Genomic DNA, 72,089 nt, shown 5'->3' with positions numbered 1-72,089 from the left:
ACCATCTCCTCTATAAATGTCTTGCATGTCGTAACGCAAGTTGTTGTGGTAAATGGAACCCATACCATAGTCACGGAGGAAAGCAGAAACAGATTTGTTGACGTGCTTTCTTGCTTTGTCAATCTGCGGACAGAAATGATTGGACCAGTTCCATTTTTGCCTTTGGCATATGTTAGAAAACACAAAGGCAGTTTTAGGGAAAAGTGAAAACAGTTGTGCAAAGGTGTCCTTCATAAGCATTTCCAGACCTACCCCAGTCAAAGTGCCTAGGTCATTGCCACCACAGTGCACTATTATGAGGTCAGGGTGTTGGATTTGCATGAAGGATTTCACCAATGGCATCAATTGGTGCCACTTTAACCCTCTCTGACCAATCCATTTAATGTCTACATTTGGCAAAGCAAGGTCTCTCACCATACCTGTTTTCTCTGCAAACTTTTCACTCCAGAAGACATAGCTGTGTCCTACAATCCACACTGTGAACATCTTCAAAGGAGATCTGGATGCACTCAGGAGGTGTATTTCAGTAGAATGGTAAAAAGAAATGAAAGACAGTTTGGAAATGGAGGCATACATATTTTTTTATAAAAAAAAAAAGAACTGATTGGCTGTTTCATACCATTCTACACTAAAAACTAGGCTGTATGTGTAAATTTATAGAAGCATGTTTTGTATTGGTACAGAAAAATGTGTTACCAAAGAACAGTACTATGGATTTGCTGTTAGGTTAGAACAGTCAAGCACTCTTGCTCTGTGGAATTGAAACATTGTTTGGCGAACTTCTGACCTAACTCCACACAGCAGTGTTCCATGAGCTGTTGCTATGGTAGCAGGCAGAAGTCAAGTTGGGGGAAGGGTACTAGGCAGAAGTCAAGTTGGGGGAAGGGTACTTTTGGAAAAGGGTTGGGTATTCAACCAATAGAAATGTGTGATTACATTTGAAAAAAAGGGGCAAGCACTGAGATTTGAAACTAACATGTATATGTGTGGAAAAATAGAGGGAAACTTTGCCATTATCTGGTTCTGCTGAGAGGAGAGAGGTGTAGAGAACAGAGATCCTGGCTCTGATAATCTGCTGTTTGAGTGCCACATTTCTTTCACAACTAACTAATTTTAAAGGTGAGTTTAGAGTTTGAGAGGGGATGTATATGGTAAATTAAGAAATGAATAATAGAAATGCAATTCCTTTTGTTGAAGTTGTGTTTATTATTTTCTGTTTTGGGAGAAATTTAAATGTGAGGAACATGTAAAATAATATGGACTATGTTTTCACGATAAATTAAGGTGTATTGGTATAAAAAAAGAATAGTTTAAGGGTTTGAGGTTGGACTCAGTAATGCAAATACATTCAGCATCACTAAGGCTGGTTGCCCTTGCTGGAATGTAGGCAGTCACCCAGGTTACACATGTTGGGAAATATAGGCAGAGATTTATTGTGTACTACTCTGGTAATTTTATATTTGCATTAGTAGGAAAAAGGGAGAGCCATTTTTTGGTGCAGAAGCAGACTCTTAGCACACACCCAGCTGCTTTCCATGTAGAATCATGCACAGTATTTACAAGCGAGTGGGGTTTGAGGTTTCAGTCTGTAATGCAAATACATTCAGCATCACTAAGGCTGGTTGCCCTTGCTGGTATGTAGGCAGTCACCCAGGTTACACATGGTGGTGGACTGAAAAAGCAGTCTGGACATGTGCTTTTTTAAGAATCTGAAAAGTGGATTCATAATGTGTCAGTCTGTAAAAGTGATTATCACTTGTCAAAAAAAAGAGCAGTAAGTGTGCTTTCAAATTGGCAAAGAAATTTCGTTTTGTGACTAATGTGAAAACATGACTCTGTGTGCAAATAGGAATTACAGGTAGAGATTTATTGCGTTTTGCTCTGGTGATTTCACAGTTGCATTAGTAGGAAAAAGGGGGAGCCATTTTTTGGTGCAGAAGCAGACTCTTAGCTCACACCCAGCTGCTTTCCATGTAGAATCATGCACAGTATTTACAAGTGAGTGGGGTTTGAGGTTTCAGTCTGTAATGCAAATACATTCAGCATCACTAAGGCTGGTTGCCCTTGCTGGTATGTAGGCAGTCACCCAGGTTACACATGGTGGTGGTCTGAAAAAGCAGTCTGGACATGTGCTTTTTAAGAATCTGAAAAGTGGATTCATAATGTGTCAGTCTGTAAAAGTGATTGTCACTTGTCAAAAAAAAGAGCACTAAGTGTGCTTTCAAATTGGCAAAGAAATTTTGTTTTGTGACTAATGTGAAAACATGACTCTGTGTGCATATAGGAATTACAGGCAGAGATTTATTGCGTTTTGCTCTGGTGATTTCACAGTTGCATTAGTAGGAAAAAGGGGGAGCCATTTTTTGGTGCAGAAGCAGACTCTTAGCACACACCCAGCTGCTTTCCATGTAGAATCATGCACAGTATTTACAAGCGAGTGGGGTTTGAGGTTTCAGTCAGTAATGCAAATACATTCAGCATCACTAAGGCTGGTTGCCCTTGCTGGTGTGTAGGCAGTCACCCAGGTTACACATGGTGATGGTCTGAAAAAGCAGTCTGGACATGTGCTTTTTAAGAATCTGAAAAGTGGATTCATAATGTGTCAGTCTGTAAAAGTGATTGTCACTTGTCAAAAAAAAGAGCACTAAGTGTGCTTTCAAATTGGCAAAGAAATTTCGTTTTGTGACTAATGTGAAAACATGACTCTGTGTGCATATAGGAATTACAGGCAGAGATTTATTGTGTACTACTCTGGTGATTTCACAGTTGCATTAGTAGGAAAAAGGGGGAGCCATTTTTTGGTGCAGAAGCAGACTCTTAGCACACACCCAGCTGCTTTCCATTTAGAATCATGCACAGTATTTACAAGCGAGTGGGGTTTGAGGTTTCAGTATGTAATGCAAATACATTCACCATCACTAAGGCTGGTTGCCCTTGCTGGTATGTAGGCAGTCACCCAGGTTACACATGGTGGTGGTCTGAAAAAGCAGTCTGGACATGGGCTTTTTAAAAAATCTGAAAAGTGGATTCATAATGTGTCAGTCTGTAAAAGTGATTGTCACTTGTCAAAAAAAAGAGCACTAAGTGTGCTTTCAAATTGGCAAAGAAATTTCGTTTTGTGACTAATGTGAAAACATGACTCTGTGTGCATATAGGAATTACAGGCAGAGATTTATTGTGTACTACTCTGGTGATTTTATATTTGCATTAGTAGGAAAAAGGGGGAGCCATTTTTTGGTGCAGAAGCAGACTCTTAACACACACCCAGCTGCTTTCCATGTGGAATCATGCACAGTATTTACAAGCGAGTGGGGTTTGAGGTTTCAGTCTGTAATGCAAATACATTCAGCATCACTAAGGCTGGTTGCCCTTGCTGGTATGTAGGCAGTCACCCAGGTTACAAATGGTGCTGGTCTGAAAAAGCAGTCTGGACATGTGCTTTTTTAAGAATCTGAAAAGTGGATTCATAATGTGTCAGTCTGTAAAAGTGATTGTCACTTGCCAAAAAAAAGAGCAGTAAGTGTGCTTTCAAATTGGCAAAGAAATTTCGTTTTGTGACTAATGTGAAAACATGACTCTGTGTGCATATAGGAATTACTGGTAGAGATTTATTGCGTTTTGCTTTGGTGATTTCACAGTTGCATTAGTAGGAAAAAGGGGGAGCCATTTTTTGGTGCAGAAGCAGACTCTTAGCACACACCCAGCTGCTTTCCATGTGGAATCATGCACAGTATTTACAAGCGAGTGGGGTTTGAGGTTTCAGTCTGTAATGCAAATACATTCAGCATTACTAAGGCTGGTTGCCCTTGCTGGTATGTAGGCAGTCACCCAGGATAAACATGGTGGTGGTCTGAAAAAGCAGTTTGGACATGTGCTTTTTTAAGAATCTGAAAAGTGGATTCATAATGTGTCAGTCTGTAAAAGTGATTATCACTTGCCAAAAAAAAGAGCAGTAAGTGTGCTTTCAAATTGACAAAGAAATTTCGTTTTGTGACTAATGTGAAAACATGACTCTGTGTGCATATAGGAATTACAGGCAGAGATTTATTGTGTACTACTCTGGTGATTTTACATTTGCATTAGTAGGAAAAAGGGGGAGCCATCTTTTGGTGCAGAAGCAGACTCTTAGCACACACCCAGCTGCTTTCCATGTGGAATCATGCACAGTATTTACAAGCGAGTGGGGTTTGAGGTTTCAGTCAGTAATGCAAATACATTCAGCATCACTAAGGCTGGTTGCCCTTGCTGGTATGTAGGCAGTCACCCAGGATACACATGTTGGTGGTCTGTAAAAGCAGTTTGGACATGTGCTTTTTTAAGAATCTGAAAAGTGGATTCATAATGTGTCAGTCTGTAAAAGTGATTGTCACTTGACAAAAAAAAGAGCAGTAAGTGTGCTTTCAAATTGGCAAAGAAATTTTGTTTTGTGACTAATGTGAAAACATGACTCTGTGTGCATATAGGAATTACAGGCAGAGATTTATTGTGTACTACTCTGGTGATTTCATAGTTGCATTAGTAGGAAAAAGGGGGAGCCATTTTTTGGTGCAGAAGCAGACTCTTAGCACACACCCAGCTGCTTTCCATGTAGAATCATGCACAGTATTTACAAGCGAGTGGGGTTTGAGGTTTCAGTCTGTAATGCAAATACATTCAGCATCACTAAGGCTGGTTGCCCTTGCTGGTATGTAGGCAGTCACCCAGGTTACACATGGTGGTGGTCTGAAAAAGCAGTCTGGACATGGGCTTTTTAAAAAATCTGAAAAGTGGATTCATAATGTGTCAGTCTGTAACAGTGATTATCACTTGCCAAAAAAAAGAGCAGTAAGTGTGCTTTCAAATTGGCAAAGAAATTTCGTTTTGTGACTAATGTGAAAACATGACTCTGTGTGCATATAGAAATTACAGGTAGAGATTTATTGTGTACTACTCTGGTAATTTTATATTTGCATTAGTAGGAAAAAGGGGGAGCCATTTTTTGGTGCAGAAGCAGACTCTTAGCACACACCCAGCTGCTTACCATGTGGAATCGTGCACAGTATTTACAAGCGAGTGGGGTTTGAGGTTTCAGTCAGTAATGCAAATACATTCAGCATCACTAAGGCTGGTTGCCCTTGCTGGAGTGTAGGCAGTCACCCAGGTTACACATGGTGGTGGTCTGAAAAAGCAGTTTGGACATGTGCTTTTAAAAAAATCTGAAAAGTGGATTTATAATGTGTCAGTCTGTAAAAGTGATTATCACTTGCCAAAAAAAAGAGTAGTAAGTGTGTTTTCAAATTGGCAAAGAAATTACGTTTTGTGACTATTGTGAAAAGAAATGTAGTAATATATTTAAATAAAATAACGGATTTTTTTTTTAGTTTTTTTCAGGTATTGCTGAAGAGCAGTGAACAAAATTTAAGATGCCTACAAAATCCAGAGTTAAAAAACACCACAAAAAAAACCTATATTTGAAGACAACTGGAGGACCTAAGTTAGTAGAAGATGCTCATGTTGGGAAAAAGAAAAAATCTTCTGGTAAGCAGACAAAACAATTTCTAAAAAACATATTCAAAAAAAGGAAAAATGTACAAAATGTCTGTACTGGAAAGAATGTTTTGAAAAGAAAAGGACAGGAAAAAATTGAGAATTTAGTTAATGCAAATATACCTTCTGCAACTGAAAAGATTTACATAAACAGAAAAACAGCGTTTAAAGAGATACGTAGAAAAATGTTTCAGAGAAGAGTTATGTCCAATTTGATAAAGGATGTGAAGAAATATAAGCAAAAGGCTAAGTTTTATAAGAGAAAAAAAGAAATTGAAGCCATTGCAGCAAAGGCATTAGAATTAAACAGGAAACTATTCATTTTAATTTTGAATAGGATGCGTACATTAGACAAAATGGTTAATGTACTGAAATCACATAGCAAAAGGAAAAGAGTAGTGAACAGAACAAACTTTTGTAAAGTGTTTTTAGGAAAGTGGATGCATAGTTCAAGTAGTGAACCTTTTTTTAATGAAGAGAGCTATTTTCAAAGTAATAGTTTGCTGCATGCAGTTGACACCAGAGGTCGTGCTTACGAAGTGAAAAATGGTTGCATAATGGAGAAGGAGATAATGGTTCCAAGAGATGAGGTACAAGTGATGGCGGATGAGGCTATGGGGAGACGTCCTAAAGCCCCAGTGTACACTTGGAATTGTAGTAGTATTTGCACTGTGCGTCAGGGATCTATTGATAAATTTCGTGAGTTTCTAAGAGAATATAGTAAAAAAAGTATAAAACAGAAGATTAAGGTGCTTCAAAGTCTGGATCCATGCAGAGTGAGAGAGAATACTGGTTTGCAGCGTCATTCTCTGGCTTGTCTATCTAGAAAAGTGTGTAATAGTGTTTTCCATCATTTTAGGATGCTGGCTGTTCATCATACTGAAATGAGAAAGTTTGTGAGACGGTTGTATTTTGCTAAAAGTCCAGCAATAAAGTTAAATGAATTGAATAGGGCTCTGTTCCGAGGAACGGTATCAGATGTAGAGAAGGTTGTTGATGAAATTCAGTTTTGTTACTTTGGTCCTGAACAAAACAGTGCAGAGAAGGACACAGTAAATGAGGAAGAAGTGGAAGAGAATGTAGAACCCTCTGTAAGTAAGACATTTAATGATCACATAACAAAATTTGCAATAATCTCTAATGAAAGACCAAATTTTACTTGTATTTGTTGCCGCAGAACTCATTATAGAAAACAAACTAGGAATGTTGATCTCTACAGAAAGAGTGAAAATGAAGATAATTATAAGTGGAAGGATTTTGCCACATATATATTTCTTGAAAATTGTTTTGAATTGGGTGAAGATCAGCGTATTTGTAAATACTGTTACAACAAGTTAGAGGAAAATAGAATGCCGACCAGAGCTGTACATAATAATTTAGAATTGGATGCTATTCCTGCTGAACTTTCTGAATTAAATACATATGAGTCTATACTCATTCAATGTGTTCATCCGTTCCAGACCATAGTACGTATGGAGCCCAAAACTGGTAAATTACCTCCTTCAGATTTACTGAGAGGTTTAAAAGGTAGAGTGGTGTATTTGCCCTTGGATTTGAAAAAAAATATGGAAACTATTGATGCGGATACTTTGGAAACTGAACCATTAATTATTCTGGTTAATGGTGTACCTACAAAGAATAAGAAGATTTGGCAGGAGCTGGTAGATGTGCGGAAAGTACAAAGAGCAAATTTGTATTTGAAAAGGAATAACAAATGGTATGAATCAATTTATATAGAAGAAGAAGAAGAAGAAGATTTACAAGAAGACACAGAAACACCAACTGGACAAATTGAAAAAGTGGACAAGTCAAAGGAAGAAGAAATTTATGAACATTTTAGCATACATCCTCTTCATTCAAAAGAAATTATGGGAGACAATATTGATCTCTTTCAGATGAAGAAAGCAAAAGGAACTCCCGTGAGTGTATGGGAGGAGAGCTTGGAAGCTCGATGTTTTCCCCAGCTGTTTCCTAAAGGAAAAGGAGGACGATACGATGAACGTCCGGAACAGATTCCAGCTTCTGAGTATCGGACTACAAGACTATATGCTGAAGATCCCAGATTTCGACAAAGTATTCCTTATTTGTTCCATCTTTTATGTGAAAGCGATTTGTCTGCACTGTCTTATGCAGTAAATCACATTTTAAAAAGTGGAGTACATTTACAAAATGTGTCTGCTAAGGATTTTATGGAGAAAGTGCAGCACCGAGATGATCATTTGGAAACACAACTGATCAATCTGATGGCTTGTCAGCGTGGGACAAATGAATATTGGTACAGAGGCCATGGTGAATTAAAATGCATGTTACGGAATTTAGGAACACCAACATGGTTCGTTACCCTAAGCTGTGCCGAGTACGCTTGGGATGATTTACTGGATTTTCTACGAGAGGCAAATTCAAACATTAAAAACATCGAATACAAGACAGCAGGAGAACTGTGCTCATTGGATCCGGTTAATGTTTGCAGATATTTCAATCATAGATTTGAGGCTATGATGTCCTTCATCTGCAATAAAAAAATCCACCTCTAGGAGAAGTAGTGGATTTCTTTTGGAGAAAAGAGTACCAGGCAAGAGGTGCTCCTCATATTCATATGCTGTTGTGGATCAAGGATGCCCCAAAGTTTGGAACAGATACTGATGAAGCAGTGTTATCTTACATTGAAGAATATGCAACATGTGCTATACCAAAAAGCACAGAAGAGAAAAAGTTAAAGGAGCAAGTTTTACGTTTCCAAAGTCATCGGTGTGGAAAATACTGTCGACGGAAATACAAGAGCAAAGATAAATACTACACTAAATGTCGATTTGGATTTCCTAGACCTGTTCTTTCAAATGGAAGAGTAAACAGTTTTATGTCAGCTGTGAGACATACTATCACAAGAAAATCACCTAAGAATACCTACAACCTAAAAAGAAAAGAAGAATCAAAAAATATAAATGACTACAACCCAGTCATTTTATCCATGTGGAACGCTAACATGGATATACAGTATGTAGCTGACAATTCCATTGCTGTTGCTCGATATGTAACGTCTTACATTACGAAATCAGAAAAAACAGAATTGAAGGAAATGTGGGAAGAGATTTCTCACGAGAAGACTGTCAGTAAGAAGCTGTACAGTTTCAGTTTGAAGATGTTATCGCATCGAGAAATTGGATCCTACGAATGTTCAGATAGGTTATCATCTGCAAGTCTCTACTCGAAATCAAGAAGAATAATTTGGGCAAGTTTAGGCCTTGCAGCAATGAGAAATCGGGTACTGAAATCTGTTGGAGAAATTGAATATTTGGCCCAGAATGACCCAGAAAGTACAGATATTTTGAAATCAAACATGTTGGACACATATTATCCCAAGAGAAGTCATCATCTGGAGAACATGTCTCTCTATGAAGTGCTGCAGAACTACATTTATTCACGGAAAGCCACAGAAGACATCAACAATGGAAAATATAAAGTCATTGGTGAGAAAGGATGTTTGGTGAAGCAAACAAAAGGAAGTTTGATAAATCACAGGAAGCTGAGTTGCGACACTACTGACAAGAAGGAATTTTACTACTTGGCTCTTTTACAGTTGTTTAAACCATGGCGTACAGAGGATGAACTACTGGGAGAATTTCAAAGCTATGAAGATTCTTTTAATGCTTGCAAAGACAGCATACAATGCAGTACATTCTCAAGTTATCTGCAAATGTTAAATGAAGAAATTGAACAGGAAACTACAATTGCAGCAGAAATAGCTAGAGACAGTTCCCAGGACAGCCAAAGTTCAGGAACACTCAGTCAAGATCCCCTAGGACAACCAATCGTTGAAAATGAAGCATCAATAGCCATGAATGAAGTGGAAACGGCTATGAATCAAGCTCAAGAAGAATTTATAGACTTACAAAATTTGGAAAGACAACTGAATGAAGAGCAGCAACAAATTTATGAAGAGATCAGAAACAAAATTGATCACGGATTTCTACATGAAAAAAAAGAGTGCTCATGCACATCATTTCATCCAATCAGGATGTATGTAAGCGGACAAGCTGGAACTGGAAAAAGTTTCCTAATTAAAGTCATCAGAAGCTACCTACAGCAAAAAACGGATTCTACTTTGTCTTGTGTGGTTACTGCTCCAACTGGGTTAGCAGCATATAACATAAAAGGAATCACTTTACATCGTTTGCTAATGTTACCAGTGGAGCATGAGAACAAAATACAATACAACAAGCTAACTGGAGAAGCATCCTTGGAAGTTTCAAGAGTATTGAAGAAGATGCAAGTTCTCATTATTGATGAGGTGAGCATGGTTTCAAACTAAATGCTTGCCTTTGTGCATTTAAGAATGCAGCAAATTCTGAAGACAGACTATGACATGTTATTTGGTGGAAAACACGTCATAGTTTTTGGAGATCTTTTGCAACTTACTCCAGTTAAAGGACAACCAGTGTTTAATACTGTCACACATGAAGACACGAAGAAGTCATTGGGAAGCATCGGAAATACAAATATTTGGTCCTTCTTTGAGTACAAGGAACTTACTACTAATATGAGGCAAGCAACCGATGAAGAATATGGAAGTATTCTGAAAGATATCAGAATTGGACTACTCACTGAAGTTGGCAAAAAAGCATTACAGAGTCGGCTGCTACATAATTTATTTCCAAAGGAAGAAATAGTTGCAGAGAAGATATACAAGAACATTGCAGAAAACAAAAGTGTCATCTGCTTAATGCCAACTCTACGTGAATGCTCAATATTCAATGAGGAGCTTTTGAAATTGGAAAAGGAAGAGATCAGGAAATTGGAAGCAGTGGACAAAATTGAGGATGGAAGAATTACTATCACATTAACAGGCACACTGAAAAATAAATTGGATTCACTAGAGAAGAACATTTCCAAAACAGCTGGATTAGAAAAAAATCTATATGTTTGCATGAACTGTAGAGTATTTTTAAGGAGAAATTTGGATGTTGAAAAAGGTTTAGTTAATGGAGCTATGGGAAGAGTTGTGGGTTTTATTAATTATCAGAAAAAAGATGGAATTGAATGTTTAAAAATAAAATTTGATCAGATAGAAGAAGTTAAAGACATTTGTCGTTGTACAGTTCGTTTCATGCTTGTGAAAGACTTATATGTACGTAGGAAGCAGTTTCCGTTTTCGCTAGCATATGCTGTAACTATTCACAAGTCTCAAGGATTGACTGTAGATTGTGCATTTGTGAACATTGGTTCAACTCTGTTCAAAGAAGGTATGGCATATGTTGCTTTGTCACGAGTGAAAACATTATCAGGTTTATTCATGATAGACTTTGATGACTCAAAAGTTAGTGCTGATACAAATTGTGTAAAGGAGTATAATAGATTAAGAAGAAGCTATGCTCCTCATTTAGGTCAGTATCCTGTGTTGGAGAAACGTGTAGTTTCTCGTAAAAGGAGAAATGATAATATCTGTAATGAAGATGTAGAGAGGAGGAAAAAAAAGAGGAGTGATGTAATTGCAAGCAAAAAGAATAAGGAAAAAGAAGAACAGGTTGTAGGATGTCATTTTGAAAATAGCTCTGGTGTCAACTGCTACGCTAATGTAGTTCTGAATGTTGCATTTTATCTGGAAAGTTTGCAAGAGCAGATAATAGTAAATCAGGGAAAAAAATTCTGTTCTGTGCTGAGTCTCCTTTTTGAAAAGCTGAGTATTGATAAAACTAAAATAGAAAGTGCTACTGAAATTAGAAAACTTTTAGATGTATGTTCAGGATGAACACAGTTTTCTCAAAATGTACAGCAAGACGCACAGGAATTCTTGATGTATTTTTTTCAGGTACTGGAAGAAGAAGAAGTTGCCATTGATAATTTATTTGGTCTCTCTTATAAATGGGAACATAGTTGTGAAAACTGTTATAATATATGTGGCTCTAATGTTGATAATGAAAGGTTTATTTATTTGACATTGCCAGAGAGTAAAACAGTCACTTTTGCTAAATTAGTTAAAGATGCTAATCATAGCATGCAATGCGGTGAGTGTAAATCTGACATGTTTTCAACTTTAATTTTAAAGGAATACGGACAGTATGTAATTTTAATGATGCAACGATGTAGAGCTGATGGTTCAAAATTGGATACTTTAATAAAGAAGTTTACAGGACAGCAATTATCAATTTCAGGAAAAACTTTTGTAACTGTTGCAATAAATTTCCATGAAGGACCTACTGTTACTTCTGGACATTACACAGTTTATCTTAAATGTGAAAAAGGCTGGACACTGTGTAATGATTCCCAATTGGTTTTTAAGCAACGTTTGCCTTTTGATTTAGCAAATTCCTATCTAATCTTCCTGAAACCTAAATTTTAGAGAGACTTGGCAAGATCTGGACAAAACAATTTTACCATTTTATTGGATTACCATTGGAATTTTCAAAAAAAAAGATTTTTTAAATTATCATTTGGCCTAATGGAAAGATAACCAATTGTAATGTGGACTTTTTTAATTTTTAATGAAACTTTCGAAAACCAAAAATTTAGAGAAAATCGGTAACATCTGCACAATTTAAATTTTGGAATGTTATTGGAGTGCCATTGGAAATTTTTTCAAAAAAGATTTTTTAAATTACTATTTGGCCATGCGGAAAGGTAACCAATTCTATTGTGGACTTAATAAATTATTAATAAATCTTTCGGGAACCAATATGTTACAGAGAATCGGTGAGATCTGTACAAATTAAACTTTAGAATTTTATTGGATTACCATTGGAAATTTAAACAAAAAAGAATTTTAAAATTACTATTTGGCCTAAAGGAAATGGAACCAGATGTATTGTGGAGTTATTTGAGATATAATATTGTGATTATACTTCTGAAACAAAAATATCAGACGGTATTTTAAAGAAATAAGTATTGATATTAGATGATATTTTTTTAGAATATTATGCATTTCTATATTGTTAAGTTTAAGTAAAAAGAGATTCTGGGCTTTTTTAATACAATCTTTGAGATTGTTATTTTTTTTTTGCCCGCTGTTAAATGATGAATGCAATTGCTTTCACAATTTATAGTGAAATGCAATATATTCTGAAAACAGCAAAAATAAGGCAAAAATATTTTTGATAAATATGTAAATATGTGTACTGTATTATAAAATGTTTTAAAAAATATTAATACTTTTTTCTTTTTTTTCAGATTGATATAGAAAATTTTCAAAACCTAGAACCATTTTTAAAGCAATTTTTAAAAAAAACAAATGAATAAATATTTTTTTGAGCGGGTATGGTAAGTCAATAGTATCATGGTTCCTTTTTTTCTACTTCTCTACAATCACATTTTCAGTTTTTAATTGTAGTCTCTCAAGGACCTTGTAATGTGATAATTGATTTTTAGTGGTTTTTTTTAAAGTTTTTAAAAACATATATAAAAAAAAGATGAAAGATAAGGTTGGCTCTTAAAAGAGCCGTTGTGTTCATGCAGGGACAGAGGAAAGAAAGATTGGGAAAATTAGTCTCTGCGACAAGTGTGCTGATCTATTTTGTTGTTCACTAGGGAAACACTGGTCTCCCTATGACAAATTAGATCATGACAAGAGGCGCATCGAATATCAACCCTCAGAAACCGAGGGTTAATTTCCACAGGGCCAGCAAAAGGAGATGCTTCCCCCACAGATGAAGGGCTCACCTGACCTGCAGAAAAAGGACTCGGCCCTGCAGATGATGGTCCAGGCTGAGCTGCTGTGGATGTGCTTGGTTGACTTACTGAAGGGTTACCTCCAGTAAGTCGAGCATGTGTCCTTTTGTGTACATCCTTAAGGTGTCTCATCATGGTATGATTCCCAAAGGAATACTTCCTGTCAGGATTCCCTCTTGAAAGTACACGGCCACACAGCTTACAAGTCACTAAGGGTGCATTTACCTTTTGCTGGCCTTCTGGAAAAGTAAAATAATCCCATACATAAGAGGTCTTTTGTTTCCTCGCTCTCTGCCTCAAGGTAGTGCTGCTAGCCTCACTCTCAGAAGGGCTCTGCTGTTCTGCCATCGTATCACAAAGACAACCCAGCTCCTTCTCCTAAGGGATCACAAGCAGAAATGAGGGGAATGGGTGTGGTGTAGGAGAGTTCTAGAACTGAAAGTAGTTTCAACCAATCAAAAGTTGTGTTTCATGATCACATGACCTACCGTACGCTTACGGTACGCTTACGGTGCGCTTACGGCAAAAAGTACGCATGCGCGTAAAAAAGACACGCTCACGCGCACATGTGCAAAACTGGCACGCCCCTCCACTTCCGCGTAACGTGCGCGTGCAGCGTACGCGCTATGCGCGCGTGACGTATGACTACGTAAATTGCGTAAATGAACGCAAACAGCGTAGGAAACTAGCGTAAATACCTCGCGACGTGCGCTTACGGTACGCGCTCGGTAAAAAAAAAAATATATTGCTAATAAATTTAACCTGTTTATTTTTTAAAAAATATAAAATAAAAACATATTGTAGAATTTTTAAATTTTAACCATAGTCTTTAAAAAAGGATAGAAAATTAAAATAAAAATATGTAAAAAAAAAAAAAAAAAAATTAGCATTTAAAAAACCTTGCAAATTCACTGAAAAAACCATGAGTTTCACTCACGTTATAGTTGGGAATTAGCATTTAAAAAACCTTGCAAATTCACTGAAAAAAACATGGGTTTCACACACGTTATAGTTAGGAATTAGCATTTAAAAAACCTTAGAAATTCAATGAAAAAACCAAAGGTTTCACACATGTTATAGTTAGCTGGACATTTCACTCGTAAAAAACCAATGAAATTCCCCCGTTATAGTTAGTTCACCTAACTATAACTCGCGCGCCCGCAATGCACTACTGATGACGTCACATATTACATCACTCATGACATGGTCACTGACATCACTCATGACATCACTGATGACATCTCAAATGACATCACTGATGACATCACTGATGACATCATCCAGTGAATGTGTGTTTTTCTGAAAATTAAATATGTTTTATATATGTATATCTCAAGGTCAATGGAAGAATAAATGGGTATATAAGTGTCTAAATGAATGCTTTGTTTTTGAAAAATTGATTGTGTAAATGACTGATTAAGTGTATCATAGTAAATACATGGCTTACTGAGTAATGTTTAAATAAGAAAAAATCTGTATTAGTCTCTCACTTTGTGTATAAGTGGCTGCATGGGTTGGTGAGTAGCTTCATGGGTGTCTATATAGGCTATTAGTTGTTTTTTAAGTATCAGTCTGAGTGTCTGTATGGTTCGGTGGGGGGTATTATGTAGTGCATAGGTGCATGAATGAGTGATTCACTCTTTGTATGTATTGAAGACAGCATGTGTGCAGGACTGTATGGGTGGATGACTGTGTGTATGGGTGTATTAGTGAGTGAATGACTGTCTCAATAGTGTCTTCATGAGTAACTACATATCTATTTAACTAGTAAATGTGACTATTGGTGTATATAAGTGAGTATATGTAAGAGTGAGAGATTGGAAGAATTCCTGTATGAATAAGTATGTGTTTCTATAAGTGATTGTTTAAAAGAGTAAGCATATGTAAGTTTCTGTAGAAGTAAGTGTGGTGGTGTGTGTATAACTGTATATGCAAGTAAATGGATGTTTGATTCTTTATTAGCATGAGTGACTATGTGTGTGAGTAACTCTATGGATGAGTGGCGTTGTGTAACAGGATGTGTAGGTGTATGAATACATATGATGAGTGAGTGCATGTATGAGTGACTGTAGAGGACTGTTGGTGAATGAGTGGATGTGTATGTGTTTCTTAGAATTACTGAATAGGTTGTTGTAACTGGTATTGGTATGTCCATTGTTTTGAAAATTTTAGTCTCTATTTTTGAATGTGTGTTTCAATGGTTATATTAGGGGAAGAGGAGGTCTACCACTCTATCACAAGGATGATGTCATCAGTGATGTCATCAGTGATGTCATTTGAGATGTCATCAGTGATGTCATGAGTGATGTCAGTGACCATGTCATGAGTGATGTAATATGTGACGTCATCAGTAGTGCATTGCGGGCGCGCGAGTTATAGTTAGGTGAACTAACTATAACGGGGGAATTTCATTGGTTTTTTACGAGTGAAATGTCCAGCTAACTATAACATGTGTGAAACCTTTGGTTTTTTCATTGAATTTCTAAGGTTTTTTAAATGCTAATTCCTAACTATAACGTGTGTGAAACCCATGGTTTTTTCAGTGAATATATATATATGTGTGTATATATATATGTATATATATGCAAAAAAGAAGCAGAGAACTCTGGGTAGTTCTCAAGTTTAGGTGGAAAGCATCTCCTGTATGGAGCACTCTCAACATCAGCAACACTCTAGATCTGCTCACCTCAAATGTCTGTTTTTCTATCAAAATCTTTAAGCATAGGATTAGCACAGTGCCATCCACGCCGAGATAGAAAAGGACAAAGTCTTTTACCATTTGTACAGCAAAGTCTTTAAGCATAGGACTAGCACAGAGCCGTCCTTGCCGAGCTGTAAAATGACAAAAGCCAATTATCACTCCAGGCACAGTATTACAGCTTTGAATTGGTAAAATACCAATCAAGCCAACCTGAAATGAGTAAAAGCAACCCCTGACACAGTGTTTCGCCCTAATTAGAGCTCTTCGGAGAGGTATAGCTTTGTTCAGACACAAGGAAGCACCCAGTATAAGTCAAAGAAATACCCTTTCAGGCATAGAGTGACGAATAAATTATGCAAAAAAGAAGCAGAAAACTCTGGGTAGTTCTCAAGTTTAGGTGGAAAGCAGCTCCTGTATGGAGCACTCTCAACACCAGCGACACTCTAGATCTGCTCACCTCAAATGTCTGTTTTTCTATCAAAATCTTTAAGCATAGGATTAGCACAGTGCCATCCACGCCGAGATAGAAAAGGACAAAGTCTTTTACCATTTGTACAGCAAAGTCTTTAAGCATAGGACTAGCACAGTGCCGTCCTTGCTGAGCTGTAAAATGACAAAAGCCAATTACCACTCCAGGCACAGTATTACAGCTTTGAATTGGTAAAATACCAATCAAGCCAACCTGAAATGAGTAAAAGCAACCCCTGACACAGTGTTTTGCTCTAATTGGAGCTCTTCAGAGAGGTATAGCTTTGTCCAGACACAAGGGAGCACCCAGTAAAAGTCAAAGAAAACCCTTTCAGGCATAGAGTGACGAATAAATTATGCAAAAAAGAAGCAGAGAACTCTGGGTAGTTCTCAAGTTTAGGTGGAAAGCAGCTCCTGTATGGAGCACTCTCAACACCAGCGACACTCTAGATCTGCTCACCTCAAATGTCTGTTTTTCTATATATATATTCACTGAAAAAACCATAGGTTTCAGGGACATTATAGTTAGTTGGACATTTGACAGTTGGATATAAAACCAGAGAAATTTGCCTGTTATAGTTAGTTGAGATAACTACAACTCGCGCGCCCGGAATGCACTGGTGATGACGTCACATATTACATCACTCATGACATGGTCAGTGACATCACTGATGACATCACTCATGACATCTCTAATTACATCACTCATCACCAGTGCATTGCGGGCGCGTGAGTTATAGTTAGCTCAACTAACTATAATGGGCAAATTTCTCTAGTTTTATATGAGTCAAATGTCCAACTAACTATAACTCCCCTGAAACCTATGGTTTTTTCAGTTAATTTCCAAAGTTTTTTAAATGCTAATTCTTAATATAACGTCTGTAAAACCTATGGTTTTTTCAGTAAATTTCAAAGGTTTTTTAAATGTTAATTTCATATTTTAATATTTAAAAAACCTATATTTTTGCTATTTTTTGTAATATTTTGGAACTCTATCAACCTTTTTTGTTTTTAATTTGAAAAATATGTAATGTTTTATATTTTCCAAAAAAGTATGTATATCGTTCTTTTTAGAAAACTGAAGTCCCGTACCAGTAGTGTACCAAGCTCCATCAGCACGCCAATCCTATCCGCCATATTGCTAAACTCATAAAGGATGGGCATTTCGTATCCGACGGGTTGGTGGCACCGCGTCCTGTGTAACATCATATACGTATGTGGTCGCGCCAGCTGCTACTTTGGTAAGCGATGGGTACGCAGTACCAAGCCGCGCCTTAGGTCATGTACGTATGGGGTCAAGCCCGCTGCACGTTGCATATGCGACAAGTGCACGCTGCCAGGCCCTGTGTTACGTCATAGAACGTATGGTGTCGCACCAGGAACGCAATTCCCTCATTTTTTTTAATCTCAAAACTATATCTAAATAAGTTTAAAGTATATATGAGAACAAGCGATAATCTAAAATATTTTAAACATTTATATATTTCTAACTGTAATAAACTTATATTATGGTAATATTTTCTCAAAATCGCGTTGGGTGCGGCCTCCTTGCGCGCTCGCTGCGCGATTGCCGTGTGACCTTAAAGAAAAGCATTTGATTAGATCATAACATTTCCCATTGTAACAGTTGGAGGGCCCCACCTATATTCACCATTCTCTCTACAGAGCTTGATGAGAGACTCTTCTTCTGCTTACAGAGATTTTTTGAAAACTATGTACACATATCTGACAGTACACACAACATGCAACCATCATCTTCATCAATATTCATGCTCTGTAAAGTAGCCTTCCACCTGTGATAGCCATGCATCTAAAAGCTACATAACAGAACTTTTCCCCACTGCCAGAGGTAACATGGTTGCATACGCTGTCCACAGCACAATGTAATGTGGTACGGCCCAGGGGCAGTATCATGCATACATAATGAACACACGGACACAGATAGATAGTGGAAGTGGGTACAGGCACGTGCGCTCGACTCCTTTTTATTACCAGGGTTACATATCCAGTGACATCTGTGCTGGATGCGTGTGGGGTGAGTGTAAACAGCCCTCAGGGAATTGTTGCTGCTAGCATCAACTACAACAGTAATCATTGGATCACACACAGAGATTCAATATTAAAGGGTCAATAATTTGTGCTGCAGTAAGGTAGGGACACTAGATGTGAAATAATACAGAAAAGATTCTATCGTAAAACAACCATAACCTGTGGTATACTAAGATACAGGCAGTAGATCTGAAATAATACACAATAATATTGTATCATAAAGGGTCCATCAGGTCTAGTGCACTTAGATAGCCACATCAAAAGCATTCAGCATGTGGACAGCCACCGATGATGCGTGCTGCGGGAGGGCCGTACTAGGAGCAATGTCTTTTGCCTACAACACTACATCATCTGCAATAGTGACTCGATCTGAATTGTAAACACTGGTGTCTTCAGTGTAGGCCAGAGAGCGGTCAGCAAGGGCCCACATCCACATGGCGTTGACTTGAGCTGCCCAGTTTGCCATACACGAAGCAACAAAAACCATGTGCGGACCCTGTGATGATGCTTATGCGTGGTGCGGACAGAGCGCACTGGAGCAATGTCTTTTGCCTACAGGACTGCGTCATCTACAATAGCGACTCGATCTGAATTGTGAGCACTAGTGTCTGCAGTGTAAATTGAAGGCAGTAGTGAGCACAGTCTTCCATGAATACTTTTTCTCACGTCCTCTTCACAAAATACAACAACATAAATTACACAAAACTCTGCAATAAATAAATCAAAACAATTCGAATTGCGATCTCTGCTGTCCACTGTGTACACTGTAATTCAGTGTTCTATACCACTACCAAGAAGAATTTGGTCATTGTGCTAGACATATAAGTCATCTTAAAAAATGTATTCAAGCAAGTATACTAAAAGGCTATTGTGTATATTCCATTAGACGTTGTAGTTAGTTGCCTACTGGATTCTGTAATTAAACAATCACCACTCCATCTGAATTGTGAGCCCTGCTGACCGCACTGTAGGCCAGAGGCAGTTGTCATTAATACCTCACAGCCACGTGCCGTTGGATTCGGAAGCACGCAGTTGGTTCCACCTGATCGGAGTGGGTACACAGAAATCATCACAAACTTTAACTTCTGACATCCTCAATCACAGAATCAACACCCCGTTTCACTGTTCCCACCTGCTGTACCACGGTGTACTCCACCGACTGCAGTCAACCAACCCCAATAATCATGTGCAGCAATTAGCTACGGAAGCACAAAGTCTGATGCACCTCAACGGAGGGAGTTCTGTGAAAACCAAGCAGCACGTAGTATCGGACATCGTCCATTCTGGGATCAAGACAGCGTTCCATTGTTGAGACCTAGAGCTGGTTACACCTGGTCGAAGGGAGTACCTTCATCTGCACTCTCAGATGCAGTTCTAACATCGTCCATTTTCATATCAAGACCCCGTTGCACTGTTCGGACCTGCTGTACCGCGGTGTACTCCACCGACTGGTGTCAACCAAGCACAATAATCATGTGCAGCAGGGACTTCTGTGAAAATTCACAAGCAGCAGCTAATATCAGACATTGTCCATTGTGGGATCAAGTACCGTTCCACTGTTGGGACCTAGAGTTGCTTGCACCTGGTCGAAGCGAGTACCTTCATCTCCACTCTCAGATGTAGTTCTAACATCGTCCATTGTGGGATCAAGACACCGTTCCACTGTTGGAACCTAGAGTTGGTTACAGCTGGTCAAAAGGAGTACCTTCATCTGCACTCACAGATGCAGTTCTAACATCGTCCATTGTGGGATCAAGACACCGTTCCACTGTTGGTACCTCTTCAACTACTGTGTTAGTAGTATACAGAGCACTTCACGGTGCTGGGCCTCAGGCTGGGTGCTGTCTGCCTGTGTCACGGTAGCCAGCGTTGATCTCAGGAGCCTTCCAGCTCGCAGACCTCGGCCCAAAAGCTTCCGCTGGCACGTGGTGGGCCCTCTTTCACATACGACGGTGTTGAAAGGTGAACTGTGGGGCATATGTGCGTCACAGCGGCCATGACGGATTCTGGGTAGCAGCAGGCTGAGAGCATTATTCCCGCAGCCACCCTCACTCACGGCATCAGCCTCGTGGCGGTGTAAGCTGCACAGACCTGACAGACATGTTCGCCATTCTGGAAGAGAACCACACCCAGAGAAACGTGCGTTTAATTCATACCCCTACGCTAGCCTTGTGTATGCCGAGCCAGCTCAATACGCTAAAGATTTTGGGTGGGAGAGGGGGCACGTACGCACTATGTTTTCATAATCTTCCCTACTGACTGTACTATCATGGTTGCGTCCACTGTCTACTTTACTCAATAGACCATCAGTGTATGTTGACATGTAAATGTCTGTGCTCTGCATACTCAAGTCTCTCCGGCACATCCCGTCAACACTTTGCATTGTATACTTTTATAATCGAGAATCACTTGCCACCTTCGCACATACTTTGCTCCCATCTCTCCCCGCATTCTGCATTGTGCGGCATGCCATGTTTGGTTTGTGTACATGGCTAGCCTCGGTTCACACAGTACGTAGTGTCATTGTGTCTGCTCAGTGTACATGTTGTTTGTCATGTTGTATGTGATTATATGAGGTAGCACGTTTATTTACGAGCAGTGGTTTCTCCCATTTACATATCGCTGTCTTAAAGAGGATACAGAAGTTTTTCTCACAGGTGAAAAGTGCGACCATAATGGCAGTGGAGCAATGGCAGATGCAACGCAAAAAGGTATCCTGGTGGAATGGGATTTCTGTGCAGCCGCGAAAGATCTCCTGCAACGTGCGACCTTTGACAACATCGCAGATTGCCTGCCAATTCAAATTACCGCTCCAGCATTCGAGGAACATTACTGTCCCTTCGAGGAAATTAATTGGATCGCTTCTCTTTTCTCACACGATGGCAACAATCGCCTCTTGGAACATTAACCATCTCAAGCAGCTGAAGAACTTCCAGACTGCAGTCTCCAAGACTTGTAAGAAATTCACTTTATTCTTGGATTGATTTTTTACAACTTTTTGGACTTTTTCCTATTAAATTTTTTAATACACTTCAATTGAACTATTTTCATATAATAACTTTCTAAGTATGCTTAGGCATTTGAACTCTGTTTTCATTATTGGCCCTTACCTCTCCACACTAACCAGGAATGGATGATGTATGGCCTATGCAAATATGCTATTTACTTGCTAAATTAGCCTAAACCCGACATCCATTTTGAAACCATATCTATTCTTTGTACACACGTCTCTCTGCCTGCCTCTTATCCACGAAGCTCTTTCACACAAATTAGCTGATCCTCAGCCTCTGCTTACAAACTGGCGATCAAGATAAAAAACACGGCATTGTTCAGGAACTGGTTGGCACAGTGTGGTAATCGTATCCTACCTTTATTTTCATTCTACAATTTACAGTCATTTATGTCTGATAGGTATTGTTTATGTCACATGGAACTGTAACATATATTGTGGAATTGACTGATGCAGGAGCTTAGGTTTGAATACAGCAGAAGCGGTTGGAGTTTGCCTCAGCTGGATGACTTAGCTCTTGCACCAGTGGTTCCATTTATGGAACTTACATAAAGACAGGTTTTATATAACTTGAAGAGTCCATCGCTTTATCCCACACAGCCACTTTCTTAAACACACCTGATTTCACTATTTGTCTTCTGTGGCATTGCAACAGTCTGCATTATATTCTACACGATTATTTCTTTATTCCTGCTTGCTAAAACACTCCATTCGAGTCTTCAGAACGGTAGGGGTGAATAGTTTGCTTCCCACTCCCGCTATAGTCTAAACCCATACTAACACCACTTGCACAGCTATGCTACAGCAGCCAGTATGCTACAGTGCCCAGAGAACATCAGTTTACAGCAATCAGCTCATGGTTTCATCCCCGAGTGTACCGGCACCTCACCTCAGCACAATCTCACTCTGGGCAAAACAGCACTTTCACACCGGTAGGGGTGAATACATCGCTTCACACTCCCTGTATAGCACACCCTAACCACCCCACAGACCTCACAGCGCTCCTACCCTCCTCTTTCCTACTCTTTTTGCCCTTTTTTCCCCTTACTCGCTTCAACGGAATTACAAAATGGCGGCCAACACTTCCTAGTTGCAACAGCTCGCAGCGCTCACAACCAATAAGGAGCAAGCTCTTGCTCGTAACGCCTCAGCCAATCAGATGGCAGAATTCCCAAATATCGATATCTGTAAATTTCGATATTTCTCAAAAACTACTGAACGGATTTACATCAAAAAGCATGCTTTCTAGACCAAGACCCTTCTCCCTGCCAAATTTGGGGTAATTCCGTTCACCAGTTCGACCTGTAGCCTTGTCTAAAGTTTCCTATGGGAATTAACATAGAGAACACGTTTTGGGACCCCCCCTTTTTGTCTTGGCCCCCCCTTGATGAATCACCCCCAAACTTCCCTCATAGGAGCTGATATGAGCAAAGACTCAGTTTGGAAAGTTTCATGAAGATTCATCAAACAACGCCAAAGTTATAAGCAAAACAAAAAATGCTCTTCCTATGGAAACTTGCCCCTAACTATAACTACCTACTCCTCCTGTGGTAGTTGGAGCGTATGCCGGCGAAGCGCACCGGATGTAATTTTTCAACAGACAACGAAGGAAAACGCTCACTCCGGGAATCAGTTTATGAGCTTCGATTTAATAATACGAGTTAGGCGTTTCGGAGAACACAGTCTCCTTGTTCATTCACATAGACAAAGGACCATTTTTTGTTGGTACATCCTGGTTTCAACATAGTGACTGTAGCATCCATTTTGTAGTGGTAATTCTTACATATGAAATAGTGCATGATAAACCGTTTAGTAAATTACTACAGATAATTTAGCAGGTCGTAAGTATATATTACCAGCACGCATGACATATCTATGTCAGTCTGCCGATTTAATACACTGATCGGAATTACTGAACTTATGAACATGTTATGTGTCTCCATAGTGGCCATTTTGGAGAGGTAAAAATAACTTGGTATTTTTACTGCCTCTCCTCTGTTCGCGCAGAGTGGCTTGAGTTAATCCATATGTTTAATATACTCTTGGTTATCCCAGTATCTGAGCCGGCATGCTGATTTGGAATTGCTGAAGTTGTGTGGTGGCCGTTTTGGAGGTTAAAATGAGTCGGTAAATCCCTTCCCTCTATTATGCTTTCGCCAAGTGGCTGACTTAAATTATTCGTCTGCTACACAAGGGATATGGAGATGCTGCCCTAAAATGTCATAATCATGTACTTAATCCATTCGCCCAGTGGCTGTAAAGTCCCAAGGCCCACTGATGCCAACTGATAGAATTCTCATCTATACTGGCAGAGTACTGCCAGAATGCTATGTGAGATGTATACTACTTGCTGTGGTTTGTAGTCATACGCCCTTGAACCCAAAGTTCACTGTCACCCTCCCTGTGATGCATAAATTGACAAAATCGTATAAAATACTACTTTTGTCATACACAAATTAGTTTCAAAAACCCGTGAAAAAACATAATCTTATCTTTGAAGTACTCTGTACCACGAGGACGTGATAGCGAAGAAAAGGGTAGGTGACCTCTATCAGCATCTCCCTTCCAGAGTAGGCCCCTTCCTTTTCTCCTGTAAAGTGAAGAACATAAAATTAATCATACAGTTAAAAACAATTCAAAACAGAATGAACACAAGTGATGTCTACTACACGTCATTCAATACAATCAACATGTACGACTTTCTGAGAGAGAAACATCAATCCTATTGTAAACAGATAAGTCAGAGCTCTCCCAACAATCTATCTAATCCTAGATATAGTCCATTTTCATGTAGGTTTATGCCTAGCTCCTAATCCTGATTGTGAACCCATGACCTCTTGGTTTGGAGGTCAATAATATGCCATGATTCACTTTCCCTTAGTGGAAGGACTCTGTTTCCACCCCAGGGATTCTGCTTGACCTGCTCTATGATGAAGTATCTCAGCAGTGAGCTGTTAGACAAGTGGTACTGCTTGAAATGTCTTGCCTCAGGAAAGTGTGAGTCTTGTTTATGGTCCTTAAATGTTCTAGTATTCTCTTCTTTGCTGCAAATGTGGTGCTCCCCACGCACCTTAATTTACAAGGGCACTCAAGAACATAGACCACATGGGTAGTACTGCAGGTCAAGAATTGACTGACAGTTTTACTAGAACTAGGTGTATCATATGTTTTTATCATGTAGCTGTTCCTGCATGCCTTGTAGTGGCTGCATGGAAAGAACCCTAGAGGGCTCTGCCTTGGTCCCATCTGTCTGTTGGTAATGTCTCCTTTAATCAGGATATATTTGAGGCTTCCACCTTTCCTGTATGCAACCATGGGAAGCTTAGGCAGATCCTGTCCTATAATCGGTTACATTTCAGGATATTCCAGTTTTTGTTAAGAATTCTAAAGATCTTGTTGAGTTCCATGTTATAGGTAAGGATTACTCTAGTGGTGTTGGTTTCTGTCTCCTGCTCATTAGTCTCCTGTTTTTCTTACAGTGTTTGCTCTCTTATGACTGGTTTAACTATATCTACTGTCCTTTTTATAACCCAGTCAGGGTACCCACATTCCTTGAATCTGTCCCTCATGGTCTTACACTCAGCATGGACTGTTTCTTCTGTACTGCAGTTTCTTCTTGCCCTCAGCAGTTCTCCAAATGGGATGCTCCATTTCAGAGGATCTGGATGGCTGCTGAGAGCATGAAGTAAGCTGTTCCCTGCTGTAATCTTACGCTGTAATTTGGTGTTCAATTTCTTCCCCTTTTACCTACACCACAACATTCATAAACTCTATAAATTGTTTGCTCATGCTATGTGTCAATTTCAGATTATAATCATTCGCATTGAGCTTTTCAATGAAATTCACGGCACTAGTCTTGCTTTCTTTCCAGATCATAAATAGATCATGTATATAGCGGAGATACATGACTACTTGGCTCAACATGGGGAGTAGGGTCTGATCCTCACAAATGTCTTCTTCCCATGCCCACAGAACGAGGTTGGTAGAGCTGGGGCCAAAGCAAGTGCCCATGGCAGTCCGAAGTATCTGTTTGTATAATCCTCAGTTGAACATAAAAATATTTTTGGAGAGACATAATTTCATCATCTCTACTATAATATTCGTCCTAACCTGCAGTACTACCCATGTGTTCTATGTTCTTGAGTGCCTTTGTAAATTTCGGTATGTGGGGAAAACCACATTTGCGTTAAAGAAGAGAGGGGCATATCTACAAGGCGGCGATAAACAATTATCGCCGCTTTTGCGACCGTTTTGGCCAAAAAGCGGCAATAAGTTTATCACTACATCAGCAAGGTCACGCTATCGCGTGAATCCTTGCCTTAGCGCCTGTTTTCCGAACGCCCAGCTTTGCATCTCTAGTGAGATGCAAAGTGGGCGTTTCTTCCTGAAATAACTGGAGAAATGTCGCTAACCGACATTTCTGCAATTATCAAGCGAATCACTAACAATAGTAGCGATAAGAAAAGTAGCGCTAACCATGGTTATCGCTACTTTCCTTACGCCTGCTTTTCAACAGACTTAGCTATATCCTATGGAAGGAGGATATCAGGTCTGCCTTGCCGTATCAGCAAACTTTCACCAAACGTTGTGCGATTATCGCTGGATTTCCAGCGATAATCGCACAGTTGGCAGCTTGCGCGTTGAATTTTTTCGCTTTGAAGATAAGCGTTGCTGATAGCACGCTATCTCCGCAATAAAATTCAGCGTTGGCCGGCGATAATTATCCTCGCGCTAAGAGCGCTGAGCGATAATTATCGCCTGGCCTTGTAGATATGCCCAAACATACTTTAATATTTAAGGGCCATCAACAACAAAGACTCACACTATCCTGTGGCCAGACATTTTGAGGAGTACCACTTGTCCAACAGCTCACTGCTGAGATACTTCATCATAGAGCAGGTCCAGCAGAATCCCAGGGGTAGAAACAGAGTCCTTCACTTAAGGAAAAGGGAATCATGGCATATTATTGACTTCCAAACCAAGAGCCCATGGGGCCACAATCAGGATGAGAAGCTAGGCATACACCTGCATGAAATCTGACTATATCTAGGATTAGATAGAATGTTGGGACAGCTCTGACTTATCTGTTTGTGATAGGGTTGATGTTTCCCTCTCAGAAAGTCGTACATGTTGATTGTATTGTATGACGTGTAGTAAACATCACTTGTGTTCAATCTGTTTTGAATTGTTTTTAACTGTATAATACATTTTATGTTTTTCACTTTGCAGGAGAAAAGGAAGGGGCCTACTCCAGAAGGGAGATGCTGATAGAGGTCACCTACCCTTTTCTTCGCTATCACTTCCTCATGGTACAGAGCACTTCTAAGATAAGATTACGTTTTTACACAGTTTTTTAAAAATAATTTGGGAATGATGAACGTAGTATTTTATATGATTTTGTTAATTTATGCATCACAGAGTGAGAGTGAACTTTGGGTTCAAGGGCTTAGCAAGTAGTATACATCTCACATAGCATTCTGGCAGTACTTTCCCAGTATAGATAAGAATTCTATCAGTTGGCATCAGTGGGTCTTGGGACTTTACAGCCACTGGGCGAAATGATTAAGTACACAATTATGACATTTTAGGGCAGCACCTCCATATCCTGTGAGTAGTTGATGAATAATTTAAGTCAGCCACTTGGCGAAAGCATAATAGAGTGAAGGGATGTACTGAGTCATTTTACCCCTCCAAAACGGCCACCATGGGGATATGATAGATACACAACTTCAGTAATTTCAAATCAGCATACCGACTCAGACACTAGGTTTTGGACTTGGCCCTTTTTGCAGGGTCATCCTTGAACTTTTTGCCTTCCTCCTAGTATTTTTCCCGACCTGGTGTTGGTGGTTTTAGGACTCTGGGCACTTTATCACTGCTATCCAGTGTAAAATGCATGTGTTCTCTATGATAAGCGTGGTACGATTGGTCTACACCTTTTTGGTGTATTTAATTTACCTATCAGTCCCTTGTAAACTGGTATCGCAGACACCCAGGACCGGTAAATTAAATGCTACTGGTTGGCTTGCAGCACTTCTTGCGCCACCCACCAAAGTGGCCTTTCAAACCTGTGTCAGGCCACTGCCATTGCAGGCCTGCGTGCACAGTTTACTGCCGCTGTGACATGGACATAAAGTGGTTGCCACGTCTGTGGCTCCCCTTTTTCTACATATCAGTCACCCCTAAGGTAGGCCCTAACTAGCCCTATGGGCAGGGTGCAATTTAGGTAAAAGGTAAGACATGTGCCTTAACTGTGTGGCATGTCCTGGTAGTGACAAACAGCCATTTTGGTTTCTCACTACTGTGAGGCTACCCTCTAGGAATGCATTGGGGATTCCATGATAAGTGTTTCAGTGGTAATTCCTGATCTGAAAGGAGTAGCGTGATCAAGTTTGGTATGTTTGGAATAATGGTAATAAATGCTGCGTAATGGTGTGCGCAGATTTATTATCAGTATTTTTGAAATGATAATCTTAGAAGTTGCCATTTCTGTGTGCTATGTGTCTTTGTGTTGTGTATTGCATGTCTGGCTCTGGAGCGACAGAGACTGGGGAGGTGCAGTGGCTCCAGAGGGGCTGGGTGAGTCAGCACTAGGCTGAATGGGCCTAATCTGCATTTGGAGTAGTGGGAGGAGTAGCCCCTGACCCTGAATAGGTCTGTGCCTCCCTTGTACAATGCTGGCTCTGCCCCCCTGTGGTGTGTCTGGGGCCAGGACCCACACTGTCAATGGGGACTGTTGTGCACTTGTTAGGTGCCCCCCACCCCAGAACAAGTTTAAACTGGGTCCCAAGCCCTGTGCCAGGGCAGAACAAAGAAGACATGTAGTATAAGTATTGGGGCTGTGACCCCATGTGTGTGCTGCTTGGTGCATACTTGCAGCCGGTAGGCTGCTGAACTGCCAGGAGGAACCGCTATCTGGGGCTCCCTACTTGTGGGAGTGAAGCTGCTGCTTTGCTGAAGAGCCCCGGTGTGCTGACCTGCCTGGGCTGATTGAGCTGCATGGCAAGGGCTAAGCACCCTTACCCTGGGAAGAGTACTGCCAGGTCTTTTATGCTGTAGACCGGCTGGATTTTGCTGGGGTTGCCAGTAGCAGCGTGGAGAAGTGCAGCCTTTCTCCTCTTCAGACAGAGAGGTAGCGATGTGGAGAAGTGCAACCTCTCCCTCCCTTTGCAACCGGAGGGGTAACAGCGTGGAGAGCGCTGCCCAACATTGCTGTGACTGCGCGTTTAGAGTCCTGGCGGGGGCTCGTGTAATCCCATTACCCGGAAGGCGCAAGTCGAGAAGTCACGCCGTTCCCAAACAAGAGACTGAGACCTCGCTCCGTAATTCACCCCGGACCGGGCGTCAGGCGGAGGCTCAGCCTGACTATGGGTGGGGCCCGTGCAGAGGAAACAGACGCTGAGGGTCGTACGTACATGGGACCGGAAGTCAGGCCGTTGCCTGGCTGGGAGAGTGGCATCCGCGTGGCTGAAGAGACCCTGGTGTCTTTACTGTGGTGTCCTTACTGCGGGAGTCTGGAAACGGTGGTCTGGGAGAACCCAAGGGTCCCGAGCGCACCGTTGAATTGAATTGAATTGAATTGAAGAAATACTTGTAAAGCGCAACTGTCACTCCGTAAGGCGTATCCTGGCGCTGGATTGGCGGTGAGAATGAGCCCTACAAGAAATTAGATCAAAGCTAGACAGAATTCATCAGAGGCACTGAAAACCCAGGTTTTCAAAGCCTTCCTAAATACAGATTCAGTATTGCATAGCCTAGCCTAAGATGGGAAGGGAGCAGATTCCAGGCTTTGGCACCCAGATAAGCCGCAGTCTTACCTCCTTTCAATTTATATCTAAAATTGGGGAGTTTAAGCAAATTTTCTGAGGAGGACCTCAAAGGTCTTATTGTAGTATATGGGACAAAACGTGCCACCAGGTATTTGGGTCCCACCTTAAGCTTAGCTCTAAAAGTGATCAGGAGAATCTTAAAAAGGATTCTCTTATGCACCGGGCGCCAATGCAGACTATTCAAAGCAGAAGAGGCTGAAGATCTTCTTGGAAGTTTAAGCACTAGCCGTGCTGCTGCATGCTGCACAACCTGTAATTTCTTTAAAATGGCTTTATTAACTCCGACAAGGAGACCATTACAATAATCTAGGTGCGAGAGTATCAAAGCCACAGCCACTGATTTCCTTGCTGCCAAAGGGAGGAATTTGAAGAAAAAAAATTAAAGATTTAATCAGGCTGAAGCAGGTTCCTGCCACTGCCTTCGCATGGGGTAAGAAGGAGAGTGAGGTGACAAATTGTACCCCCACGTTCTTAGCAACTTCTACCACATCTGGCGGAGGGGTCGCCCCTTCAGGCCAACATTTGCAAGGCTGGAGGAGGACATCTTTCCCTATCGGGAGAATTTCAGTTTTCACATGTTTCATTTTAACTGATTATTCCTCATCCACCAAAGAACAGCAGTCAGACAACTTTTAAAATTATTCTCAGCATCAACGGTACCATTATCTATTGAGAGGATCATCTGGGTGTCATCTGCATATGAGGTGACCTCTATCCCAAATAATCCAATCAAAGAGATAAGTGGGGTCATATATATATTGACTAATAAAGGGCTTAAAGAAGACCCTTGAGGAACCCCTGCCGTTAGGTTGCGTTCTGTAGAATAGAACGTACCCAAAGGAACTGCTTGTCTCCGGTTAGAGAGGAACGACTTAATCCATTCCAATACCGTACCGGAGATGCCGCTGTATTCGAGACGCTTCAAAAGGATACCGTGGGAGATGGTGTCGAATGCAGCTGACAAGTCCAAAAGAATCAGGACCGCTTTCTTACCTTTATCGGCAATCATTTTAAGAATATCAGATATTTCCAAGAGAGCCGATTCTGTAGAGTGTTTTGGGCGAAATCCAGATTGTTGTGGATGGAGGATTTGTTGCTCTTCAATGAACTTAGTTAGTTCCTTATGAACAAATTTCTATGTTACTTTTCCTAACAGGGGAAGGAGAGAAATCGGACGAAGGTTTGACAGTATCAATGGGTCAATGTTTTGTTTCTTTTTTAATGGTTTTACCAGCGCGAGCTTCCACTCGTCTGGTACAATGCCTGTCCTTAGGGAGGAGTTAACTATGTGATTAATAATAGGATTCACTGTCTCTAGAATTTTATGAAGAATCATCGGGGGCAGGCATCCAATGGCGAGCCTGATTTACACCTTTCTATTGCCGCAAGAGTCAGCTCCAATGGGACTGATTCAAAGGTACACATAGAGACAGAGCTTTTCACCGAAAGAGGATCAGAAGCAGAATCCTGCTTATAGATAGGGGAGACAGGAAAATCTCTTTGAATTTTTTCCTCAAAGAATAGTGAAATACTATCACACAGTTTCTGCGAGGCCGGAAGGTCCTTCTGTTCCGCTTTGGGATTTGTATATGACTTCACTATTGAAAAGATGGTTTTCTGATCTTCCTTAGCTGCATTTATTTTATTAGTAAAATATTCTTTTTTTGCCAGTTTAATCTGGCGAAAGTAAGCTTTTCTGCTCTTTTTAAACACTGTTTTTTGTTCATCATTATAAAACTTTCTCCATTGTCGCTCATGTTGTTTACAAAGCAAATGCGCTAGGGCCAGTAAGGGAGTAAACCAAGGGGTTTTGAAATGTTTGTTTTTTTTTTGGCTTATTCCGCTTCTCCTGAGGGGAGAGTATATTACATACTTTGGATATCCAGGACTGAAATAGACGTGAATCGAATTCTGTATTACCTGTCAAAGCAGGCGTATGGGCCTGAGCCAAAGTAGCTAGGTTGGGATTTCCAGCAATATGTGCCCAATTAGGCCCCTGATGGGGACCGTTGGGTAGGAGCTTCTTGGTTGCTCTACACGGGGGAAAGCAGCGCTCCCCTATGACCCATCAAAAAGAGAAGAAGCCCCGGTGTGTGGGGTTCCCAAGGTACCCTTTTGGTGCCTGCTTGTGCCAGTTGCCCCAGAGATGCCCAGTGAGTGGGGCTGAAAGTGCATTTGGCTGGTACCTGCTAATTGCACCGGAGGAGCCTATTGAGGGGGGCTCCCATGGTGCCTGTTGCAATTTACACAGATGCACCGCAAGATCACGGCACCTGCAACATGGGGGGCATTTAGGTGTCATAAGGAGACACGGGTGAGCTGCACCCTCGCCCCCATTTTTGGTACCGGCCTGTTGGGGCCCGTACCCTGCTGCATTGGCTGCCTGGTGGCAGACAAAAACCACGTGCTCAGGGAGCCCTGACTTTTGGACAGAGGGCATTACGGGACAGCCCAAGACGGGCCCCCGAGGAAGGCCAGTTGGCCTGGAGGTCACCTTGTGTTTTGGTGGGGAGTAAGGTCCTAAGGTGATGTGTGCACCTCATGAGTGTACTGTGGTGCACTGATAATTTAGGATGTATGCCTAAGGTGATATATGCATACTGTGTTTATGCTACATGCAATGTTACCAGTAGTTACTGGTTGTGATTTGTACTAATGGTGTGTTGTAATGGTGATGACAGTGGCTCGATTGGCCCGGTTATGCATATAATCCCCTGTAAAGTAATACCTAGTGCCAGGTGGCACAGTGTACATGTGTGATTATGCTCTGATGTGTTTTATGGATAATACAAATGCTATTTTTATATAACCTTGTTTAGAGTTTCTTTTGTGGTGTGCCTGGTGTGTCGCTGCTGTGAGTGTGTGTTGTGCAAACGTGTTACACATTGCCTCTGGGATAGGCCTGACTGCTCGTGGCAAGCTACCAAGGGGGTGAGCAGGAGTTATCTTCAGTGTGTAACTCCCTTGCCCGATAGAGTGGCGGTTTCTACCTGGCTCAGGCGCATGCCCTAGCCAACCAGAAATCTCATTTCTAATACTGGTATAACCAATAGTATATTAAACATATGGATTAACTCAAGCCACTCGGCGTAAATAGAGTAGAGGTGATGAAGATACCGAGTTATTTCACCTCTCCAAAATAGCCACTATGGAGATACATAACATGTACACAACTTCAGTAATTCCAATCAGTGTATTAAATCGGCAGACTGACACAGATATGTCATGCGTGCTGGTAATATATACTTAAGCAAAAAATCAAAGGAGGGAGTGAAGAGGAAAAAGGTAGAATCGTCCTCCTCTTGATACTGTTATCCAATATAGGGATTCTACCATGTATTATGTGAATATATATGCACCCATGTGTGGGCTGCCATTTTTATTTTTATTTGAAGCGTTTAGTCATACGTGAAAAATGGTGCAAAAGGATCAGAGCTCCTTCTCTCAATTTGTGGGAAGGGCAATGTTTAAATAAATTGTAAAATACCCCTCACACACTGAAACCTGAATCAGTGTCATGCTTCATCATTGGGATCGGTTTTTTGGTCCCGAGGATGAAAGCTAAGGGGATGGCTTCTGAAACATGTCGACCTTGTAGGAGGTGACTCATTATAGTACACCATCTACACCTCCCCACTTTCTCAGCCAGGGAAGACAATAAAGTATTTTCATTCCACTAGCCAGAGAATTTTTACCCATCTCACATTTTCTTTTCACGATCCCACGCACTACACATACTCACCAACCACTGAATAAAGTGCTCCTGCGTCTACGTACGTCGTAGCGCGCCCCGTCCCGTAGAGGGGCCGGAAGACCCCAATGATGAAGCATGACACTGAATCAGGTTTCAGTGTGTGAGGGGTATTTTAAAAAACGTTGGAACACTGCCCTTCCCACAAATTGAGAGAAGGAGCTCTGATCCTTTTGCACCATTTTTCACGTATGACTAAACTCTTCAAATAAAAATAAAAATAGCAGCACACACATGGGTGCATATATATTCACATAATACATGGTAGAATCCCTATGTTGGATAAAAATATATACTTAGGACCTGCTAAAGTAACTGTAACAACGTATTAAATGGTTTATCATGCTCTATTTCATATATAAGAATTACCACTACAAAATGGATGCCACAGTCACTATGTTGAAACCAGGATGTAACAACAAAAAATTGTCCTTTGTCTTTGTGAATAATCGCTTTAAATTGAGTGGTTTGATAAACTCCAGTGTGTGAACACGGAGACTGTGTTCTCACTGAAACGAGTAACTGGTATTAAATCGAAGCTCATCAACTGATCCCCTGAGTGAGCGTTTTAATTCGTTGTCTGTTGAAATATATATGTTATAATATTAAAATTTACACAAAATGTGTAAAAGATTGTATAAATTAAAATGTTAATAATAGTTGTACATTATATATGTTCAAATAAACATACACACATACATATATATGTGTATTTATTTTGTCATTCACATTATAGGTATAGGAAAACGATATTTTTGTGCTCGATTTTCTTGACACAATATTTATATGCCACAATATTTCTGGTTTTGATATTTTGTCAGTGAACCACGTGCTGTGCATCTGTGGAAGATTAAAACCTCTGAGGCAGCTATGGCTACAAACAGAGGGCCCGATTCACAGAACTAACTTAAGACAAAATCGTAAACTTACTACCATTTTCGTATTCACAGAAGGCACTTACTCATTTTGGTATTCACAGAAGTTAGGAGTCCTAACTTTAGGACTCCTAAATGCCTTCTGTGAATACCGAAAGTCTGAAAATTAGGATTTTTCTCAGTTTAGGAGTCCTAAAGTTAGGACTCCTAACTTTACTACTACTAAACTGAGAAAAATCCTAATTTTAAGACTTTCGGTATTCACAGAAGGCATTTAGGAGTTCTAAAGTTAGGAGTCCTAACTTTACTACTACTAAATTGAGAAAAATCCAAATTTTAAGACTTTCGGTATTCACAGAAGGCATTTAGGAGTCCTAAAGTTAGGAGTCCTAACCATACTACTACTAAACTGAGAAAAATCCTAATTTTAAGGCTTTTGGTATTCACAGAAGGCATTTAGGAGTCCTAAAGTTAGGAGTCCTAACTTTACTACTACTAAATTGAGAAAAATCCAAATTTTAAGACTTTCAGTATTCACAGAAGGCATTTAGGAGTCCTAAAGTTAGGAGTCCTAACTATACTACTACTAAACTGAGAAAAATCCTAAGACTTTCGGTATTCACAGAAGGCATTTAGGAGTCCTAAAGTTTGGACTCCTAACTTCTGTGAATACCGAAATGAGTAAGTGCCTTCTGTGAATACCAAAATGAGTAAGTTCCTTCTGTGAATACCAAAATGGTAGTAAGTTTAGGATTTTGTCTTAAGTTAGTTCTGTGAATCGGGCCCAATGTTTTGAGTATTAAACGTGAGATACTGTAAGATCTCTGTCATCTTCTACCTGAAGGGAGAATCGTCGCCGTGATGGTTCTTGAAATTCATGAAAGTGGTAGCTGACGCACTACAAAAAAACATGAAAAGAGAGTAGCTTGGGGGGCCCTTAGCACTTCCCAAATCTTTGCGGCCTAATCATTGAATGAATTGGCATCTAAACTCTGAAGGGAAAAGACTATTAGGAGCAAAGGAGTATTCTGAAGACACCAGCTGAGGGGAACTCTTTGCAGTGTGGCATAGCCAAACACATATACAATTTGCATTGAGCACTTTGGAACCTTTTTGGGCAGGTTGAAGAAGAATCTGCCTTGTGTGTTCAAATCAACTTTGCACTGTGTTAAAGCCAAACGCACAGACTTCCCGCACTGAGCACTTCAGGTTTTGTTGCCAACAGTGGGAACTCCCCTTTTGTGTAAACCACCTTTTAACATAAGTATATTATTGTTGGAAATGGCCCTTTCTGCAGAGTTAACCCTAAAGATTTTGCCTTCCCACTCCCATTTTTTTACCTCATGTTTATTAGCTTTATGGCTCTGAACACTGTAACACTGCTAACCAGTGCTAAAGTGCATGTGCTCTCTCCCCTAAACATGGTTTGGTTGATGTATCAACCATTTGCACATTTAATAACTTAATGAGCCGCTAATAAAGTGCACTACATGTGCCCAGGGCCTGTAAATTAAATGCTACCAGTGGGACTGCAGCAATGATTGTGTAGCCCACTTGAGTAGCTATTTAAACAGGTCTTAGGCCTAGTATTGCAGTGTCTTTGTATGTGGTTTTTAAATTGCCATATCCACCTGGCAAATTAACCCTCATGCCAGGCCCAAACCTTCATTTTTAATACACACAACTCACCCCATAAGTAGGCCATAGACCGCCCAAGGGCAGCGTGCAGTGTATTTTAGTGGAAGGACGTACTTTTAAGTTTTACATGTCCTGGTAGTGAAAAACTCTTACATTCATTTTTCACTACTGCGAGGTCTATCTCTCCTACATGATAATATTGGGATTAAATCTTTACATTAGATAAGTGGAATTTCCAATTGGGAAGAGATTGCCCCCTCAAGTATGGTGTATCTGGAATCACAATTCAAAATCACAACTTATGGTGGAGTTGGTTTTTAAATTCTAATTCCGAAATTCCACTTTTAGAAAGTTGGCATTTTCTTACTTTAGCCATTTGGTGCCTGCTGCCTGTGTCTGAATACACCTCTTGGGTGAATGACAGCTGGGGTTTGTGCATTCCCTTTAGACAGCCACCCACAATGGGAGCTTATATGTGATTTGATGGGCCTTAACTGCCGTTAACTGGCTTGATGAGGGGCGGAGCTGAGCACTGCTTCACTTACACCAGAATAGGCTGTGTCCTGTCCACACACAAAGGGCTAAATAATCCCCTATAGTGAGTCAGGAGCCAGGGCAGGAAGGGAAGGGTCGATGTGCACTTCAAAGGCATCTCGTTAAAGTCTCCCCCACTTCAAAGGCACAACTGAGTATGAATATTGGACTTTTAAACCTACTAACTCAGTACACCTCTGGATCTGAAACCACTCTGCCAGGTAGAAGAACTACTGTGCTTAAGGACTGCCACTTTTCTGGACTGCTAATTTGGAAGGCTGCTGCCCTGCTGTGTTTCCCTGTTGCTCTCTCTACCTGGGTAAAGACTAGACCTCTGCCACTGAAACCCAGAGAGACACCAAGTGCTAGCTGACTAGCCTCCTGTTATAAGACTGCAAAATATTGCATAGTAGATAGCCAGAAATCCAACAATGTGTCATCATGACAGCAAAGTAAAACAGATTAATATGCAATGGTGATTAGTGAATAGCACTGTATCTTAATGGCAAACTGAGGCATCCAAATAGCAGCCCTCCTCAAACAAAAAATGTAACCAACCAACAATTAAAAGGTCATTGTGTCAATAAAGTAAATATATTAAGGAACAGGCCTTGGATTATAAGCTTCATGTCATGTGACATCTGTAGTCTAACAAAAGGGCTGATTGATGAACATCACAAAAACGTATTGGGACCACACATAAGACATCCTCAAAATGTGATGGTCTTGATATACAGTCCCTACAAGTAATAGCAAACCACGATAAACACTTACGGCCCGATTACGAGTCTGGAGATTCACGGCCCTCAAGACTCGTGGGAGCGCAGCAGTCTCCTGACCGCCCTATTACGATTCAGGCAGTGGGACCACCACAGCCCCGCCGCAGCTGCCAGGAAACCGCTGTTCCTGGTGGTGTAGCGGCGTTCAGGAGGCCGCAATATGCTTGCCAAGATCGCCGCGGTCCCACCAAGCATATTACGAGTTTACTTTCCGCTGGTGGTTTCATGGAGGTTCCGCCTCCATGAACACTGTGGCGGAGAGGAAGTAAAGGTGCCTCCTCCGCACGGGGGCTCACAGAGGGGGGCAGAACATGTGCCCCCCTGTGTGCATGCGCCCCAGTTCCTGCACAGCCTGGACTTGCCAGCCCATGCCGTGCAGGAACAGTTTTTGATGTTCCCATTGCGGGCCAAGTTTCTGAGGCACTGCCGTTGGAACTCCAAAAACCAGCTCGGCAGACAGGAGTAAGCTCCTAATCTGGCGGGCGGTCTGACCATAGCTTTGGAAGCAGGGCAGACACAGCGCTGCACCACCAAAGTGTGGTAAATTTAAATTACCTAGACTTAATTTATGCGGTAAAATACAATACGAATAACTCAGTAAAAATAAGAGGCAGAATCCGTGGTATTCGAGGGTATAATAGGGAATTTATTCCTTACAAAGGAATGATGGTTCGAACCAGGCAATCGAGTTCCGTCACCACGAAGGTTCAGGAAGGGATCAGCAATACATTATTGACAGGTTAAAGCATATATAGCAATGCATTACAGTAAAGACAGATGCAGGAGGCGTAACAGCTGATAAGAATACACATACGTAATAGAAAAGGCGTTACAATAGGCGTGCATAGAGGCGTATACTAAAAACGTCATTATGATGATGACACAAGTGGGTGGATCCATAAGAGAATCCTGCAAAATCAGCAAAAATACATGGCAGAGATGCGCGCGCAGCCGCATGACGTGTGATTGACGTGTAACTAGAGGGTGAAGGGAACTTGACATTTAGCCCTACATGAGGAGACAGAAGTCTGGGGTGTCAGGACAACCTAGTCCTAAATCATATCTAATATCTTGTGTTTAAGGAACTATATTATCTGGAAGGAAGGTTCTTCTCGGACAGATCCTATTCTATACTGACTGCTAGTGCGTGTACAAGCGTCTAAGTGTCTACATGAGATGCGAGGGGGCATGGGCCTACCATGGTAACGAGAGTCATGAATTACTTGCACGGAGGCAGTAAGGCCGGGCCCTTTGCTCTGCAGCTAGAGGGATGTTTACCTAAGCTACTTAGACAGGAATGCATTTCTTGAGGAGCGGAACAGATAACTTGAAGGCTGAATACAGTTTGGCAGGCAACAGGCCGGGCTAGGCACCGTTAGCCGCGCAGGAAGTAAGACAAAGTTCATGGATACAGATGCAGGTCCAGGCTGGAGCATTCAGAGGCAGAAGCAGGAAAAAGCTTGATGGCAGGATTCAGGGCCTACCTTGCCAGAGCTGGAAAACGTGAAAAGTATACCATATAAAGACGGTGGCAAGGCATACTTAGGAACGGAATATCTGGCCCATTCATGGCAGATATGAAAGAGTACATATTAACGTTGGACACAATTGTATTTGCGTCTTCATAGCTTGAAGTGGAGGGAACATACATGTACTTGTAGCATGTACATGGAGCCGTTGGGGTCTAGATAGGGGACACAATTGACCATAAAAATTCATATTTCCTCAAAAGTCGTAATTGGGGCCTTGAAAACCAATAGGCTGAAGGGGGCTGAATCAAAGGTCACTCTCTCGCTGGATTTCAAAACAGCCAGCTACTCTCCCATACAACTCACTGCTTATACTCCTTTACGAGTGAAAATCTTTTTTTCAAGCTGCATGCCTTCACTGAACAGGCGCACAACACCCATTGGACTCAAAGGGCTTCAGCCCCCCCCCCCCCGTCGTGTGTGGCAGCCGGGGATGAGACAGCTTCCCGGGCACACACACAGCCGCACCCGAGCAGTTCACAGGTTTTTAAAAGACCATTTGCATGTTAATGAGGCCTTGCTGTTGTTTCACCCCTTCTAAGAGCCCCTGCAGCTCCACTCTGCCTATTGCTTAAAGATTCAGCCCATCCACGAAATTTTTCCTTAGCCCCCCCCCCCCCCTCCCAAAAATAAATGTGGCTCTAGTTGCGCCTCTGTCACTGAAGGATGATGGTAAAATACATTTTGGGCTAATTTTGAAAACATTAATTTAATTACATTTGGGTAACTAGTTTTGTGTTATTCCCATATTCCCACTTCATATATGTTTTGTTTGCACTCACAGAGAAGTGCATTGTAATCGTATTTAGATGTTCAGTAGTTTGCTGTACTTAAAGTAGGATTCTGTCTCCTGAATAACAACTTTCTAAAAAGAAAACTAATCAATAACCCCAAGGTATGTCGATCGCTGAGCTATTACTGATAACTACAATAAAAAACAATGATCATACCTATAAAAAAAACACACAACTTCAATAGCACAGTTGAAATATAAATGTTTTCCCAGAGCGCTGGAGTGATTCTGTTCGTCCCTTTGGTATGTTAGTGGCACCATACTGACATCTAGAGGTCAGATACTTACTGTACATCGAAGTCAGATTTATTTTGCATTCTGATTCAAAGGAAATGTAGATAGACAAAAAAACGCACACTAATGCTGGCTTTCTTCTCTACATGGTTAGTCCCATTCAAAGGTACCTGGAACGCAAGGTAGGGGTACACTAACGTGCTAAAATAGATCCTGTAAAATTATTTGCTGCAATTATTACGTATACGCCAAGCATCAGATTAACTATATTATGCCATGCAAAGAAAACCCAAATCCCTGGTCGTGCACATTCGAGGCTATTGAGGATTGTACAGCACTCTGGAAAAAACAGGCGGGTACAGTCGGCGCTAAATAAAACAATGTATAAGTAAATGCATACACACATAAATGCATACTTTAATGAATGGTTGGCCCAGCGTCTTTGCCTCACTTCTTACAAATAGAACATGGTCGGGTGGAATTACTTGCTAATGAGATCTCGTTGGTAGCTGTCACCAGCCGTCAGTCACCCTCCACCGCGTGCACTCCGGGGACGCAGGCTTATAACCCTCTGCCCGGCCTAAGGTCCTGGACGGCTATGCTAATATGGCCTTTCATTTTTATGTGGTATATTATAGTGCCTCATGCCTCTGTCTTCCCTTAATGCCACTATTTTGAGGTAATCCCCAAAATGTGTCTCATTGTTTTCAAATAAGGATTCATTCAGGACTTCTTTTTCACAAAGCCAAACCAAGTCAAACCTTAATTTTTAATTGTAAACTGTTGAACGTGACGTTAATAGAATGAGCAGTTTCTAAAGAGGATTCGCCTGCTCTGCAGGCCTCTATTAAATTAGACTCTCCTAGTGATCCCTGCTCGCCACACATCTGCGCTGTGTAGGGTGACCAACTGGCATGGGTGCAAATTCAGGACGGTTAGTGTAAAAATTCAGGACAAAGAGTAAAAATGCAGGACAAAAAATTAGGACAGAAGGTCAAAATTCAGGACAAAAATTTGGCACAAAACATACGTTTTACAGACATGTCAGAGGAGGTCGCACAATAGGATACAAGTAAATAGACAACCAAGATATGTACAAGTCAAAATAAGTAATTATATGGTTGAGACAATCGTGCACTTCAGTTTTTCAGTCTGCCCGCAGCTTTGCAAAGGGGCATCAGGCCCTTTCTGCAATCAAGATTTGTGCAGGAGTAGGCACACCACATGCTGTCACTAATTAAGGGCCCATTGTCATTCTATCTGTGATAATCGTCTGCAGTCTCCGAATGAACAATGGGCCAGTCCACAGTCTCTGCGAGGTCAGGGAGGGGCTGCTGCAGGCAGCCTCAGTCTACAGATCAAAAGACAAGAGCGAGAGGCCCGAATGGAAACTCTTAAACCCATGGGGCCTCTCGCAGGGGAACAGCGTACCCTCCTGAAATTCCCCAATTTCAGGAGGGTAATTCGGGGACCCCAAATTAGGGATGCCTTAAAGACATCATACTAAAATAACAGACGGTTGGTCACCCTAACGCTGTGGTATCTGAGATCCTTCTACCACTGATCCCGGATCTGTTAAATCTATCTCTCCATCTATCCATATCTTTGGCCAGATCACTGGAAACACGCCCACATTGGTAAAAGAAATATCTGGCAAATCGCAATTTGTTAAGTAATTATCGAGCTATCTCGTTGCTTCCATTTCCTTCTAAGATCCCGAAAAAATGCATTAATGAGCAGATCTCCTCTTACTGAGAAACGAATCATATTCTAGAGACTTCAGTTAGGTTCCAGGCCTTTTGTAGCACGGAAACGACCTACATAGCAGCCTCAGACCCTATCAGGTCTAAATGTGACCAGTGACTCCCTTCTGCGCTTATATTATTAGATCTGTCTTCAGCTTTTGACACTGTACCTCCTACCATCTTACTACACAGTTGTTTTTTTTACATTGGCGTATGTCACAAGGCCTTGAATTGGCTTGGCCCGTTTCTTTGCTTACAGCACTCAACAGGTGAAATTACAAATAGCTGCGGGTACCTCAGAGCTCCTCCCACAGCCCTACCCTATTTAATCTATATCTTCGTCCTCTGGTGTCCCTGGTTTGTTCATTTTGATTTGGGATAATATCTTATGGAGATACTGGGCAAATTATTGTGTCTTTTATTCAGACCATCAAAGGCATCTTTAGAGTCGGTATGAATGCAGTGCCCACGTGGACACAGTCAAACTGCATTTAGGTGAAATTAAAATAAAGTACTTCTCTTTGGTCATACAACCATCCCATGGTCACCAGACTGGTGAACTGCAGAGTGGGGTTCCACTCCTTGAGCAGTAAACTCGGAAAAGAATCTGGGATTTCTGAGGGACAATCAACTTAGTTTTACAACGCGGGTAAATAAAGTGACCGGCACATGCTTCTCCATACTGTGCATGCTTCAAAAATGTCTTCCTTTTCCCAATGGAGTAAGGCACACCATGGTCTACACACACACTTATAACTTTGCTAATATGGATATCTATGTTTTTGGCTACAAAAATGAACTATTGCCCTTATAAAATAGAATCACCTGTTCTGAACCCTACATCAACCTCGAGACGCAAATATATAATCAGGCAGGCCCTGCGATCTAGGTCTGGGATTACTGGTGGATGGGTCACATGTGAGATAGTGCATAGCTGGCAGGAAAACACTTGGTCAGGAAATCAATCAATCAAGCAGCGAATTGTGAAGCGCGCTACTCATCCGTGAGGGTCTCAAGATGCTGGGGGGGCAACTCCGAGTCAGCTGAAATGCCAGGTCTTGAGGCTCTTTCTGAAGGTGTGTAGAGTAGGGGTGCGTCTGATTTTAACCGGGAGCTTATTCCAGGCCTTGGCCATGACAAAGGAGAAGGCTCTACCATCCGCTCTGGTTCTGCGGATGCGCGGGGTTTCTGCCAGGGCGAGGTCGGCGGAGCGGAGGGTTCTTTTGGGTACGTGGAAGGAGACTCTTTCATTGAGGCATTTGGGTCCAGTGTTGGGGAGAAATTTGTAGACGTGGCTGAGTAGCTTGAAGGTTACTCTCTTTTCGACGGGGGGTCAGTGGGGATCTCTCATGTGTTAGCTAATGTGCTCATGTCGTGGAATGCCGAGGACGAGTCTGGCCACAGTGTTCAGGATGGTCTGGAGTTTGTGTAGCAGGGATTTGTTGATTCCAACATAGAGGGCGTTTCCGTAGTCCAGTCTGCTAGCTATGAGTGCATGGTTCACAGTCTTTCTGGCTTTGGGGGATCCACTTGAAGGTCTTGCAAAGGATGCAGAGAGTGTTGAAGCAGGTGGTGGCGACTGGCGACGGCATTGATCTGGTGGCTCATACTGAGGGATGATTTGAGTATGATGCCGAAGTTACAGGCATGGTCCGTGGGGGTGGAGGGGTTGCCAAGGGCAGTGGGTCACCAGTTGCTTTTCCACGCTGAGGGGGTGGGTCTGAAGAGGAGGACTTCTGTCTTCTCTTAGTTGAGCTTCAGACAGCTGCAGCTCATCCAGGCTGTGATGTCTTTCATTCCTTCCTGGAAGCTGAGTCTGTTGGCTTCAGGGTCCTTCGTGAGTGAGAGGATGAGCTGGGTGTCGTCTGCGTAGGATACCATGCTGAGTCCATACTGTCTGACGATGGCGGCGAGGGGGGCCATGTAGATGTTGAAGAGAGTGGGACTGAGGGACGATCCATGGGGTACTCTGCAGTTGATCTCTGTGGTCTTGGAGAGGAAAGACAGGATTCTGATCCTTTGGGTTCTGCTGGCGAGGAAGGAGCAGAGCCAGATGAGGGAGGTTCCCTGTATTCCGGCGTCGTAGAGTCTGAGAGAGAGAGTATGGTGGGGGATGGTGTCGAAGGTTGCGGAGAGGCCTAGTAGGATGAGGACTGCGTGTGGCCTTAGTCGAGGAGTGTGGGGATGTTGTCTGTGGCGGCAAGGAGGGCAGTCTCGATGCTGTGGTTACTGCGAAATCCGGATTGGGAACAGTCGAGGATGGCGTTCTCTTCAATGAAGTTTGTCAGCTGGGTGTTGAAGATCTTCTCGGTGACTTTAGCTGCGAAGGGAAGGAGAGGGATGGGTCGGTAATTTTTCACGTCCGTTGGGTCTGCAGAGGGTTTTTTGAGGAGGGGCTTGACTTACGAGCGTTCCCAGTTGTCGGGGAACGTAGTAAGAATTGGACAAGATACGAGCGAGTGATTCTAGAGCACGTTGCACTTTGGGGAATTGACAGTGGGGGGAACTTTTAACTTGTTTTAAACTGTTCTTACATAATTTTTAAAACTGAGATTGCACTGAGCTTTTTATATTAGCGCACTGTACCCTTAAGGCTTCACTTCGCCAAACCCCCGGTCCTCCTCGGAAAGCCGGTGTGTGGAGGGAGGCAGCTAGAGGAGGCGGGGCATGGATAGGAAGCTGAAGAGAAGGGCAGGTACTCATGGATTTCTATACTATGGCTGCTGATCTATCAGTCAAACACCCCCACTTCACTATTCTAGGTGATTTTAACCTACATGTGGATGACACCTCCTGTCTCAAAGCAGGACTGCTCCTCGATACCATGATGGGCCTCAATTTGACCCAGCGGGTTAGCGGCTCCACTCATCTGGCTGGCTGGCCGTACACTGGACCTATTGTTCACCAACCATCCTAATCTGACCACTTCTCTACCCCTTCCTCTCACTTGGTCAGATCATTTTCTTATCCCATTTAGTATGGCTACTACCCCTCGCACTGACATTCCAGTTAAGGCCAGGGATTTTGGCAGGAAGTGGTGCAAAATGACCTGTTCATCGCTGGCCCCTGCAGTTTCCCACGGTTTGTGGCAGTCAGAAAGGGATTTAGACACTGATGTTTCAAAATGTAATGGTTGGCTTTCCTCAGCTATGCAACCGATAAATTCTTCCAGATTAAAACCCTCAGCTCCTTGGTTCTCCTCCGCCTTGCGTGCTGAGTAGATCCTCTGTAAAAAACTTGAGAGGAACTGGAGACAATCCTATGATTCTGAGGTAAAAGCCACTTACAGAGCTGCCATTAAGAAATTCCATAAATTGAAACGTGCCATAATGAAAGAGTATTACATTGAAAAAGTCTGCTTCGCTGATAACTCCTCAAAAACACTATTTAAAATAGTGACAGTTTTCTAAACCAGCTGCATTATCTAGTTTATTCCCCCCAGCCAAGAACTCTGTGATGGTTTATCTAACTTTTTTCATGACAAACTCCTCGATATTTTTTCTACGCTCAACCAGTCCGTGGACTCCCCAGTTCTCGACTCCAGGGTAACCAAGGAGGAGGCTTTCACTTCCTTTAAGGCTGTCTCTATTGTTACATTTTCTCAAAAACGTTGACATGCAAATCTGGCTCCCCTCTAGGCCCCTGTCCGGCACAATTATTCAGTGCACTTGATCCTGTTATCATTTCTCCACTAAACTTGCTTTGGAACACCTCCTTACAAACTGGTCATTTCCCCTTGTCTTGGAAACAGGCCATGCTAATCCCCATCCTAAAAAAACCTGAAGCCGACCCATCGGTTTTAAGCAATTACAGGCCCATTTCCCTTTTACCTAAACCAGCCAAAATCCCGGAGAAAGTTGTGCAAGAACAACTCTCTAACTACATTGAGTCCGGGCAACTTCTCCACGATTCGCAGTCTGGTTTTAGATCCGGCTATAGTACCGAGACTGCACTTCTGGAGGTGTCAGAGACTATTCGCGAATGCGTGGACGCAGGCGAGGCAGCAATGTTAGTGCTCCTAGACCTGTCTGCAGCATTCGATACGGTCTCTCATGCTATATTGATTGAGAGACTGTATAGTCTTGGGATTCAGAGCACCCCTCTGGCTTGGATTATATCTTTTTTAAGTGATCGTACCCAACTCAATCTTTTGTCTCAGAAAAGAAACCACTTAGTTGTGGTGTTCCCCAGGGTTCTGCCCTGAGCCCACTGTTTTTTAATGTCTATGTTTTGCCACTGGCTACAGTAGCAGAATCTTGTGGGGTCAGAGTGATCTCATACGCTGATGACACACAATTAGTGTTTTCATTTAGAGAGCACTCTGACGCCAGTTTTTTTAACTTCAGACGCTGTCTCAGCAACATCTCTACCTGGACGCCACTCAACACTTTAAGGCTTAACTCGGATAAAACCGAGGTGCTGTTTTTTAATCAAAAAAATCCCCCTCTACCCCTTCTCTGGTGGCCACCTGAATTGAATCCTCCTCCAGTACCGGTGGTTTCTGCCAGGAATCTGGGATTCTTATTTGATAATGAGTTATCTTGCAAGGCTCAAATAAATAAAGTCACATCTGCTTGTTTTGGTAAACTCCGCATGATCCGGAAAATTCTCCCTTTTCTTCCTGTGGATGCTCGCCGAGCCATTATTCACGCCTTATAACATCACATCTGGATTACGCAAACAGCCTATATTCCGGAGCGCCAGCCTATCTGGTCAAACGTCTGCAGATCGTGCAGAATGCGGCGGCAAGAATGATTTGAAACATCCCATATCGTCACTCAATCTCTTCTCACTTAAAAAAGTTACACTGGCTGCCTGTGACTAGCCGCATTCAGTTTAAATCTCTGGTCCTGGCATATAGAGCAATGCAGGGTTAGGGGCCGGCCTATCTTAGAGCCAGACTGAAGCATGCTCAGTTCAACCGTTCTCTCAGATCAAATCATCTTTTCCTCTTACGTACTCCCTAATTTCGCCGCTTTAGAATGGGGGGCAGAGCATTCGCAGTTATCACGGCTCGATCCCGGAACAACTTGCCCCTGTCCCTCCGTTTGACAGAATCGGAATGCTTATTTCGACGCAACTTAAAAACCTGGCTGTTTACCAAACCCTAGTTGCACAGAGATACTTTCAGCTGCTTGCTGTTCGTAGCGCCGGGGCACCCCTGTTGGGGATAGCTGGGCGCTATATAAGTTTCTAAAATAAATAAATAAATAAACGTGCCGGATTCGAAGGTGGCTTTGATGGTCTGTTGCAGCTCGGGCGCTATGGTGGCGGTGGCTCTGTGGAAGATGTGCGGCAGGCAGGGGTCCGTGGGGGCTCCTGAGTGGATGCTCTTCATGGTCATGGTGGTATCTTCGGTGGTGACTGGGGTCCTGGGGGTGATGGTGGGCTGGCTGTCCTTGCTGGAGGAAAGGGTTATTTCTGGAGTCTGTTTGCTGAAGTTTTCGTAGAGGGCCTTGATTTTCAGGTGGAAGTATGAGCCGAGCTTGTTGCGGAGGTCCCGGGAGGGTGTGACATCCGTCGCTTCGCTGAGGGGATTTGGTGAATCGCTGGAGGATGATGAAGAGTTGCTAGAGTTGATGAGGATTGTGTTCCGAATGAAGGTCCTTTTGGTGGATCTCATGAGTTGGTAGTATTCGGTCATGGTGTTCTTGTAGGTGGTGTGGTCTTCAGCGGTTTTGCTGTTCCTCCAACGTTTTTCAAGACGTCTGCAGATGTGTCTGGATTCTTGGAGGTAGGTGGTGAACCAGGTGGCCTTCAAGGGGTGTTATCGGTAGTACCTTGGCTGCAGAGTTGGCGTCGGTCGAGGCGGGGGGTCATGTATGAGGGTGAAGTTGAGGTGCTCCTCTGAGACATTGCTCCAGTTCCTTTGTGGTGTGTATGGAGTGGGTTTGTGAGCGGGGCCATGTTGAAAGAGAAGTGTACACAGTGGTGGTCTGTCCAGAGGGGCTGCATGCTGTGGCTGAAGTGGATGTTGTTCCCTCCTGCAAAGATGGCGTCGAGGGTGTGTCCTGCCTTGTGGGTTGGGGTAGTGACGAGCTGTTTCAGTCTGATATTGGCGAGGTTGTCCAGGAGGGCGGTGGAGCTGAGGTTGCTGATTTTATCAAGGTGGAAGTTCAGGTCTCTGATGAGTATGTAGTCCTTGGAGGCGATGGCGTGGGGTGCGATGAGGTCAGCGATGGTAGGGGTGAACGAAGCACGAGGCTCGGGAGGTCTGTAGGCAGGGGTGCCACAAAGCTTTGTTCTGGGACTGGTCTGGAACAGGAAGTGGAGGTGTTCATGGAGAAGGAGAGTCGCTTGTGCTGGAGGTGGAGAGTCGGAGGGAGCTCTTGTGTGAAATGGCGAGTCCTCCTCCTGAACGGTTTGGGAGGTCCTTCCTCTGAATCTTGTATCCGTCAGGGATGGCAGTGGTGATGTCAGGGCGGAAGAGGCATTGGTCCAGGTATCCGTGAAGAAGGCGACATCTGGCGAGAGGGTGTCCAGGAGGTCAAAGATCTCTACAACATGTCTGTGCAATGAGCGCACGTTGAGGAGGATGCACGTCAGGGCTTCTGTGGTGCTGGCATCCGGTGGGGGTGCGGCGGGTGTGGTGGTGGGGAAGATGGTGAAGGAATGTCGGTAGTGTCGGACAGAGAACTAGCCGTGGGTGGTGTTCGGCATAGACAGATGGCAGTTGTTAATCCTTCCAGGGTTGAGTCTGAGGAGGGCAGTGGTGAGTGGGCGATGATCCAGGGTCCCTGGCGCTGGTCGGGTCACAGACGGGCATAGATGGGCGCAGATGGGCTAGGTGTAGGCGTGCCTTTGGCACGCCAACAGCGCACCTCTGGCATTAAATAGGGAAGGGGGAGGGAAGGGCAGCTGGGAGGCGGGAGCGGGATATGGCAGGGGGGAGGGGCTTCCGGGGCAGCATCAGTGGGGAAAAAGAGCCTCGAAAACGGACACGGAGGACAAGGGCACAGGCAAAGAAAAACAGGCAATACAGTAAAAACAGAAAATAAGACTGTAAATAAGGCACACTACAAAGTCCTACAAAACCAAGACAGGCAGAGAGCGAACTCGAACTCTACCTACACCGGGCAGCAGCTGCTGCATACGAGCGGACCTGTGGGGGGAGAGAGCAGGCCTCTGACTAGGAGGTCAGAGGATTCGCTCAGACACCCCCCTCACAGTGGCCGGCGTTAAATAGGGAAGGGGGAGGGAAGCGCAGCTGGAAGGCAGGAGCGGGATACAGCAGGGGGGAGGGGGCGCGGGGCCAGCAGCGACACGAAAAAGGTCATCGAAAATGGGCACGGAGGACAAGGGCACAGGCAATACAGAAAAAGCAGAAAATAAGATAGTGAAAAAGGCACAATACAAAGTCCTACAAAACTCTTGATCAATTCCACAAATAGATGCAGCAACATTACAATGATCAGGGGACATTGCCCCAATAAATCACACTTGGCCGGTGAGGGTACGCACTCCTAAAAACACCATAAAGTCAGATACCACAAGTTTGAAACACATAGCCAATAAGGGCCTAGCACACAAAGTGATCATGCGCTCCCCATGCCAGACATCTGAACACATTCACCACTGGCCACACTGTGTCCTTGCAGGTCAAGACCCACCTATAGTAACCATTGACCATTCCTTGATGGCCCTAACAGAAGCAAGCAACATTTCTCACCATATATGGTACACCGGAAACCTTTATTGCTTGTTCTAATAATGTATATAAAGTGACCTCAAATGCGATGTAAATTGAGGCAGTCCTCCAACCTAGTGCCTGTAACTGTTCTACCGGCCAAACAGATTAATTAAACAAACTGGTCCTGTTTTGCCAAAAGCCTCGTCTTTATTATTATTTATTTTTTGAAAGGAAATTCGATTTTGGCAAATTCACGTTTGGACTACAGCAATGCACCCTACCTAGTCTACCAGTATCTTCTCTGCTGCCTCCAGAACACGGCTGCTGTCTTAAGTTGAAATTGCCTCTTACACCTTCTGTATCCACTCATTTTAGATGCCTTCACTGGCTCCTGATCAGGTGGTGAGCAGCCTTCAAAGTCCTCTGCCATGCCTATAGAGCAATAAACTGTGATCGCCCTCTAGATTTATGAAGCATCTTTATTCTCCATCGTCCATCACGTCACCATGGATACTCCTCCCAGAGATTGTTCCAGATCCCCATCAGCCCCAAAGTAGCATGCGAGGATGTGATTGTTCCTTTTCCTACCTGACAGTAGTAGCTCTTTGGACCTTAAGCACCTCTCTAATCACTTGATGATTCGTAAGAAATGAAAGCCCAGTTGTAGTAGCCCTTCTCACCCTGCAGCTATGATCTCGCTTCCCCTCTTCCGTTTTAGCATCAGGGGACCATTTTTGGATAATCACGTGCTGTAAAAAACCTATAAGACTGCAAATAAATAAACACTATCACCATGCAGTCGCAATGAGCCAGTACTTCGCGATTACGAGTTGAAAAGGATGGGGAGCAATTGTGCGGACATGGAATACCCAATTTCATGGGGTTTATTTCTCCCATTTTCATCTGGCTCTGAGCGAGGGGGCTTGTGTGGGCTATGTAATGGGAGCAAGGGGTGGCAAGCTGTATCTGTGCATAGTATCACCATTGGCAACCTTCCCCACCCTTCCAACGTAACATGCATGCTAATAAATAAACACACAACACATTTCTTGTTTGGGTAAAATTGCTGCAGGTTTATTACATACAACGTTATGTAATATGGTGGGTTATCTTACGGGCGATCCAAGGGCAGGTAACCAACTGGGCCGCCTGCCCTCCATGAGCCAAGCAGCACTGAGACGAACCCCATCTGTGCTGCCACTTGTGGTGATCTTCTTCCCGGATCACGTACCGTTCCTTATTACTCTCGCCCCTTACAGGGCAGAACGTAGCATAGCAAACCCCCGGTAGTTCAGGCCCACAACCGCCCGAAGGACTATTGGGGCGGCATGTCCAGCGCACAAAAGAGGACACCAAGATGGTGGGGGAGGCCTCTATACCCCTCCCCCTGTCCTAGTGCCCAGGAAGTGGCGCTCACCTAGCGCGGCGCAACAAGGCTGGGGGGACTCCTCCCTGAGTCCCTGCCCATAAGTGGGTGTGGGGTGCCCGATGGTACTAGAGGGCTGCTCTCTTTAGTGGCCCTCTGCGGGGGCCTCGGACAGCCACAGATCCGGCTGCGGGCTCGAAGGGTGGAGCAATCCATGCTTCTCTGGCCACCCACAGAATGGGTTCAAGTGGGAATGAGCACTCCCTGCCCCACCCTCAAGCAATTTAATCACCCGAATTTTCCAGGTAATTATAGTAGGTCCAGGTAAATCCAGGTGTATTAATTAACACCAAGCCAGACGAGATCGACCACAACAGTATTCCACCCGTGCATCCCGACGTGGCAGGGTCGTGGACCAGGGTCAAAACGGACTTGATAATTCTCGCCTCCGTACCTACTCTAACCAGGAACCCACTCGGCAACTCTGGGCATTAAGCTTGCCTCATCTCTACAACGGCCCCCCACAGACGATGGGGATGCCTGGTTTCACCTTGGAGATACCCAGAAAGGGACCATCTCACAGGGATAGCCAGGACGGGTTCCCCAGCAGTCTACAGCGCCGGGACGCCCCGTTGCTGGGGCAGCTGTGCGCTTTACAAGTCTACAACATTTACATTTACATTTACATACCACTCAGGCCACCTCTTAATCAGGCCATGGAATCTGGCAGCTGCTGATCCCTTTCGAAGCACTTTCATGTGCACATCTAGGCCATTTCATCTGAGTCTGTGGAACTCATTTCAGACATCACCTTTGATGGGAGCGTGGGAGAGATATGCAAGGGCAGAAATCTTCAGATTGTGTTTGCGCACTCGGGTTTCTATTTTTACAGGTTTTCCCACAAGTACACACATATAACGGTGGGTTTCCCTGAGTGTATTTACTTTTTTTTATGTTTGAAAAGCTTTATTCAAGGAAATGTTAATACAAAGACATCAGCATAGGCGTAAGAAATAAGCAAATATAAGTAAAATAACATAAACAGGCTAATATCATATAGAAACGAACAAAAGCATTTTATACAGTTTTTAAGGAGAAAAAGGGAAAAAGGGGAAGGAAAAGGAAGGGTATAGAAATAAAAAGGGGGAGAAAGGGAAAATGGTGATAACGTATAATGAAAAAAGAAGAAATGAATGTATATTCGAAACATAAGTGCTGTAAGCAAAATACCAATCAAATAAAGCTTAGAAGAACAACTATCACAGTAAATAAATCATGTACTATTAATATAATAAAAGAAGAGACAATTTCCTCAAGGCGGTTCAAAATTTTCGGAAGTGGTACGTGATACATTCTTTTGAACCCTCCGATCTAAGTATAAGGTAAGAGGCAACCAGAAGAGATCCCTATTGTGCGTAGGATTACAGGAAGAGGCAAAAGCAGTATCAAGCCTATGAAAGTGACAGAGAGAATTCCACCAAGAACGTGTAGAGAGTTTTGTGAGGGATTTCCAGTTAGAGGAGATGTGTTGAAAGGCCAGAGCAAGCATAAGGTCAAAAAGACCGCGAGAGTGCAGAGGAAGATCTAAAGTATCAGATAAACTGCCGAAAAAAAGAGTAGAAATTGAATACTGAGAGGAAAGTGTGAAAATACGAGAGATGTATAGCCAAACGTTATTCCAGAATTGAGAAACAGAAGGACATAAGAATAAAAGATGAAAGAGGTTAGCGTTGGGGGCAGAGCACGTCCAACAATTAGACTCCGAAGAGGAAGAAAAACGAGCTAAAGAAAGTGGAGAGAGATATAATCTGTGGTACAGGTGAAACAAAGATTGAGTGAGGGAAGCAGAACGAGAAATTTTCAAAGATGTGGACCAAAATTTATCCCATAGGGCAACGGACCAAACACAACCCAAGTCCGCCTCCCAAGAGAGTTCCAGTTTAGATTTAAGGCGATCAGGATTAGGAGATGAAAAGAATTTATAAATGAGAGAGGCTTTGGGAAGGGTTAAAAGAATTTGGATAAGAGGAGCTTGGGAAACAGAGGAAGGGGAAGAAGGAAGAGAATAAAAAATATCAAGGATAAGTGTAATCAATGTGACAAACTTTTGCAGAAAGGAACGAGGACAATGAAAGGACATCTGAAATTGGGGAAAGGAACAAGGAGACACTCCGTCAAAAAACTGGTTAACCCATATGATGCCCTTCGATCTCCAAGAATTCCAGAAGATAGGCCTATTATTTATAAGGATGAGCGAGTTATACCAAACCGTTGAACCAAGAAACGATTCCCGAGTAGTAGGTGTAGAAGCGAAAAGAGGTTTTAAAAGAGAAGAGGTATGTTTAAACAAAGGAAATGACATGTGTGGAGCCTTGGCAGAAAAGCATATGAACTCTTCAAAAGAAAAGGGCAGCAACAATGTATGTTCGATGTGAAGCCAAAGAGGAGCCAGAGGAGAAGGAACTGACGTAAGCCATCTGGACGCCTGACGAAAAGAAAATGATTTATGATAGAGACGAAAGTCTGGAAAATTGACGCCACCATTGGACTTGGGTTTACGAAGCTGTGCCAAAGAGATTCTAGATTTCTTTTTGTTCCAAAGAAATCCTGACAAACAAGAATCAAGACGTTTAAAATAAATTGCAGGGATGTGAACGGGTAACATAGACAAAGTATAAATTAAAATGGGAGCTATCATCATCTTAATTTAGTCCAATCGCCCCCACCAAGAGAGAAAGAGGGGGTTCCATGAGGAAAATAATCGTTCAATACGAGACAAAACCGCAGACATGTTTAGAGTAATTGAAGAGGAAATAGAGTTGGAAAACCATATTCCTAAATATTTAATTTTGGAACTATTCCAAGCAAATCCAGTAGAGGAAAAGGCATGAGGGGTGCAAAATTTTGTAAGAGGAAGAATTTCGGTTTTATCCGAATTGATTTTATATCCCGAAACCCGTGAAAAAGAGTCAAACTCAGACAGTAGGGAAGGAATAGAAGTTTCTGGAGCAGAGATGAATAGAAGGATATCATCTGCATACGCAGAAAGTTTCAATTGGTCATCACCATAAGGAAAACCTAAAATGGAGGTATTGTTACAGATAGAAGACAAAAAGGGTTCAAGGGCAAGAACAAAAAGTAAAGGAGATAAGGGGCAACCTTGACGGACACCTCTCTGAAGAGGAAAATATGAGGAAACCTGTCCATTGACCAAAACCGAAGCTTTAGGAGAAGCGTACAACAAAGAAATAAAAGAGATGAAATGAGGGCCAAAACCATGCCAACGCAAAGAAGCAAATAGAAAAGACCAATCAACTCTATCAAAGGTTTTCTCTGCGTCAACAGAAATAGCCGCTAAGGGAATAGAAAGAGAAGAAACTTTATTTAAAACATTAAGGAAAAGGCGAGAATTATCAGAGGTAAGCCGGCCTTTAACAAAACCACATTGTTCTTTACCAATGAGATGGGGCATTAGAGGATCTAAGCGTAAAGCCAGTACTTTAGCAAACAGCTTATAGTCCACATTTACTAAAGAGATCGGGTGGTAGTTCTTGCAGAATTTGGGATCGCGACCTTCCTTGGGAATAAGACATATGGTGGCTTCTTGGAATGTACCTTCTGCCTTACCCACCAGACAGAACGATTGAAAGAGAGAAAGAAGTTTGGGAAGTAAAAGGTCAGAAAAGTGCAGATAAAATTCAACTGAAAAACCATCAGGACCTGGAGTTTTACCTTTGGTGAGAGTATTCAAAGCCGCAGAAAGCTCATGCAAAGAGAGATCAACTTCCAGATCTGGGAAACTAAGATGAGAAGTTGAGGGTTTAGGAAGGTTGTCAAAATAAGCTTGGACAAGAGAGGGAGAAGGAGAAGATTCCGGTGTGTAAAGAGTACGAAAAAAGAACTGAAACTGGTCAAGAATATCCTGAGCTTTATGCAGTAAAGTGTTGTCCGAAGAGTAAATAGAGTCAATAAAAGAGCGCTCCTTACGTGTTTTAAGATAATTAGCTAGAAGCTTCCCTGCCCTATTGCGACCGCCATAGTAACGAGCACTACTACGAAGAAGCATCGAGGAAGCATTATCCGTAGTAGATTTATTGAATTCTAGCTTGGCCCGAATAAGCTCCGGAGAGACCGAATTATTAGGGGAAGAGTAGAACTTATGCTCCAAAGATTTAATATGGGCTAAAATAGATTTCTGCTTCTGAAGGAAGCGTTTGTTCTTCTTGGAGACAAAATCAATAACAAACCCGCGAGCGGTAGCTTTAAAAGAATCCCAGAGGAGATGTGGGGAGATATTAGGAGTGTCGTTTAACAGGAAAAAATCAATAGCAAAAGAACGAAAAGAAGAGGAGAAAAATGGATCAGTAAGAAGAGAATTGTTAAATCGCCAACGAGAGGGTTTGGGATGCGGAGGAAGGAGGTCAAGATCCGTTACAATAGGAGCATGGTCCGAGATGAGTATAGGTTCCATAGAAGAAGATAGCAGGCTTTGTGATAAGGAGAGAGAAAGAAAAATATAGTTGAGGCGAGAGAAAGTTGAGTGAGGAGGAGAGAAAAAGGAAAAGTCAAGAGAGTCAGGATGTGAAAGCCTCCAAGAGTCAGTGAGACGTGCTTGAGAAATGGTATCTAGAAATTGTTTGTGAGGTTTGTGAGGTAAGAACCGAACCGTTGACTTACGGTCAAGAAAGGGATCTACAATCTGGTTACAATCACCACCTAGAATGAAGAGATCATCTTTATGTTGAATACATTTGCTCGTAATGGAAGGCCAAAAAAGTAAGTCAGTTTGTGTAGGGGCATATACATTAAACACAGTCAGAGGAATAGAATTAATTGATAACTTAGCTAATATCCATCTACCATCAGAATCTGTTTCTTGTAGTAAAACCTTACATTTTAACTTTTTATGACACAAAATGACAACACCATTCTTCTTATTGATAGAAGGAGAAAATAAAACCGTACCCACCCATCCGCGCTTCAACTTGAGAGATTCAGCCTCAGAGAGGTGAGTCTCTTGTAAAAGAACTATGTCAGGGCTATATGAAGAAAGGTGGGAAAGAATCCTCTGACGTTTAATGGGATTGTTAAAACCTTTTACATTCCAGGAAATTACTCTGAATTTAAACACTGGAGAACATTAATAGGAACAATACCTACAGCAACAGATAAAAAGAAAGGAAATGTCAAGAAGTGGAAAAGAATATAAGCTAGATAAAAGGGATGAGGTAAGGCAAAGAAAAGAAAAATAAAAAGTACAAAACTGAAACATAGCCAATAAAAAGAAAAGATAATAAGACAAACAAAGAGAGAGCGAAAAAAAATAATTAATAGAACGGACACAAAGGGAAGAGAGAGGAAGGGTAAAAAGAGAAGAATAGAAGAAGAGACAGTACAAATCCAAAAAGGACAACTGAAAATAACATACCTGAAGGGGACATGAAGAGGATAACGGGGCAATGGAGAGACAAAACAAGAACGACCACCCGGAACCAGGAGACCAGACCGCACCAGGACGAGAGACGAAAAGGACGAACCATGTAAAGGAATAGGGGAGCACACCAATCGATCTGGATAAGAAAAATAAATACAAGAAACGCTTATAATGACACGACAGACCATCAAACAAATGAAAGGTGAAATTAAGAACGGGATATAAAAGAGAGTTAAAAGAAAGAAAACCAGCAAAAGTAGCAACAGACAATGCGAGGCAACGTAATAGAAACTATGTAAAGTTAGTCAAAAGGCAAATTAACAGTATAATAAACAAGGGCAATATAAAAACATTAACAGAGAAAACCTGCAAGAAAGAAAGGTAGAGTTAAACATTCAACCACAAGCAGAAGTAGAAGTATCCATGCCAGCATTAGCCTGAATGTGAATAAAATGTTTAAGTTCGGCAGGGTCTTGAAAAGTCCAAGTCTGATTTTGATGAGTGACTTTGAAGGTGCAGGGATGGAATAAGCCATATCTGGCACCAAGAGAGCGCAGAGGGGCACGAAGGCTCAAAAACTCTTTCCTTCTTGCTGCAGTAACCGTAGAAACATCCTGAGTAAGAAACACCCTCTGGCCCAACCAGGAAACTTGGCGTTTGGATCGGGCCGCAGAGAGGACTAGAAGTAGATCTGTGAATTTGAGAAAAAGAATAATGACACCTCGAGGCTTAGTAGAAGTTGATGAACGAGGACCAAGTCTGTGAGCCCTTTGGATAGTGAGAGAAGTTGTAGCAGGCATGTCCAAAAGTTTCAGGAGGAAGGAGGAGAAAAACGAGACAGGGTAGTCGCCTTCCAAAGACTCAGGTAAACCATAAATGCGCAGGTTATTCCTCCTATTTCTATTTTCCAAATACTCAGTGTGTTGCTGGAGGGCAAGAACGGATTTTTCCAGTGAGGAAATACGTTGAGAGTTAACTTGGATCTCTGAAGTCTGCTGCTCCGCGGAAGCCACTCTGTTTTCCATAGTCGACCATTTCATTTAAAAAAGCTGCATTTTATTATTGGTCTCCTCAACAAACGGTCGTAAAGCACGTATCTCTTCCAAGAGAAGTTCCATGGAGATGGGAGACGACGACTTATCTAGAGGAGGAGAGTCTTGTTTCAAGCGTTTAGATGACGTGGTAGGAGGAGAGGACTTACTGGAAGATGGCTGGGATGAGGAGGGACGATTAGGGACTGGTGACGCCATTTGATCTGTGGTAGAAGACGAGTCAGTAGTTGAGGAAGAGGAAGATGGTGCTGAAGAAGAACCTTTCGAGGGCACAAAAACAAACTTCGGGTTGCGTAACTTGCCCATAGATATGTGAGCAGACAGACTGTATAGTAGATGAAGGGAGTATTGCAGCACAAGCACAAGCAGAGACGTGACTAGAGCATGGAAGTCCCCACTAGCAATAAACAGGTTGAATATGTAGGAGCCACAATATGAGAAAGGATGGTGCGTAGCAGAGACAAATAAAAGTAGGAATATGAAAAAGTTCCTACAGACTGGTGTATTAGCTTTGTGTAAAACTGATCCCAAGTATCAGAATTGAAGAGGCGCAACACAGCAGAACAGCACGACCTTTGCAAAGATTTGTCAATCAATGGCAACTGAGGAAAGATTCATGAGAAAGCCAAGAGCCAACAGAAAAATCAATGAGGCAGCGCAGAAATCCGCCTGCGCACTAAAAATAAATCCACCCTGGCGGAATGGAGAATGGGAATCAGTTGGTCCTCTTAATGCCTCTTAATGCCTCTGACAAAGTGACTCAAAACACAGGAGCTTTAGTTATCATCCACGCCGTCTCAACTGCGCTGCGCTACTAGTGAAGAGCGAAATAGGATTAATACCATGAGGTTCTCACTAGCTTCCAGCTAAATCCATAAAGATTTTGTCAGTAAATACCAAACAAAACCACAAGAGGGCAATCACAGATCAGTCAGAAGCTCACTGCATATTACAGCAAGTGTCAAAATGCAGAAAAGAGCGATTTTATAAAATAGGAGGCATCAATACTTTGTAGCTAACATTTCTCTTGTCATAGCAGTATGAAGGCATAGCTTTGTGTGAGGAAAACTGAAGGAAAGAGGTCACGGTCCATTCACAGAGCGAGCCATGAAACAAAAACAAAAAAATTAAAAATAGGAGGAAAGCACATTTAGATGAGCATTTCAGCAGTTGAAGCATTCCGAGTGAGGTGGCATTTCTTTGAAGTGATGATCCTCTGTGAGGAATACATGAAACGTCGGGCACAAGATGGCGGTCGCGAGCGCCTCACATAACGTGCCGTTTATCACAGGCAGATTTAGGCAGGAATGCGAGCTTAACGCGGTAAAATAAACATGAAGTTAATCTCAGTGGAAATTCCGACAGTCAATTCTGTCATTGAAATCCTCCGAAGAGTCCTTGCATCGGTCCGCTTTTAGTAGTCTCCTCGATATCGTCCCGGAGCAGTACTAGCCGGCCGCCATTCTCGTTGGCACTCAAGCCACGCCCCCCAGTGTATTTACTTTTTAAATCGGAAAAATACAAAAAGTAGTTCTTCTTATATGTAACTAATTCTCCTTGCTGTCGATCATCGCTGCCAGGCCAACATCTATGCGCAGCAACACTACTGCAAGTTGAATTAAAAAAGAATGAGATTTCCATTAAAAAAAAAAGTGCACCTGTTTGAATTGCAAATGTGAATATTTTCAAATGTCTGTTTGTGTGCATTATACAGGACTGCATATGGTGCTAGAATCTGGCCAGCATCTGAGTTTGAGTGTACCAACGTAAGTTTTTTAAAAACATAAAACAAAACATAAATATTAATAACGATAAGCATAAATATGGAAGAATACAGAAATGTAACAAAACAAATAGGTAATACAAACAGTATCCCTACCTACGAACTAATTGGAAGAAATCATGTGGCTCCGCCTGTTTTTCTTTATCTTTGCTCTACTCTATGTTTCTTGTCAAGATGAATCAAGGTTGTAGAGCCTGCTTCAAATATTGTCTGCTTTCAGCACTCACAGAAAAGTCAAGATTTAACATCTTTCATGAACTGACATGTCCCCGGGTGAGTTACACGGCTCTGCAGATTCCAATGCTTTATAATTCTAAAATGAGTATTTCTTAGCTTTGTTAATCTACGTTTAGCCTCGGATTTAGTACACACGCAGAGAACGGACCTGAGCATATTCCAATCAATCCCCATGATGTCCTGTACCCCACCTGCCTCCTAAATACTGGACTGACAAAGAACAATGAGATGTGCAGCGTAAATGAAGCTCCAACTCCTCACCCCCTACTCCACAACAAAGTTTGCATACACTTCCCTCGGATCATTGCTGTGACAAGAAAAGCCTGTAGTACCCACAGTCTTGGCAGACATAACACACCCTTGTCCAATCTACGGGAGGGATCATTAAGCAGCTGCTACACTTTTATGAAAACTATCTCTCATTGAATCAAGTCACTAGCACACACTTGCTTTCTTTCATCTTCTAAAAAGTAGCAGTCATCATCTATGTTGACCCTAAAATATATGTAACCAGCAGATTTACTTATTCCAGACCTCAATTTACTGCTATGATCTCCCAATTAACACCTCTTCAATCCCTCCATTACTCTATTCAATCCAACTAACAGGCTCACATGTACGTTGCTGAAATTTACTTATACCTCCCTATACTAATATTATACTCATATTTCCCTATATTAATTCCCCACTAATCCTTTTGGGTTCCAGAGTAGCGTGTTACTCGCCGAAAAGCATTTCGACATCTCGTCAGGGGTAGTGAGTGCTATATAAATACAATTACAGTAAGTATTTCAGTACACGCACTGCACCACACCAACCTCTCAGAGGACCCACTCCACACACCCGCATGCACCTTACGGCATTTTGTCTCAAAAGATCTCCGCTAAAGCGACCCTTCGGGGGACCCGTGGGGCATTGCAGCGCCGGCCCAATGAGGAGCAAAACGCCTGATGATGAAGCATGACATGTGAGGGTGTGTGAGGGCATCAAGAGACAAGACTTGCTCTTCCCTCTCACTAGTGGGTCTTTATAAAACCTAGGTCTACTTTCCTCTCCCTTTCTCTTGTTTCCCCTGCCCCCTTTTTTTTGCATTGAGTGTTCAAAGACTTGCACCCCTCAAACTGGAACAGTGCCTCCCCCTTTTTGATTCAAGCAGATCCGAATAGCCCATTCATGGAGTCATTCGAAACAATGGATAACAGAACCAGAAGAATACAGAATCAATACTTTTATGTAGTACAATAGTGTTTTGCCCACCTAGGTGTGGACCTAGATCTTAGGGATCTCCTAGGAGCAACACCATCCCTTTCACCCCTTTGAGCATCAACTTGAGGGACCAATACTTCCCTATGAGGAACAATTCTGTCCGTGCTCCAGGTTTGCCCATTAGCAAGCTGAACTACATTTCTGCCCACTTTAGTTACCTTTATGGGTTCTGAGAATCTTGTGACCTCCCTTCTACGTGGTCTAGGAAGGTCTACGCGAACCCTATCACCTTCTCTGAATGTACGAGATTTAACATGTTTTGTTACATCATACCTGTTCTTGTACTTGGATTGGTGATCAGCGACTCTTTTGTTAATCTCGTCGCGATTCACAACACGGGTGTTCTGTCTTTGCAAAGGAGGTGAGAGTCTGGTTTTGGGAACTCTGCCCTTCAATGAGCTAAAGGGGGAACCCCTGTGACCAAATTTGGGGATGTACGATAGGCCCAAAATGTGTCTTGCAAGGCATCTTCTGCTGAGATTCCTAAGATCTCTGCTCGCTATAGACACTCTTTTACTAGGCGGTTCATGTGTTCCACCGACCCATTCGCACGGGGACAATATAGAGCTGTTTTGTGATGAGTAATGCCCATTTCCAATAGGAAATCTGTCATGTGTTCCGATGTAAATTGTACCCCGTTATCAGTTACCAGGATGTCCGGGATACCTTTTTGAAGAATGCATCTTTCAGAAAGCTGATGAGTACCTTTGCATTTATCTGGTGCACACACTTATAAACCACCCAGCGAGTGTGGTAGTCCACCATGACCAGTATGACGCGTTCTTTTAAGGTTTTTAGGTTGAGGGGACCAATAATGTCGAGGGCTAGTTTGGACTACGGACGTTCTGGCACTGTAACCCTGGGACAGAGGGGGTTTCCTTGCTTGATGTATTTTGTCTGAGCGGTTGCACTCAAGACAGTCCCTCACCGTGTGCTCAGCCATGGCATCCATCAGGCCATCTGATTTTGTTTTTTGTAAGGCTACGCCCTAGTTGACCGATATGGGCTAGGTCCACAATTTTTTGTCTCAGTTTTACCGGTGGAACAATTTTCTCTCCCTTACAAACTGTCCCCTCTTGAATGTTCAATTCGAGATTTACACCCCAGTAACCGCTCAACGGAGTGGTGACCTTACTTTTCACATTAGGCCACCCATTAACAATAAGACTTTTAAGGGCCTTCATTTCCACATCATTTTGTAAGCACTCATCCCATTCTTCTTTACTAAGACAAGACAGTTTGAGTATTATTTCATCAGATTCAACCAAGGTTACACAGTCATCAACATCAGATGGTGAGCGAGAAAGAAAATCAGTAAAATGACGCGGGTAAGTAGGAATAAAGTCCTTTATTCTTGAACAGCAATGACAGGAGGAGCCGCACCTCCGACTCGGAGAACAACCACCTCCAACTGACAAGTATTCCGTTACCCTGGTAACATTGGTTTTATCTTGGTTACACAGCTTATACCAATCAAAAGAAACATTTCTTTAAGAAGATTTCTCATGTGAAAGGATTTCTCAGAACATTTAGGAATAAACCTTGAATAAAATTCAACTAAACCCAAGAAGGACCTCAGTTGATCCTTGTTTTTTGGAATATCAAAATCGTTAATAGCCTTAACAAGACTGAGTTTAGGTTCAATGCCTTTCTCAGAAAGTTTGCACTCCAAATGTTAAATTTCAGAAACACCAAATTTACACTTCTCAGTACTGAGAGTCACACCTTTGCCTTTTAATATGGACAAAACATGATGCATCCTGTTGTCATGTTGGATTTGATAATTGCCAAATACTAATACATCATCCTGAAAAGCAAGAACACCTTTGACATCTTTAAACATGCCTTCACCCACCCATTGAAAAACCGCGGAGGCTGAAGCTAGCCCAAAAGGCATGCGCTTGAATTGAAATAAGTCTTCAGGGGTAATGAAGGATCTCAGGTGTCTGCAATCAGGATGAAGATTGATTTGATGGTAAGCTGAGGTCATATCTAGTAAACTGAAAACTTTACCACCTTGCAAAACGGAAAGCATTTCAGTGATGTTGGGCAAGGGGTGGTGATCAATCCAAATTTGTTTGTTTAGGTCAATCAAATCCACACACTTTCAAAGGATTCAATGACCCCTAGAACACAAAGTTTCTGTAACTAAGATTTTAACTCAGAACTCAAGGCTAAAGGGACTCTTCTTACTTTGTGAGAAACTGGAGACGATTCTTCAACAATTTTGATCATATGGGTATAGCCCTTCAAAGTACCTAACCCACTGCGGAAGACCTCAGGAAACTGTGACTCCCACATGTTGAATTTAGAGACAGGCATAATCGGTAAGTAACTGTCTCTTAACACAACTTGATCAGGATTGTTTGTTCGAGTAATATATCTAAATTCTTCTGATCATACCAACCCAATAAATATGAGTCATCCATAGCTATGTAAATGACCTCATTGGAAGAATTGGATTGGAATTTGAGAATGGCAGAAAATTCACCGACTTCATCTATGGTTTTGCCACCGTAGCCTACAGGACGCAACATAGAATTGGGTGCCATTGAAATGATCGTGCCAAACTTTTTCACTCAATAAGGTATAAGGTGAACCCGATTCTGCCATGACTTTTACATCAATGCCATTAACATTGATCGTACAATATGGTCTAGTAAAATTATTTAAAGAAACTTGACAAACAGAGTCATCAACAACAGTATTTTTGATCAAGATTATTTCATCATTGTCACCTGAATCTTGAGCTCCCTCAACAACATTGTTTGGATTTATTTCTAACACTTTTCTCCTATTCTGAACTCTATTTGGGGCTCTACAAACTTTTGAGAAATGACCTTTTCGCATACATTTGGCACAAGTTCGGTCCCTAGCAGGACAAAAAACAGCATTTCCTAAATGATGGACTGCCACAATGGTAACTCTCTAATTGTCTGAAAGTAGATTTTGTAACGATATTATCTGAACCTTTAGCAGACCCAGAAGTGCTTCTGGAAGCATCATTCTTTTTAAACTTGGAATATTTGGACTCGACTGCCAAGACCTCCGAGGTTTTGTTATCAGAAACAGTTAGTTCACTCATGAATGACGTGGTGCTTTCAATTCTAGAAGCAATCTCTACAGTTTTCTCTAACGTTAGATTGGGTTTAGATAATAAGGCTTCTTGAACCTTCTTATTATTAGTTTTCTCCACTAATTGATCATGAATCATTTCGTCTTCAACGTCCTTATAGTCACTTGAAACAGCAAGAATTCTCAATGCCTCAACATAACTGGCAGCTGATTCACCAGAAATTTGAACTCTTCTGTAAAATTTGTGCCTTTCCATGATGACGTTTTATCTTGCCTTGAATCTTACATCTAGTGCCTTTAATGCCGAGGCATATTCATCAACTACAAAATCTCCTTCTTTTTCACCTTGACTAACCAAAACAGGATCAGAAGAAATATGCTTGAGAATTTTACGACCTTTGTTACCCAAACAATGACGAAGAACAGCAAACTTCTTTTTATGTGTAAAGGTATCACCATTTAAAGCATCTAAATATGCCTCTAAAGCTTCTTTCCACTGTTCCCAATCAGATTCAGGAGTAGTAGGATTTGGAGAAAAGGCAGGCGGAGGTACAAGTGAATTTTGCCTTTTGGAATTAAATACAATAAAAACAGAATACAATGGAATGAAAAGCTGTGTGCATGAGCGTAGAAGTAGCGTAGCAGTGCACGTATGAAACGGCGTGTATAAGTGTACACACTGAGCTGCGATGAATATATGAGATGATAAATGCTGTTGCGTATCAGCGATGAAAACACAATACGCATTGTAATGGCATGAATAAAATTGCTCTGAAGAACTGTGCGTATCAGTGTGCAGAGATACGCTGAACAAAACTGCGCTGAAAAACTATGCGTATCAATGTACGCTAAAATGCCATGAGAGTTCCAGTGACTCAACGGAGCAGCTGAGTAGATGAAGGCTACGGTTGCCAGGATACAGAAGCTCCAATGCTGTGCGTATCAGCGATGAAAACACAATATGCACTATAATGGTATGAAACAAACTGCTCTGATGAACTGTGCGTATCCGTGTACAGACATACGCTAAAATGCCATTTGAGTTCCGGTTGCAGAATTCCAGACACTCTTAGCAGAAACGTAGCGCAGGTGAACTCGGCGGTAACTCAACGGGATGGCTGAGCAGATGAGGCCTTCGGTTGCTAGGATACAGAAGCTCCAGGCAGACGGAGACCACTGACACAGCGTAATGCGGATGACGTCAGCAGAGTCGGAGGACACGCGCAGAGGCAGAGCGAGGAGCTCAGGTGCTCGAGACACGCTATAAAGTTTGAGAGTACTTACAGCTGCAGATGCAGGTAATGCAACCTGAATCGACCTGATGGAAAATACGTGGACACTTCGGTGGAGGATTCCAAGCAGGTGGCAGCGGATGAGCCACAACATTCGCCAGGCAGGCAGCTGAAAACAGGATGCCAATGTGGAACACCGCGTGAGGGACTCGTCCTGTCCCAGTAACTCGTCGCCACTAAAAGGACGCGGGTAAGTAGGAATAAAGTCCTTTATTTTTGAACAGCAATAACAGGACGAGCCGGACCTCCGACTCGGAAAACAACCACCTCCAACTGACAGGTATTCCGTTACCCCGGTAACATTGGTTCCATCATGGAGCGAGATGGAACCCAACAATCAGCTACCACATTTTTTTAACTTGCCATAAACTTGACCGTGAAATTGTACCCCTCCAGTCCAAAGATCCATCTTGCGATCCTCGGTGTGGTTTTATCAGACCCCTTTGTGGTGAATGCATACATGAGGGGTTTGTGATCGGTCTTCACAGTGAAGGGAATACCCGATAGGAAGAAACTGAAATGTTTGATGGCCCAGGCACATGCAAGTGCCTCTTTTTCCACCACGTTGTAATTAGCTTCTGCTCCTTTGAGGGTGCGAGAAGCAAAGGCAACCACCTGCTCCTTGCCGTTGACAACCTTGGTGAGCTTGGCAGCCAAATCTTTATTACTGGGGTCAGTGCAAAGAACAGTGGTCCTCGCTTTGAGTAATACCCTCAATGGCTGCACAATACTAGCATAGTAACGGACAAACTTAGCTTAATACTCAGATAACCCCAAAAATGATTTAAGGTCTTCAACACACGCTGGGGCGGCTGTATTCTGAATGGCATCAACCAGGTCAACCTTTGGCTTTATTCCATCTTGAGAAATAGTGTGACCTAAGTACTCTACAGATCCTACCCCTATGCGACACTGGTCCTTCTTCAAGGTCAGGCATGCTGCCTCAAGTTTGGCCAACACGCTCCTCAGAATGGTATTATGCTCTTCCAAATCTTTCCCATAAATGAGAATATCATCCCGGAAGCACAGGGTACCTGGGAGATCCTTCAGTACATGTTGCATGATCCTCTGGAAGGCAGCGGCTGCTGAAGCCAACCCAAAGAGCATGCAAATGTACTGGAACGCCCCAAGAGGAGTTATGAACGAGTCAGGGTGTAGCTCTACCTGGTGGTAGGCGGATGAGAGGCTAGCACACTGAAATAATTTGCTCCTTTGATTATGGTAAGGACCTCATTTATGCGTGGCAAAGGATGCTTATCCACCCAGATGTTATCATTTAAGTCCCTCAGGTCAACGCATAATCTGACGCCTTGGTGGTAAGAACGATTGGGGCCGACCACTGTGAGCTTTCTATGGATTCGATAACCCCTTGTGACAAGAGTTTGTCTAACTCAGCTTGGAGGGGTGTTTGCATCATGTGTGGTATGGGCCTGACTTTGTGAGCCATTGGTCTAGCATTAGTTTTAAGCTTGATGGAGTGTTGGTAGTTTTTTAGTAGCCATAGCTTATCAGTAAAGACTTTGGGAAAGTCATTACAAACCTCTGTGCCCCCCACAGACGGGTCCACTAAGAGAACCTGGTAGGGACTATTAGGGTCTAACTTAATACTCAGTTCCCTTTGGTGATTCCGCCCCAACAAGCTGGATCCTTTCTGCGTGATGTAGATTTTGCCAACAGTACTCCTCCCTTTAAACCCTATGTTAATGGTAGTCATACCTATGAAGGTTATGGGGTCCCCATTATAACCCCCTGGATGAATGTCGGGAAGCTGCATGTCCTGTTGCCACGAGGGAACAGTTTAGTAAGCACCTCAGCTTCCACCAAGGTATAGGGTGAGCAAGAATCAGCTAAGACGGTCACCTCTCTTTTATCCAAAGTGATGGTACAAGACGGGAAATCATTTGTTTTGTCACCACTTTGTAGTTGAAACACATGTTTGGTTTCTTGGGGAGGTTCCTGTTCAATAGACAGTACAGCTTTGGTACGTTGATCCTTACAGACCCTGGGCAAGTGACCCCTTCTTCCGCATTCGTGACACGTAACTTATCTGGCGTGTCACCCTACATAATTACCCAGATGACTAGGGCTACCGCATCTGTAACATTTAAGCTTGGTGCCTGCGGGAAGAACATTGGGTACCTTATTCTTGCTCTCCTTGGTGACCTCTTGTTTACTTATAGCATTAACATCAGCGTGTTTGTCCCCATCCTCCTTCATTGCTACCATGCAATCTGCAGTGTGCTCAATACCAACTGCTAACTCTATGGCCTACTTAAGGTCAGAATTTGCGACTAAGAGCCTCTCCTGTATTTTAGTGTTGTTGGTGCATCTTACCAACTGATCTCGAATGAGGGAATCTTGTAAGGCTTTAAACTCACATGTATTTGCCAGACCCTTCAAGACCGCAATGTAGGTTTTTAACTTACTCATTCTAGCCCTGTACCCTAGAAAAGAACTTGTGCCTTTCTAAAACAACATTGATAGTTTTACCAAAATGCTTTTCAAGTCTGTTAACTGCGACTAAGTAAACATTGTCATCATCGTCGCTATCTTCATCCACTTCTGCAGATGTTGAAATGTTATCATAGGTTTTACGTCCTTCGATCCCTAGGTACAAAGTAGGGTATATAGTTTTCCGCAGAGAGGAGAATCTCTCCCCACAAATTGCGATCAGATATGACTCCATCAGTCCAAACCATTTTTTCCACGGTAAAAGGGGCTTCCCCACTTCATTGAGGAAAGGGAGTGGTTGGGACATATTTGTAGTGGCCATGTTATCAATGCTTTGCTTGTTATATAAGTGGGAGGACAATGTTAGAAACACAACAGTAACACTTGGTTGACCACTGCAGAGACTGGCTCCCACACAGTGATGGTATACAAGCACAAGGTGTGCCAGTCAGCGTGAGGTGGAGGCAGTGCTGAAAGAAGGACTCCGCAGAGAAGAAACACTTCTGGTGAAGCTGTGCCTGTCAGCTTGAGGCAGGCTGCCAAGTTGCGGCGTGAAGCTGGATTCAAAGAGCCAGAAAAAAATGCAGTGTCAGCTGTGCCTGTCAGCGTGTGAAAGGCGGAGACAGGCATGTTGGAAAAAAAGGTTAACATGATGTAGCTCTGTAGTTGGGCCAATAGACTGACAAACTAAGGTAAGAATACGTTGTCAGCTGTGCCTGTTAGCGTGTGGAAAACGGGAACAGGCATGTGAGAAGATATTAGCAATGGAGATGCAAGGGTTAAGCTCATCGACTTCCTCGCCCAGGAACGCCTACAAGGGCCATCCCTGCGCTGCCCCGCCTCAGGGAGTCTACGCGCTGGAAGGGAGAAGACTGCGGGAAATGCCGGTGCCTGCCGATTTTGTGAGGAGGCGCCACTCCCGGCGGTGGCCCGTTCCTTCATGAGCGACGGTAGACTTCCACACTCCTGCGTACTGTGCTGCGATGGCTGGCACCTCCCCCTCACGCCACGATACCAGTGCAGCTGTAGCACCTAACGGGGAGACGGGCCGACACGCCGACACAGTTTGCCAAGTGAGCGGTACCAGTTGGCGGTAATTTTCATTTTTCTAAGCGGCGGCGCCAGGCAGCAGCAAGATCCCTCACAGGCAATGGCACTTCAAAAGGAGACTAGCTTTTGCAACTCACAGCCTCAGTTTCCCTCACAAACCGCCCCTCCACAGTGCTGCATTCTCCTTCTCAACTGCGGCACATGGCAAAGTTATTCATGCCCCTAGACAACAGTCATTTACAAATATAGCAGAAAAAGCATTTCGCTTTAAGACATGAGATAATTCTCTCTGCTGCGGACTGCAATCTTCATGGATCCTCTTATGCATCAATAAGTGCCTAATCACAACAAGGGTGATACTCCTTGTGATGGGTAGCAAGCACTCTGACTTGCAATGCAGTCATCAACGTGATTCAATCGATCCTTTCATGCGGCAGCATCTGACTCATGTAAGACAAGTACTCACTATTTTCCATATCAGGTTTGAAAGTAGCAGCTGTAACTGGATTACTTATTGGGAGTGATGGTGAACCGTCCCCACACGGTTGTTCGTCGCCAGTGTTACAAAGAAGAGACGAATTACAGTAACGTGAAGAGTCTTCTTTATTCGTTCCTTACACCATCACAGGTTCCAGTCAGCTGAAGTCAGCTGTGGAATGTTCAACATGTCACAGATTGGCATATACCAATGGGGTGGAGGGAGAGATTTGGCGGGGCATAACAAGTGCAGATTATAACACTAAAACCATATGTTTCTGTCTAGTTAAATCAATTATTAAAACTAGTTTGAAATTCAAGCAGTTACCTTTATAGGGATACATAATGAGTTTGTGAGGTTTACCCCATTTTTAGTGACTTTGCTCATTTGAATAAATCAGATTCTTTTAACTTATTTAGGCCAACTATCATGTTTCGTATCTCTAATTTATCAACATTCTTCTAAAGCCTTAAGCTTTTTCATATCTGTCCAATTCACTTGGCACTGCTAGAAGAGCAATATCCCATTCGATCAATATCTGTGTGACATCATCTGCAAATAAGTTTATTTTATGGGTGTCTTCACTGTTAGAAATGGGGCTCTCTAGTTGGCAATGGTTTGCATCTTTGTCCAAGTAGGGAGCCTTGCTTCTACATGGGTAAGGGAGTGGCATCCTTAGACAACCCCTGCTCCCCACCTTGGTAGCTTGGCACGAGCAGACAGGCTTATCTCAGATGCAGTGTGTAGGAACCTGGGTTCACCAGGCCCTAAGGGCGGTAACGTGGCGCGAGCTGGTCAGGCAATCAGAGGGCTATGTGTTAAGCAACCATACACCACACGCTTCTCATGGACTAGAGTCACACACAATAAGGGACGCCACACCGTTTAAATTATGCAAATACTTCAAGTTTATCCAAGTATAGCTGGTCAGTTGCAGTTCAGGAAATAACAAGGTAATACATGAATCATAATACCATCGTTCAGTACATGCGACACTCTGGGTGATATCTATGCAGTGCCTAACCTCGTTCATGTACCCACGCCCGCGGGTTAAATGCGGGAGATTCTAGCGCCGTGCGCGCTTATGTAAAGTCTTTCCCTGAACAGGCCGTCTAACACAGCGTACTACTTGTAAGGGGGAACATTGGGTTCAACAACATGGCGCCTGTCGAACTGAGCGCTCCTCGTGACCACTGGCCCCTAGTACTGTGAAGCAAGGCACATAAAACACAGCGCTACGCGCAATCAGTTGCATGTGGAAACGTTTGCGTAGAACAGTTATCACAACGCGTTACTCGTAATCAGTTGCATATCATTACCTTTGAGCAGAGCATATAACACAGTGCGCTACTCGCGTTCCTGGGCAGGTAATTACTTTCGAGCAGAGCATATAACACAGTGCGCTACTCGCATTCCTTGGCATGTAATCTACTTTCGAGCAGAGCATATAACACAGTGCGCTACTCGCATTCCTTGGCATGTAATTTACTTTCGAGCAGAGCATATAACACAGTGCGCTACTCGCATTCCTTGGCATGTAATTTACTTTCGAGCAGAGCATATAACACAGTGCGCTACTCGCATTCCTTGGCATGTAATTTACTTTCGAGCAGAGCATATAACACAGTGCGCTACTCGCATTCCTTGGCATGTAATCTACTTTCGAGCAGAGCATATAACACAGTGGGTTACTCGCAGTCCCGGTCTCTCCGGCTGGGGAAGCAGGGTCGGTGGCGTGAAGCGCCACACGAGGGTAATGTCAGTCAGTTCTTTGGGCGGCTTCCAGCGGGGAGGGTGACCGGACTTGAGGAGCGGGTCCCTATGCTCCGGTGCAGTTCACAGAGCACCGCGCTCAGTATTACCAAAGGGGGGACACGGACAGGATCCCTCGGCGGGGTCTCTCCGTCGCGCAGGCAGGGGAGGGGACTCCCACGGAGGGGCAACCCGGGCCAAGTGCGGTGTGGTTTCCAGACCAGCAGGGGGCGCACCAGGGGGGATCTCGGCCTCCGGGCTTACCTCCGTCTCGGCGTCAGCAGGCGTCCGTCCTCACGACGTTGGGGGAACTCGGCCCCGACCTTGCGCACCTCCTCACACGGCTGCGACGGCAGCGACGGGGCCCCGGGCTTCGCCTGGGCCTCGCGACACAGCAGGGCACTCCTCCAGGCCTCCAGGCCGCGGCGGTGAGCGCGCTGGCTTCGTCGTCGCAGGGGGGGGGGCTCAAATTAAGGATAGGGTAAAGTGCTCAGCAGAGCACACTGCCGGGGGTCCCAGACCAGGGCAGGGAGCGCGGGGGTCACAGCGCTAGTACCTGGTCGATCCCCGGTGGCTTGGCAATCGGTTTAACAATTAGTTCAATAGGTTAGCTTGGACACGCAGTCTCAGCTCTGGCATTCAAGGCTTACAGCTCGCTCTTGTCATGCAGTCTCAGTTCTTAAAGTTAGGTTTCAGTTCTCAGTTGACAGATGAAGTCTTTTGGCGCAGATGTATCTGGCGCCCTTAAGGGGTTCTGTTACAGGGGTAGGGATGGAGAGGGCGACTAGGTCCTTCCTAGTCAGGCTGGCAGAGAGTCTCTGGGTCCTCCTACTACTGGGCAAGATCAGTGGGATTCACAGGGCACCTCACTCACTTAAGAGGCAGTATCTAAATCCTGTCACTCTCAGAGGCATAAGTCCCTGGCTAGGCCCTACCGCCTACACTCCTGGTGGATTCTTCCAGCTCTGCTTCACCCCAATGGCCAACTCACCACAAAAGTTTCCCTCCCACTCTTAAGTAGCCCTAGGTCAGGTGACCTCTAGCCAAGGCGGCAAAAGTAAAACCCCACCTCCCTTCTAGAAGGTTCCAGCTTCTTCCAGGAGCTTCCCCACTCTAACTATGGGACAAAAAGGCGGGCTGGTATCGCAACATTGTTGTGGGTCCCAGCCAGCTCCTGGCAGCTAGGGTGCTACTATGAAAAACGACCACCCTGCAGTAGCAGGGGTCTGTGGCAGCCATCTTGGGAGAAGGGTGCACCTGCACCTTAACACTGTAAAAACGAAAAAAATGAGGGAAAAAGGGCCAAGTCCAACACAGTGTGTAAAGCATGTGAGCACAAATACAGTAGCACAGTGAAAACACCACACCAGTTTAGGAAAGTAAAATGCTACTTACCCAGTATGCATTTGTTTTTGGCATATAAAGCTGTAGATTCATATGCTTTAGCATAGATCGCCATCTGGTGTTGGGCCCGGATGTTTGCACTTTGTTTTTCTTCGAAGAGGTCTTTGTAGTCACAAGGTAGGTGACTCCTCCTTTCGGTGATAGTGCGCATGGGCATCGACTTCATCCCCAGATTGTTTTGCTGTAAGGGTGATAATGGAGTTAGTCAGAGTAGAAAGAGATGGCAATGTATAGTGTATCTAAGTAAGATAATATTGCAACAGATAAAGGTACCCGGGGAGGCGGGTCGGTGCATATGAATCAACAGCCTTATATGCCAAGACCAGATGCATATTGGGTAAGTAGCATTTTCCGTTCGAGGCATATGAGCTGTAGATCATGTGCTTTAGCATAGACTATACAGCAGTTATGTTCCCAGCGGTGGCTTACCTGTATCTGTTGCAGTGGTTTGAAATAGTGTTAAAAATGAGTGGCCCACACTAGCTTGTTGTTTTGCTAACTCATCTACACAATAGTGCTTTGTGAATGTGTGTGGCATAGACCATGTTTCAGCCTTGCAGATGTCATCTAAGGGTATGTTCCCTTAGAATTCCATAGATGCCCCTAGCTTGCACGTAGAGTAAGCTTTATGGGGAAATGTTAAGGTGCTTTCAGCTTTAAGGTAGCATATTTGGATGCACTTAACAATCCACCATGCAA

The sequence above is a fragment of the Triturus cristatus genome, chromosome 2_1, assembly GCF_964204655.1.
Source record: "Triturus cristatus chromosome 2_1, aTriCri1.1, whole genome shotgun sequence".
Lineage (NCBI taxonomy): Eukaryota > Metazoa > Chordata > Amphibia > Caudata > Salamandridae > Triturus > Triturus cristatus.
The sequence above is the reverse complement of the archived record's forward strand: the minus strand, read 5'-3'. Positions refer to the sequence as shown.